We start from the raw sequence: 72,089 nt of genomic DNA, 5'->3' as shown, positions 1-72,089 counted from the left end.
ATAATTGGAATTCTCTCTGCAAAGTGAAACCCGGGCTTATTTATTTGTACAACGCAGATATGGGCGATCTACAAAGCAAAAGGCCACACAATGGAGTGATGGGGAGGAACTGGCGCGTAGTAACAGTATAGGTGGTTCACAGCTTCCTGGCTGTGGAGGATGTCAAGACGTCTTTGCCACATAAGAGGAGAGCAATTCTATAGACAAGTGATATTTGGGGGCCCTGGGACCCAAGAGCTTCGGACATAATGGGACCGCTAAGAGTCCCTGAATCGACCGCTTTGTCTTTATTTGCAAAACAGTCACATTTTATTGCACAGTCTGCCAGATAAATGTAACCATTACTGAGCTGGACTGAAGGTAATACTACAAGACGCCACGTCATCACAAAGGCAACAATTATGGTTCTTCTAAGTAAACCTCACCGAAGTGTCCATCTGCAAGTCGGTGTTTATGAGAAGAGTCCCAAATAACAGCATGAAATATCACAAGCGTCATATATTTAACCCCTTAGTGACCACCAATACGCCACTCTGCAGCAGTCACTAAGGGGCTGTAAACCTACACATACATCTTTTTAAGCTTTAGCTGACTACTGACAGCCAGGCTCCTGCTCTAACAACCAGGAACATAGAAACCTCAGATGCTGGCAGTTCAACCCTTTACATGTCACAATCAGTAGCAAGTGCAGTATGTAAACAGGGTGTGTGAAGGGGCTTTTTCTGTCACCCATCAGCAACCCGCAGTGCAACTGCAAAGTACCAATGGGCTCTTGTGGCAGCCGGAAGCCTAACTCAGCCTCCATGTCTGTCATGTAACTATTAGGCCCCACCTTCCACATAGTCTAATAGGCTGTTGTCATAGGCTTAGTAGAATGCACTAGCGATCAAACAATCATTTCTTCAAGTTCCTGTCAGGGACTAAAAATAAGTGTATAAAAGGGTTAAATAAAGAAAAAAATCCAATTCAAAAATACATATTTTCCCCACAAAAACCACTTTAAATAGATAAAACACAAAAAGGAAATTGAAAAAAGCAAAACATAACAGGTATGATCCCATCCGTAACGACCCAAACAATGAAGATAGTTTGTTATTTACTTACATGGTGAACGCTGTAAAAATTATTTGAAAAAGTCCCCCGGAGTGGAACCATTAACATATACAAGTCATCCCCAAAGCACAAGCTCTCATATGGCTGTCGATGGGTTATGGCTTTGGTAATGTGACCATGAAAATAATAATAATCTGTATTTGTATGGCGCCAACATATTCCGCAGCGCTTACATAGACGGGGAATACAGAAAGACAAAAGGACAAACATTACAGAACCACGGTTACATAGTAATCAGCTGATGGAAACAATAGGGGTGAGGGTCCTGCTCCAACGAGCTTACATACTACGAATAGTGGGCTGATACAGAAGGTAAAGGGCAGGAGATGTGTACGGTATGGCGGGGTGGAGATGTGCACGGTATGGCGGGGTGGAGATGTGCCCGGTATAGCGGGGTGGAGAGTGAGGGATGCTATACACAGACAACGGTCAGACATTTAGCCGTGTGACGGCAGAATCGGTATGACTGCAGGAGCAGTTTATGATGGCTAGCAGGGATTGCAGTCAGTAGGTCAGGGAGCATGTTATCAGGGGGGTACAGAGGGGTTTGTTTAGGGAATGTGGTATGCCTCCCTGAAGAGGTGCGTTTAGAGCACACCTGAAGTTCTGCGACTCCTGGATTGTCCGGGTAGCCTTTGGTAGTGCGTTCCAGAGGACCGGTGCTGCTCTGGAGAAGTCTTGGAGGCATGAATGAGAAGTTCGAATTAGAGGCGTGCATAATCTAGTTTCGATAGCAGAGCGCAGTGACCGGCACAGGGCAGAGACGTCCAAGTAGTGGCAGGACAGGAAGTATTACTTGGTCCTTAAGGCACAAAATAGGTTGGTCACTTAGGGGTTAATTGAGGTCTGTGAGATTTCAAAAATTCTGTTCACCTTATAAAGCACAGAGACACACAATTTGCAGGGTGTGCTACTTTCTTCTCCCATAACATTTTTGTGTTCTTTCCTCTTCCATTGAAAAAACTCGGAAAGAATATTACTATGCGCTTCTAAATTTGCACAAACATTACAAATTGGTGTAAGTCAAAGAGCATTATGAGAAGATTCACAAGTAACAGCATAAAATATAACAAGTGGCAGATATTTTATTGAAATCTATGAGAGTTCAAAAAATGCTGTTCGCCTTTTGAGGCACAGAGATACAAGAGATACGGCCCATTTACACTTAACGATTACCGCACAAAATTAGCTCAAAAGCCATTGTTTGAGCTATAATCGTTGTTGTGTAAATGCTCTCTTCTTTCACTCTTCGGCTGAACGATGATTTTTAAGTGAGCATAAAATCCATCGTTTAGCTAGTGCGAAGATAACACAGACTGCATGCTGTTTTTGCTGTCCATGGTATTGTATTCTCCATGGGAGCACTGATTACATTGTATTCAGCTTGCAGCCACGTGGCAGAACAAAGGAGCTGAATGCAGAGAACAGACCACCTGCTGTTCTCCGCATACAGTGTCTGGAGGTTCATTTACATGCAAATGAAGGTGATAAGCTGCTAATGGACATTACTTTCTATTAGCAGTGTATGCAAAACAATCAAGTAAAGGTAATGATCTCACCTATGTAGCCGGTTATGTCCGCTCCCGTCTTATATTTCTTGCTGTGTCCTCTTTTCAGCATGAAGAAAGCTGTCTCTCATCCATACCGCTCGATCCTAGACGGTTTCTTGACACAAGTGCATTTAAATGCTAGGAGCTCGGATGCAGAGAGGTAAAAGCTTTCTTCTATTTATTCAGCATGTGCCCATAATACCAAGAAAAATACAACCGTCCTGAGGACGCGGCTCAACCTTCTCAGGTCTGATCACCTCATTCACAATATGTTACTTCCTTCCTTAAATAGTAATCTTATTACATTTTCACCTGTTAATTAACCCTTCCATATCCCTGAGTACAAGCACCAGAGTCTGGGCTCCCCGCTCCTCTGGGAGTTACCACTTCTATATATCGCTTTTCAGTTTATACTAATCTTGATAAGATTCAATATTATAAAAAGTTTCATATATGAAGTCTGTTCATTACATTAAACAGTGGGATAATAATGAGGAAATACTAGATCATCAGTTCAAATAGGCATAAATCTTTCAATAAATGAGAATCTATCGCCCTACACAATAAGGATTATGGGTAATATCCGATGTACACCTTAAACAACCTGTATATATTTACTAGGGATGAGCGAGTATACTCACTAAGGCACTACTCGCTCGAGTAATGTGCCTTAGCCGAGTATCTCCCCGCTCGTCCCGAAAGATTTGGGGGCCGGCGGCGGGCGGGGAGCTGCGGGGGAGAGCGGGGAGGAACGGAGGGGAGATCTCTCTCTCTCTCTCTCCCACCCGCTCTGCCCCGCTCTCCGCCGCAGCTCACCTGTCAGCTGCAGCGGCCCCCGAATCTTTCGGGACGAGCAGGGAGATACTCGGCTAAGGCACATTACTCGAGCGAGTAGTGCCTTAGCGAGTATACTCGCTCATCCCTAATATTTACCTTTCATCAATAATCATTCATATAACAGGATCTGCATCATTTATCATTAGTTGCCACAACGTATTTTCAGAACAAAATATCAAGATTCTGTTATTTTTTTTTTTTCAAAATTTTTTATTTATTTATTTTTTTTTGCTCTTGAGTACCTATAGGGTAATGGAAACAGAGAATAATAACAGAATCTTGATATTTTGTTCTGAAAATACGTTGTGGCAACTAATGATAAATGATGCGTATCCTGTTATATGAATGATTATTGATGAAAGGTAAATATATATAGGTTGTTTAAGGTGTACATCAGATATTACCCATAATCCTTATTGTGTAGGCTGATAGATTCTCATTTATTGAAAGATTTATGCATATTTGAACTGATGATCTAATATTTCCTCATTATTATTCCACTGTTTAATGTAATGAACAGGCTTAATATTTGAAACTTTTTATAATATTGAATCTTATCAAGATTAGTATAAACTGAAAAGCGATGTATAGAAGTGGTAACTCCCAGAGGAGCGGGGAGCCCAGACTGTTGCATTTGCACTCAGAGATATGTAAGGGTTAATTAACAGGTGAAAATGTAATAAGATTACTATTTAAAGGAGATGTCCCGAGGCAGCAAGTGGGTCTATACACTTCTGCATGGCCATAATAATGCACTTTGTAATGTACATTGTGCATTAATTATGAGCCATACAGAAGTTATAAAAAGTTTTTTACTTACCTGCTCCGTTGCTAGCGTCCTGGTCTCCATGGTGCCGACTAATTTTTGGCCTCCGATGGCCAAATTAGCCGCGCTTGCGCAGTCCGGGTCTTCTGCTGTTCTCTATGGGGCTCCGTGTAGCTCCGTGTAGCTCCGCCCCGTCACGTGCCGATTCCAGCCAATCAGGAGGCTGGAATCGGCAGTGGACTGCACAGAAGAGCTGCGGTCCACGAAGGTAGAAGATCCCGGCGGCCATCTTCAGCGGTAAGTATTGAAGTCACCGGACCGCCGGGATTCAGGTAAGCGCTGTGCGGGTGGTTTTTTTAACCCCTGCATCGGGGTTGTCTCGCGCCGAACGGGGGGGGGGTTTAAAAAAAAAAAAACCCGTTTCGGCGCGGGACATCTCCTTTAAGGAAGGAAGTAACATATTGTGAATGAGGTGATCAGACCTGAGAAGGTTGAGCCGCGTCCTCAGGACGGTTGTATTTTTCTTGGTATTATGGGCACATGCTGAATAAATAGAAGGAAGCCTTTATCTCGATGCATCCGAGCTCCTAGCATTTAAAGGCACATGTGCAAAACAATGGCTCAAAACCTTTTAAACGATTATCTTTGAATGTAAATGGGCCTATAGTATATTTCCCCCTTCCAAAAACTGGAAAAGAACATCACCCTACACTCCTAACTTGCACCAAATCGTAAGTTGGTATAAGCCATAGGGCATTTAATACATGATAATTATTTCACATTGTGGATATTAAGTATAATTTAATCCTATTTGATAAAAGCGATCAATATCTACATTTGCAATACCTGTCCTATAAAATAAGCATTACATTGAGGTCACGTGTGGCTTCTGAGCCTCCTCTAACCTCTGGTGACTTCTATAGTCCATCTAATCTACAGTAGGGGGTACATCAGACATTACACGTTCATTGGTAAAAGACCCCAACAGCAGAAGGCTGGATGAAGATCTCCTTTCCTGTTTCTTACCAGTAGCATCAAGTCGATACTTTCTGTCAGACGGCTTACACTCAACCACTGATACCGTGTGAAAGGAGGGCAACCTAACAGCATCATAGCCATTGTTGGACCAATTTGGGGAAGTCAACCAAAGGAAATGATGTGACCTTTATATATTGATGAGAGGTACAGCAAACAATGTGACATGTCTTCACAATGGGAAGATCCAGGTCTCACACAAGGTCTGGTGTTTACAAACCCTTCTGGTCTGGAGGTAAGTTGGAGAAATGATGGTGTAACCAAGGAATCGTTCAGGGTGACTTTACATAAGGCAATTGTCATATCAAAATAGTCACTAAAGCGGCTCCTTAGCGTAGAAATAGATGTTCTTTGTGTCCTGTTGTTCACTTGTCATCCATTTTCAAAGCTGCCGAAGCGCAAACCTCCCAGAATTGTTGTTGGCTAGTTGTAGAAAGTCAAATGATTACCTGTTTATATCAGATTATAATTAATCAACCAATGACTATTTGTAGGTCAGCTGAAACGAAGCGGCTAGTGAAAGAATTCTTGCCCATCGCCCGGTTGAGGCCATGTTTACACGGGACAACTGTTGATTATGTTTGCTCTATTGAGCGACTACTTGGACGATAGTTGCCTGCTGTAAAACCGCCCTTATGTGCTGAAATGGTAGACCGATGCGTTCACATTTGTTGCAAGTTTGAACCGTCTAGACTCATCAGCCATCGAGTAATATTTATAGTACTATTGCTCAAAGATTTCAGACCCCAAAACCAAGGTCTTACTGTAACTGCAACTTCAGGGTCCCTAAATCTTCCAAGAGTTCTTTTCTTGAAAGCAGCAAATAGTTGACAATACAAGGATGTTCCACCTTATTTAAAGAAAAATGAAGTCCATTACCTCTATTATTGGGGCCCATGGCCCAATCTACACGTATTCATGAGCTGAACAACCTGGGAAGAATGAGATCAGCAGTGTAGCTACAGAACTTTAGACTATTGGGGGTTCTTGGAGCAGAAATAAGAAGTTGAAGAAGATGAAAAGATTGGCCAAGTGTCCAATTGTCTTATGGCATTAAGCGTTATTGCGTATTGTGAGTATTCATCCAAGGTTTGGAAAATGAAGGATCTTCAGAAACTTTCCCCAATACTTTGTTGAGTACCGCCATCCTAGCCATTTAGCAAATTAAACCTGGTGCCGTGTGCTGATTGCTTTATGGTGCGTGAAATGATAAAACACACCCAAGTTTTGATGGAACCCTTAGATGGATTGTTAGATGCAGGAATATTAGATTTATTTGGCATGATTTTGATTATACAAGAAATTAGGAGGATGGGTGGGAATGAAGAGACGTGGCCATGATGGTGATCAATAGTAATACCGCGGAAATATGTTGGTTTTATAGTAGTTAGAATTCCAACAAGATTTCCGATTGGTTGTTTGTCAAGTTGGCGGGAAGAATCCTTGGAGGTTTCAGATGAAAGGTAGACTGTAGTAAAGGAGCGGGCCCATTGTAGATTATTACGTTACGGTATAGACCACTATATAGTGCACCTTGGGCTCGTATTTAGAAGTAGGCAGTGAACAGGTTAATTTTGCTGCTGAGTGCAAGACGGGGTCATTCAGAGATTCTGAATTTACAGCTGCCCAGCAATAAATATATACTCTCCAGCTCAGACTTTCAAGGGAAAAAAATTGGGTGTGAGGGGCTGCTGGGAGGAATTCTTGAAATGTTCTCTTCCTTCTGACCCCAAATCTCTGGGTTTTACACCACAAAATAAACACTTGGCTCGGTAAAGTTTTATGGGGTCGAGTTTGGATAATTTATGATGCAGGATCAGTGCGGCAGGGCAGGACCCCGGGACCCTGCTCCTCATTGGCAGGAGAGGCGTGGGGAAGGGGGAGAAAGTAATAGGATTTTGAAATGTGAAACAGGGGAAGGCTTGAAAGGAAAATTAATAGCTATCATAATGCTTTTTGACTTGTTGAACCTTGCCCAAGGTAGAGGGGGGCGGGGGGGTGCCGGACCCCAGAGGTCCCGAGTTGGTGATGTGCAATATAGGGGAAACCTTGACAGGACGGTCACCGTATAGGTAAGCTTCTGTAAACGTTAGGGTATTATATAATATAATGAGGCTACGTTGGTTACTTTAATAGTTCACAGTCAGGTCAAATGCCACTTAGGACTATTAGCAGCCGCCATGATCGCCCTCTGACTGGCTAATTTATGTGCGCCTATTACTTGCACTACTTTCTCCGGTCCTACAGCCGCGCCGACGATCCTGAGAAACTGACAAATATGTTAATATTTGGGATAAACAATCCTCCTCTTTGTGTCCTATGGGGGGGATGTCACCCAGTCAGGACCCCCTTAGACCCAATGTTCACGGGCGGATTTGATTTGCGGAACCCGCGCGTAAGATCCGCGAATCAAGCCGCCCTTAGGGAAGCATTGGGCGTCCGCACTTCATCTAACACCTGCGAATTAGTTTTTCTTTGATTTGTGGATGCCATGTGTGGATTATAAATGGCAGCACGCTCCATTTTACAGCGGATCACGCGCGGATGTGCTCCATTCATCACTATGGCAGCTGACACCCACGGATTTACGTTGCGGGAGTACCGCGATTCCAAACAAAAAGGTGCCAGTGAGTGATCACGTTTTTCCGCGCGGATTTCCACGGTGCGCCTGCAGACGACCGGGTCGCATCCCGCTGCGACAATTCTTGCAGCGGGATGCGGTCCCATGCCCCTGCAGAGGCCTGCGGCTTACCCGCCCTCCGCCGTCTTCAGTCTCTGCTATACGCCGGCTGCCCTGCGGGCCTCTGTGAGACCGGCACAGAAATAGAACACGCCGCGATTTGTTTTCCTATTTTCACGCAGACAAATCGCGGCCGTCTGCCTAGGATTGTGTTTTCTAATGCAATCCTATGTAGGCGGGCATGGGCGGATATTCTGCAGGAAATCCCGCCGCAGAATTTCCATCCATCTGCAGGGGGCCTAAATCTCCTGCTTACCCGCAGATCCGCGGCACGGACACAGTGTGAGCTGTGTCTGTGCCGCAGATAGGACGGCTTCCATTGACTTCAATGGATGCCGTCTGAGTGGGAAACTGTAGAAAATGGAGCATGCTGCGGGTGGTTTCCCGCTCGTGCGATCTGTACGCCGGGAAAAAATGAGATCCGCAGGTATTTAGTTACCTGCAGATGCCCATGAAGGTCTATGGGCGTATGGAAGTGCGGATCACCCGCGCAGGTTCCACAATTCAGTTTTCCTTCTGGACACGAGGCCTCATGGTCCGCCTCATCCGTCTATCTTCTACTATAAAGGCCTTCAGTGAGCAGATATTCTGCAATAAGCCTCTCACAAAAAGAACTTTCTAAACCAGATACCCCCTTTAACCCCTTAGTGACCAGCCTATATTTGTGCGTTGCAAGAGTCATAACTCGTTGACCTCTGAGGGCTTGTTTTAGGGTTTGGGGTGTATATATATATATATTATGTGCCGTGGAGCTCTTATCACGGAGCAAATAGGAAACACGTCCCGAAATTCTGCCCTTGTTTTTGGATTTGGTTCTTACAGCATTCATTATCCAATAACTATACCGCTAACCTTCTTATCCGGATGAGCGCGATTACTGCGATACAAGGTTATATGGACCGATGACATTTCTCCACCAGCGGAGCGCTGCGGTTGGTTGTCTGAGTCGTAGTCTTATTGGTACCATGCCGGGGTACGCGGGACTTGTGGACTACTTTCTATTGTATTTAGGAGGCAAACAAAGAGTTAACCTTACAAGATAAATATAATATTTGCATTGTTTGGGTCATTACAAACGTGATAATATCTTTTATATGCATCTTTTTAAAACACATTTTGGGTATTTTATCCATTTAAAATGGGTTTTTGTGGGGAAAATAAGTATTTTTTAACTGGATAATTAAACTTTCTACAACTTGGCGCCATTCTTTTATATAACTCATCTCCTCGCTGCCACCAATGTATGTTTTCGGGCTTCTTCACAGTGGCGCATGCGTTAATACGCTCGCTGTCATGGAGCACACTTGCATGTGAATCAGCGGAAAGTTCTTTTTCTTTACATGTCAAAGTCCGTTACTATTTCGTGCAAAAAAGAGCGCCGGTCTCACCCCATCTCTTCTCAAATGTATAAAAACTGCGTGTTAGACAGTAGGGCCTATCTTTACTCGCACGAAGTTTTATCGCGGGAGAATCACGCCGGTGAAAACAAAACCACTGAAATCAAGGTCACACCTTGTGGGCGTAATTTTCATGCCCGTAAAGCGATCCAAAATCACGATGAGTGTTTAAGCCCTTAATTGGAAAACCCCTTTGAGGACTTGACATCTGTGAAACGTGTGGAGGTTTTGCTGCGATCCTCTGGTTTGGCACACAAGTCTCAGTCAACTACAAGATTACCTTGCCTGTCTATAAAAGCAGCTCCTGCCTGACACTACTTCCACATGCTGACCATTGCGGGATCACAAATTACTTTTCACATGGCTGATTCTCTTTTCCCCACTGCTTGAACACCTCAGGTTGTCTGCAAGTCTGCATAGACTTTACATCATCGGTAGGTTCTACAAAAACATCCCATCCACCGACTTTCATTGAGTGGAAATTTTAGTTGCACTTTGTGGGTGACAAACACAATAGAGGGTTAATTGGTTTCTAATGTCTCCTTATGGATGGGAGATTCTGAAGTCGCCTCAATCCTCTTCCGATAAACTTTAGGGTGGGCAAGACAAACTTTAAACTCTAAAAAAAAGTGTTGCAAGTGGCTTTTGGAGAAATGTTGTATCTGATGCCCCTTGTGTCACCCTGAAGCCGCTGGTGTCACAGGAGTCTCGCCTCCCCTTTTAAATGCCTGATTGTGTATCATTTATCCTGAAGCCATCACAGACTTCACAGTAGAAGGTGCTAAATAGGGATTTTAGGAGTTTAGTTGCTTTAATTGCCCAAGGGGGAGGGCAGAGAGCTGTTCACAGTTTGTTCTGACACCACCGGTTCATTACCACCCAAGCAAAGAGACACAAATCCAGTGCTGAGATCCATTCTACCACCTCTGCTGGCAGGCGGCTCCATGGTTCATGAAGGCAGGCTCATCTTAGTCATCAAACATGCAATGCCTCATTTCAGGCCAATATATCAGTAGTAACAGTTGTCACTCATGGAGGGGGCAGCTCCTTGTGCCAGAGACACAGAATTTGGCAGCCATTGCTCTTTACAGTCATTGCGGCCTCGTTCTCCTGCTCAGTAATTGGATTCTTAGCCCTCCAAAGGCCCATTTTCACCTGTATCATTGATTAGCAAGTGCATAAGGGAGCGCATTAGAGGAGCGAGCATCCAGCGTAGCAGAGTTTAATGGCTGACACTGCTGACCCAGCTGGCAGAGAATGGAGAATTCTGGATTTCTCTGTCTGACGGCCTTGTACATAGAAAGCTTACCACATCTTTCCAGGCACTCGCGTGCCTCCAGCTATCCTGAATGCGTTTGGTGCTCAGAGAATTGTCTATTTATTTACGTAGTACCATCATATTATGGGGATTGTACAGTCCTGAACATATTTAGTCAGTGCTACAAGACCCTTATTGCATATGCCTAAAGGTTGTTCTCAGTTAGTGGTCTTTATCACTACAATCAGGGGGAAGTCTGAATCTGGAGGCAAATGGCAGTGCATGACCGGCTAGAGAGGCCCATAGGACGTTCTTCAAATACCCTCAGAATAGGCAGCCAAGAAGTGGTTCTTGCTTTATGCTGTAAGTTAAGACCTTTCCATTATCATCAAATGACACTTTGATGAGGGGTCGGATGACCAATTTTTGCATTAAAGAGGTTGTCCCATTAGGACCATGATTGTCAATAAACACTACAAGGGCATCGTGGACATCCACTAGCCAAAATAGAGAGCAGATCCCGTCTTGCAGGACTCAGCATGACTATTTATTACATGGTCACCCATTCATTTGAATTGGTACAATCTACACTGAATGGCCACTTTATTAAATACACTTATCTAGTAATGCATTGGGCCTCCTTTGGTCAGAAAAACAGCCACAATTCATTGTGGGGTCCATTCACAGGTCTTAAAGGGCCCAGGAAGAAAACCTTGCTTGTACCATTACTCCCCTTCCACCCGCTTGGTGTCTGTCCATTCCAGCAGTGCCCATCCTGAGATGAGTGGCCGTGCACGTGTTGGTTCTGGCTTCTTCAGGACGAGGATGCCTCGACGGTCACATTGGTTTCCCATTGCTCTATTTGCTCTATTTGCACTTCAGACTAACACCACTAAGAGAGCGGACCAGCCCGGACTTGGATCTCCTGACTGAAGGTGCGTTTAGACGGAATGATTATTGATCCAAAACACGTTCAAGCGAATAAAAGATAATTGTTAAGTTTAATTGTGAACCAACGACTGAACGACCAACGAGGATCGTGCGCTGCCCATTCATCATTCAGTATCAGTCAGCATAAAAATCATCGTTGGCTTCTTCCTGCATTTAAACGCTGATCATTCAATGGGAATGTGAGACGCTGAACGAGGAGTGAACGACTGCCTACAATAATTCGCCTGATGACGTCACCAGCTTGTTCGCTCGGGCAAACGAGAATCATGAGGACATAAGAGCCATACAGCTGCCACCCCATAAGTATAATTACCGCTAGGTCATTACACCCTTCCTGCTTTACATAGAATTGTAGGACTTACATACTACTATAAAAAATGAGGTCTTGACGACAAAGTTGGACTCTCCCTCCAATGACATTTGTAGTCCGTAGTGAAAGAGTTCATTGTAAATTCCCTAATCGTTTAGGGTCAATAGTTGGTCCTTTTGGGTCTATCCTCCAGGGATGGGGTGCCACTATCTAACTGGCCTTGTCTCTATAGGGTATAGCTTTCTGTCTGCCAGCTGTAAAGGCAATGATAAATGTGTCTTCTATCAGCATCACATTGTCATTTTTACAGCAGGCTATAGTGATATCTATCAAAGTAGATGTCACTGGACTCTATAAGAGAGAGGAGTAAACACCAAGATGATGGAATTGTCTAATTGGAGCTGTAAACACCTTAAGAAGATGGCTGGATCCTGCCCTGAAGCTGCTGCTGAGCGGAAATTGAAAAGAATGTATGGCCTAAAGCCCCCCATACACATTAGGGAACAATTGTCTGACCCCGCTGATCTCGGCAGGTTCGGTCGACTACCATAAGTGTATGAGGGCATCCTGACTCTGTCCAGACAGATGATGTTGGCAGAAGAAGGTTCAGGCATGTTGAATTTCAATGTCGGATCCTTTTGTTTTCCTTGGAAATAAGCTGTGATCAGAGCTGTCCAGACCAAGCTTTGTGTTCGGCTGAATCGAGCTGAAGGAGGATCCATAGAGTGAACACGACAATCGAGGTGGTCCCACAAATAGTCAATTAGTTTCAAGTCTGGAGAATAAGAAGGCCAGGGAAGTACTAGGAAGTCTTGGTCGCGCTCTTCCAACTTCTGTCCAACATTTCCAGCCGAGTGACATTGTCTTGGTGGAAGATCTCATCTGCCTAAGGGAAGACAAACTGCATGTATGGGTGTATGTGATCTGCAAGGATGGATTCAGAACCCAATCTGTTCAGAGTGCCTTCCACATGGATGAGTGGGCCCTCAGAAATGCCCCAGACCATAACACCGCTGCCACCAGCTTGTACTCTTCCAGCAATGGTTGTAGAGTGTTTGCTCTCCGTTGTTCCTCACATCATACGCCAATATCCATCCATTTGATGAAGCAGAAAACATGACTTATCGGAGAAGTTACCTGTTTGTCAATCAGCAGTGGTCCAATTCTAATACTGCCGTGCTAATTGAAGCCTTTTTTTCCAATGCACCTTTGTCAGTGACCATCCGTTTGCTTCGGAGCTCCATGTGTAGTAGGGATCGCGGAACTGTTTTAGACATGTTCATTTAGATACACCCTGGTTATTTTCACAGTGAGCTGTTCCACTGTAATGTATAGGTTGGCCCTCGCACAATGCCGTAGCCGACATTCACCTCTCACATCCATGGCAGGTGATGCTTCATGGTTATTCCCAATGATGCCATTTGTCCATTCACAATACACTTTCAACACAGCAGCGTGCAAACAGTTCACAAACTGCGCTGTTTGACAAATACCACCAGCCTCGGCCCAAAAGCCAATAATTATCCCTTTCTGCGACTCTGATAAATCGCCCCTTTACCCACAACAACGGGTGACATGTGAGCAGACGGCCTATCACACACCGTATAAACCCACCAGGCCAGCCCAGAACGTGCCACTTCTTCATGGGCATCGGAAGTAGGAGGTGGTCAGAATAATGTCACTTGGCTATGTATTATGTCTGCACAGATTTTTTGCATAGATTCCGCCTCCAAAATCTGTAGCTAAGGGCTTCGACAGACGAGCGGACATTGCGATAGACTCGCTCCTGGGCAACTTTTTAGCTCAGTGACCGAATGTATTTTGCGCAGGCTCCACGCGATCACACGGGTGGGGAATCAACCTGGTTGATTTAAATGGTTAATTAGCGTAATGAGGTGGCGGTATTTGCAGGTATGCGCAGTGTTTAGCGCACACCCACGTGTGCAGGTGTGCGTGCTTTAGCACCTCCCACAGACCTCCATGGGGCTCTTCGGTGTGCAAATACACACAAAATAGAGCAGGACCGAAACCAGCGGCTGCAAAAAAAAGAAGCGAGAATGAACCTGTTGAAACCAAAGGGTTCTATTCACCGCATTTTGCAGGTGGGATCCCCCTGTACATAAACGCGCTCGTCTGACGAAGCCCAAGACTTGTATAAGCACGCAGATTCGCCCTTTTCAATGGACACATCGGTATGTGGAATGTTTGACGCAGATTCGGCGCTGAATTCATATCAAAGAGTGATATGTCCCTTTTTTTCTGCATGCGGATTTACACTGCGGTTTGGATTCGTAGGACACTCAGCAGGCGCAGGCGAGCCACGGATTGCTGTGTGACCGTACCCCAAGGGCTAGAAAGATGTGTGTACCATACCCAAGGGCTCCTTCACACAAGCGGATTTTAGTGCGTTCTTGCGGGCAGAAAAATCCTGCGTGCAAAATGGGGAGAAAAAAGGGAGATGTGCAAATGCGCACCTTTGTACGTGCGGGTATGCGCAAAACTCTGCACATACCGGAACCTTGCTTGGCTTAATAGCCATTTAAATCAGGGCGGGGGGATTTTCACAGGCATCCGTGCAAAGTACTCTCATACACTGCGCAAAAAAGTTGTGCCCCCATGAAGCTGCCCTAAGGCCTCGTTCACACGGCGCTGTTCTCACACATTAGAGGTGCGTGAAAAGACCGCGTCTAAACAGAACCCATGGATTCCTATAGAACCGCTCAGATGAATGAATTTTAGACGCGCTAAATCCTCGTACCAATCAGAGATAGGACATGTGACTGCGGGGTCGCATCTAAGGTCCGTGCTACGAGGAGAGGACCTGAGCCGTCTTTGGTGCGTGCTTTCATAGACTTCTATCGGAGCTGGATTACACCACGGATCGTGTGAATGGGCTAATTAGAATAGCCGGAACTCACCCGTTCACACGATCTATAGTGCAGTATAGCCGCCATCTTTTTACGCGCCTCTAATGCGCCATCTTTCACGGCGCTCATGTGAACAGGGCCTAAGGGCTCAGTCAGACGGGCGTTTTTTCGCGCGTTTTGCGCATCGCATGTCGGATGCGCATGCGCAAATCGCGTGACCGGAGGCGAAAAATCGCGGGAAAAATCTGCACCTAGCCGCGTTTATCGTCGCTGCAAAACGCCCGTCTGACCGGAGAAAAATCGCCGTGCGCATCAAAATGCGCATGAAACTTCGTCTGACCGGCGAAAAAAATGATTTTGGTGCACACATAAAACGGCGAACGCAGATAGGCGCGATTTGCGAATCGTCGTGTCCTATAATTTTTCGCAAAAGCGGACATGTGACCGATATCATAGCGAACTATTGGTTCTATATATGCGCGAAACGCGCGAAAAAACGCCCGTCTGACTGAGCCCTAAGTTTGCATCCAGTGAGTCCATGCAGAGTTTGTTAGAGCCCATGGGACGATTCTTGTTCAGTCAATTGTTGAATCATTGAACTGAGCGCGAACCGTTCAGCGTAAACAGCGCCAGCGACTGAACGGCGGACGCTAATTTGCTCAGTTACCGTTTTGCCATTTTTTTACGCAGCCATAAAAATCCTTGTTGGTTGTTTGCCGGACGTTTCGTGTAAACAGCGATTGTTCCGCCGTTCGCAGACTCGGGGGGGGAGGGGTGATTCCTCTCCTTACAGACCAATGATCACCCGAACAAGTGAAGTGATGAGATGTAAACATTTGCGAGTGTAAAAGGTCATCTGAACGCGAATGGCGCCTCCTCTTTTCCTCGTTCCAAGGATTAACCCTCCGTGTGCCAGGACCATTAGATCTGCTTTCAGGGACTACAGAAATTACGGTAAATGACTGTCGGCCTTCATGTTTTTCATGCAATCTTCACAATGAACGTTCATAAAACTGCTCTATGCTGAACTACGCTTGGTTGGGTAGAATGGCGGCTTTACTACGGCAGGACCTTCACGCGTACGTAACGTACCTGTGTGGGAACAGCCTGGGCCTCGATGGAGACCAGGATTGGTGCGGTTTCTCATAGCAACCAATGAGGATTCAGCTGTCCTGTGTAGATTGGGTCATAAAGCGGTGCTGTAATTGGTTGCTATGGGCAACAGTTCCATTTTTGTGTCTGTAAATAAGGAGTATATTCGTTTCCCATCGTCCCATGTAACGGATATTTAGCCGGTACAGTATGGAGGACGAGGTGAAGTAGGAGGAATGGCCTCTCACAGGCCTTTACATGTGGCTGGGACACTTCACACCCCGCTGTGGGTTACCTATGTACGAAGCCTTTAGTGTGTGCCTGTGATAACCCAGTTATCTCATCTCCCCGTATTAACCCCCAGTGATCACACTGCTGCCAGCATGGAGGGTGTGAAGCACTAGTATTACGCAGCACATTTGGGGTTCATTATACATATTACTGTTTGTATATCCAGTTTTACCAAATTAGGATGGAATCCGAAAATGAGAAATGATTTAGAGGAACCATTTATATTTCTGCTCTGGGCTGCAGCCAATCAGAGCTCAGCTTTTCACTTCCTAATCCGCTGTGGAAAAAAGAAAGCTGCACTGGGATTGGTTGCTATGGGCAACAGTTGGGATAAACGAGGCCCACGGTCTAAAGGAGACGCAGCCACTAATACATGGCTCCTTCAGACGGACATATTTGCGCACGCAATACACAGAGAATAGAACCCATTGATGTTAACGGATGCGTCCTTGTTTTCCTTTCTTGCACCTTTATTTTGAGGACAGGCTCTATTTTTGTTTACATTTGCACAACAAGGATCCCCATAGAAGTCTACGGTAGGTGCGCAATGCTCGCTGCGATATTCCATGAAAACAGAGCACATCTGAACGGCATTAGCCGTGTAAATCACGGATGTGTCCTGCGCCCATGTGAACATGGCCTGCATGCGCAAAAAGTCCGGTAAAATGCACGAACACGCGCACAAAAGAGCCTCATCCACGACGCCATGGCGTTGCGCTTACGTGTGCACAATTGCCCGTACGTTCGTCTGAAGGAACCCGAAGGCTTGCTTCACAGACCTGCTATTTCATTGGGGGTTCCGTCTGACTCGCCAAAAGGGGCCCTGAGATGGAACTCTGGACGGAACTGGAGGATTGGCGTTCCTTTCTGTAACCCCAGCAGGAGGAGGAGAGGGCGCACATAGAAGCGCAGTGTGGCGGCAGCCTAGAACTGCTCCAGGGTACAAATTGATGGACCCACAGCAGATTTGTCCCTTTCGGTTGAAGGAGTGATATCCGCTGCGTATCCACAAAATCTGCACGAATGGCGTGGAATGTGCCGCAGTTTTTGACGTGGAATCTGCCAATTCTGTGTATACGTACCCTTAAGATGTATGCAATACGGTCCCAAGACCAGGACCCTCTGTGCTTCTACTGAACCCTATAACCACGTACACTCGGGGGGCGGTGATAACCAGCACCAGAAGGGGGACCCATTTTAAAGGGACGCTACCAGCTCCTATGAACCCCAAAAAGTTATGTCCCATAGGTCCTGGGGTGCTGAGTCCACAGATGTCACCCTTATACACCCCGGCCGTCCACCTGCAAAACCCCTGCTCACTGTGTACAGCGGGCTACCTATATACACGCTCATGGCAGGCGTCCCCCCAGCTCTATGGGGAACAGATTTCCAGTAAGTATTTTAGAAAGCCGAGTGACAACCTTTGTAAGAGCTGTGATAGTGACCAGACTGGTTGTCACACAGCTTTCCCAGAAGCAGGCAGAACTAATACATGCTTCAGTAGAGTATTTGCCATGGTGTATATATAGTATGGTGTAACATAAATCGATTTAAACATAGTTTATAGTCTATATATCATCTATTGTGTGCAATATTTATATATCATATATTATACATAGTATGCATATTGTATATAGTATCCAGTGTATATACAGAATAAAGCATTAAGTGTATATACTATATATACATATGTAGCATATATTGTGTGTATATAGGATTTAATGTAAATATTATCTGTGGTGCATATAATATTTATATATAGTACATACTGTACCATATACAGTACAGAATGTAAATAGTATATACAGTGTATAAGGTACAAATATTGTATAAAGAATTGTGTGTGCGTGTGTATATATATATATCATGTGTATATGGTATTTAGTGAATATACAATATATTATGTTTATGTAGCATGCAAATATTGTATATGGTGGATCTATCTCCGTATAGTACATAATGTATATGGTGCACATATAGTATAAATAGTATTTATAAATAATGCATAGTGTATATACGGTATATAATATACATACACTGCATGCAATATGTAAATATAGTGTATATGGTGTTTAAATATATATTAGTAAATATATTTAGTGTGTGTATTTATAGTATTCAGTGAATATGCAGTATATATTGTATGTGTATATAGCATGTAAATATTATATATAGTGTATATATTTCTGTATAGTACATAAAGTATATAGTGCATATCTTACTCATATATAGTATATAGTGTACAATATAGTACAGAGCTGTAGTGTATATGCAGTTCTGTATACAGTGTCTATACATAGTATTCACCATGGCAGATATAATAAGTAATGTACACAGTATATATGGTCCATCCAGTATAGTGTATATAGTGTGCTTCCAGTATTGCAGGATAGTGTCTATACTGTCCATAGAGTACATTGCTGTCAGTACAGCCCCTGCAGCTGGCAGCGCAGGGGGTCAGTGACTTGTGTGTGCCCTGCTCTGGGATGGCATCATGCAGGGTAGGGGCAGAGCACTGGTCAGGGCAGGCAGTGCAGGAGTTAAAGGCTCTTCTATTTCCGGGTTTGCTCATTGCTCAGGGCTTGGAGAGAGAGAAGAAGGAGGGAGGGAGAGAGGAGCATCATCATCATCATCATCATCATCACCCCCTGTACACAGCACAGCACACATCACAGCCAGCGCTGCCGCTGCCCAGCATCATCTCCTGCAGGAAGCCGGCATGTCTGCTGTGTGAGCGGAGAAGGAGCCTCGTCCAGCGGGCACAGGGGGACTCATCACTCATCTGCTCCGTGACACATTGATGGACAGGCGGCTGTGAGAGCAGCTCCTCTCCGCTGCGACCCTCCATGCTCCAGCCTCCAGCCCTCCAGCCCCCAGCACCTTGTCCCCCAGCCCTGTGCTCCCCTCCAGCCAGGAGCTGCTGCTGCTAGCGCCCTCACCTCCCATTGTCTCCAGCCACAAGGACAAGCACAGGCGGAATGGCACAAAGGGTAGGTGCCCTCCTTCTTCTACCATGGTGGGCAGGCAGCTGCAGCCGGCTACCGTGCACCTTAGGCCGGCTACATAGGTAGAGAGCAGCCGCGGGCACTGCAGGGTGGGCAGGGATTTAGCCAGGGTGGGGGGCACTCACATGACACTTCATAGGAAAACACACTACACTCCTGTATACATCCCAGTATGTCAAAGTCATGGCTAATAGCAAAAAAATACTAGACACCTATATAATATACTGGACACATTGACAAGACCAATATACTCTATAATGTGCTGGACAGCATAATCTACCAGAGGGATATGGAACCTAAGACACTGGATACTTGATGTATCACTAGAATATCCAACTAGAATAGATTCGTATATATATATATATATATATATATTCTAGACCTAAATATACTATACTGACCGTATACTAGACCAATATAATACTATAAAGTGCTGCATACACACATGTATATATATAATTTGTTACTATATATAAATATGCTGTGCATGTATAATATACTGATTTTATATAATATATAGTGTGTATATATAATATACTACACAGCTATATACTATAATATACTGCATACACAATAACTATCTATTATGCACATTATTTAATAAATTATACACATATAATATACTGACTTTATATAATATACTCCACAAATATGTACTATAATACCTTGTACACAATAGTACCACACACATTAGATAATATACTATACGCATGTAATATACCAGACACAAGATATAACATACTGAACATGTTGTATCATATAATATACAGCACAGGGAGTGGTTTACACAACATTGTATCTTTGTACTTCATAATATTAGTTCCAATGTTTGTGTGGTTGCTCTGCTTCCCCTGGGTACACTGTGTATGCACCCCAGTATTATCATATCACTTTTATAGTCTGTGTATCCTATTCCAATTCTGATACACTTTCGAGCAGTCAGGCTTTGTATTTTCCATGTATATACATATATCACATTGCCTGTACATGATGCACATAGTCCTCAGCAGAGCTTTGTATATCAGCAGCTCCCTGCACCTCCAGGATCACTTCTTCACTTGTTTAAAACTTTCTTCTCTAAGCAACAAAGTTTTCTTGTCTGTAAGCCACAGGAGAGATTTTATCTACTGCCTGAGAACAGTCCTGTAGCCTTATATACTGACTGTATACTATGTGCGAAGGATATTATTTATATATACACACATACATTATATATATATATATATATATATATATATATATATATATATATATATATATATATATATATATATATATATATATATATATATATATATATATATATATAAATAGATAGATATTATACAGTCCCACAGCCTTTAGACTGACTGTGTATTATATGTTTGTGTATATTATTTATCTACACATACACACACACACACACACATATATATATATATATGCATATATCAGTCTTGCTGCCTTATAGGCTGACTACTGTATTTTATCTATCTATCTAACCATCTATCTATCTATCCCATATCTATCTCTCTATCTCACATCTATCTATCTATCTACACATCACAGTCCTGCAGCCTTATATGTTGACTGTATAATGTGTGTTTTAGCATAATATGTGTATTACATGCAACACAGTCGTGTAGCTTCTGTAGCTTTGTATACTGACTGTATATTATATGATGTGCTTCTTTTATAACACAGTATAGAAATATAGTTTCACACTGATCTCTTTGCAAATCACACAATTGCACTAATTAGTTCTGCACAAATTAACATTGGAATGTCATCCTCATTAAATGTGTGAACTTAGAGAGAGATGGATGTGTTTACTGCCTCAGCACCCCTTTAGCTTCATCATAGTCGCTCTACAAATATATATATGCATATATACGCGTATGTATATATATATATGTATATATATATCATTTACAGGAATATCCATATATAGAAAGTGCACTGATCATAGAATCATTTGTAACTGATTGCTCCGTAGTATTTTGATGTGGATTAGAGGTAGCTGTGAAAAACTAAAGTCTGTACATGTGTAAATAACAAAGAAGCAAACAATGTAATACATTAAACTGTGTGCGTATACAAAGTATTTGTAAATATAAAAAATACTTGTATATATATAATTTAGTTGTGAACTGTATATTCTCAGTTCTTTGTTTTACTGGGTTTTACCTTGTAGCATTGCCCAGAAGAAATTCACACACTGCTCGAAACTTCTTTAAATCTCCAGGGCCAAGGCAGGAAAATGTAAGGAGAGAGAGGGAGCTGCTGGCCCGAGATTTGCATTTTACAAAAGTTTCTTTACAGTTGACTGATTGCTGCCTGGGAGTGGAGAGCGATGAGTGTGAGGAGTGTGGGAAGGAGTCTACTAAATACAAAATAATAATACAATATATGTGTGCTAAGAGCCCTACAATATACTCTGTTTGATTCACTTGAAGGCTTTGCATAAATTGCTGTCATGCAGTAAGACTAAATCAAAAATATCAATAAAAACTTACATACTTGTAAAAGTATTAAACTGCTTTAAAAAAAATAAAGCAAAAATTAAGAACTGACAAAAAGTATCATTTTTAGATGGAACAAGTCAATGTGAGGCTCAGCCCTAATTTATTTATGGACCTTTCACATGGTACAGAATATTCCACAACAGAATATGCCAGCTCTGAATTTTGCACCAAAGTCCGCACTGCTAAATGCGGATTTTAATGTGGAATTGCCAGCGAGATTTTGCTATTTTCAACTCTGCACCAAATTCTGCACATTAGCAGTCCGTATTTTGGGGCTGAATATTCGGCAGGCGAGTGTATTCTACAAGTCTGTGTGAAAAGTCCCTAAAGAGTAACACAAAAAGTAGCCTTTTCCATCGCCCCAAAGAAGAAAATTAATATCGAAACTGAGATTGTAATGTAGAATGCCATTTTCTAGTTTCTGCCCTGTTGCAGTGTTTCAGTAGTGAGCCGTGCCCGTGGAATGATTAATGTAGGGTTTTTTAAATGAAAAATACAAAAAATTGCATTATATTGCAAAACAGGTTTCTGGTGTAATAAAAAACACATCGGTTTGGGAGGCTTTACGTTTTTGTACTTTTGCGACAGCAAAAGTTTAGGGGGATTTTTTTAAATTTAGATTTACTGAATTTTCATAAAATTGTTGCTTTAATTGTTTTTTAATCTGTACAGCAATTTGCTTAATTTACCAACTGTGGCTGAAATTTTCAGGGACAACAATATATATAATATATAAGAACACGGGGTGTTAAAGGCAATATATATGAAATATACTCTATATGATGTATGCGATATACTGTGAAGGTAAATATGTGATCATATTCTATTTACAGATGTAGCAGAGCTGAGTTTGTCGTGTGTTTCTGTGGCTTTCAATGAGACTACTCAACTATCTTAATTAAAAGAGTTATTAAAGAAACACTAAAATAACGAGTTCAGCGCTGCTGCATGTATATATGTGTATAGAGGTAAAGTACGTGGCAAGGTTGTGCATTATACATTTTAGAGAACTGTTTAGTGGACTGTGGTCATTAAAGTGCTGTATATTGTTGGGTATTTACCCCTGAGATAAGTAACCTCTCCTGTTCTGTGCTTGCAGTACGATGAGATGGTGCATTACCCGGGCTTAGATGGGCTCTCTCTGGCAGGATTTGGGGATGCACACACAGGAAGACCCATGCAGCATCACCCCCTAAGCCAGAGCTCGCCCTATGGAACTGCTGGGACACCTCATCGGGTCCCCATGCCCCCTGGAATGGGCAGTAACGACAGCCTGAAGAGGGAGAAGGATGAGATTTATGGGTAAGAGAGGCTGGCGCCTCATGAGCTAACTGCTGGCTGCACATTATGCTGACCCCTTGGCGTAATATAACATTTGCAAATCTTACAGGATCAGAGCTGCTTAGATGATATGTCTGTGGAGTTCTGCTTATGTGTTGTACCAACTAACATTTTATACACTCATACCCAATATTAATATCATGGACAACGTCACTTAAAATACAGACTTGTTTATATTGCCTGATCGCTAGCTCTGTGGTCTGCGGGCATTGTTAGGGCCTATGCTACAGTGACGGTAGGCACGGATGGCCTTCGTGAAGCATCTTGTATGTTCCGTCTTGTGGTGCTTCTACAATATTGTACATTTAGAGTGATGTATGTGTTTAGATGTCATTTGTAACATTAGATGTATCTTCCGATGTATTGTGTGCGATTAGCTGTTGGTTCCCAGTTCACATTGTTTTATGTTCTATATCTGTTAATCTGATGTTTAGAAATATAGGACTATTTCCATAGAGAGCGCAATTTTATATGACTTTATTCGCTTAGGGTGGGATCTGCAGCAGAATATATTATGCTAATTTATTGTAAATTCTGCTACATATTTACATTTTTAGTTAGCAGATCGATCTATTTATCACAAATCTATCTATCTATCTCCTATCTATCTCCTATCTATCTATCTATCTATCTATCTATCTATCTATCTATCTATCTATCTATCTATCTATCTATCTATCTATCTATCTATCTCCTATCTATCTATCTATCTATCTCCTATCTATCTCCTATCTATCTATCTATCTATCTATCTATCTCCTATCTATCTATCTCCTATCTATCTCATATCTATCTATCTATCTATCTATCTATCTCCTATCTATCTATCTATCTATCTCCTATCTATCTATCTATCTCCTATCTATCTATCTATCTCCTATCTATCTATCTATCTATCTCCTATCTATCTATCTATCTATCTATCTCCTATCTATCTATCTATCTCCTATCTATCTATCTATCTCCTATCTATCTATCTATCTATCTATCTCCTATCTATCTATCTATCTCCTATCTATCTATCTATCTCCTATCTATCTATCTATCTATCTATCTCCTATCTATCTCATATCTATCTATCTCCTATCTATCTATCTATCTCCTATCTATCTATCTATCTATCTCCTATCTATCTCATATCTATCTATCTATCTATCTATCTATCTCCTATCTATCTCATATCTATCTATCTATCTATCTCCTATCTATCTATCTATCTATCTATCTATCTATCTATCTATCTATCTCATATCTATCTATCTATCTCCTATCTATCTCCTATCTATCTATCTATCTCTCTCCTATCTATCTATCTATCTATCTATCTCCTATCTATCTATCTATCTATCTATCTATCTCATATCCATCTATCTATCTATCTATCTCCTATCTATCTATCTATCTATCTATCTATCTCATATCTATCTATCTCCTATCTATCTATCTATCTATCTCCTATCTATCTATCTATCTATCTATCTATCTCCTATCTATCTATCTATCTATTTATCTATCTTTCCCATATCTATCTATCTGTAGAAAGATAGAGGAAAAGCACTCGCTCGAAGGATGCTGGGAAGTGTAGTTGGTAGATGGTCCCAAATTCTAAAGAAAGACGGAAGTTCGTAGGTGCTGAAGACAATCTCATATAAATATGAGAGAGCGGCTAGAGGAAACTCCGATCATATGATGAGGGAGGAGAAATGGATATAAAATAGAAAAGTCCTCAGCGCTCACACCATAGGAAATAGGAAATATGCATATGGAAATTTAGTTATGTAACTTACTTCATGGAGGCGCCCCTGGCGTAGGCGCCTCCTAATCCAAGATGGCGTATCAAGGGGTGACACAAACCAGCAGTGATGAAAGGTTCCACGGTTTAATGTGTATTGTATTTTATCCTGTACGTTAAACCGTGGAACCTTTCATCACTGCTGGTTTGTGTCACCCCTTGATACGCCATCTTGGATTAGGAGGCGCCTACGCCAGGAGCACCTCCATGAAGTAAGTTACATAACTAAATTTCCATATGCATATTTTACATTTCCTATGGTGTGAGCGCTGAGGACTTTTTTCTATTTTATATCTCATATCTATCTATCTATCTCCTATCTATCTATCTATTTATTTATCTCCTATCTATCTATATATCTATCTATCTATCTATCTCCTATCTATCTATCTATCTATCTATCTCATATCTATCTATCTATCTATCTCCTATCTATCTATCTATCTATCTATCTATCTATCTATCTATCTATCTATCTATCTATCTATCTCCTATCTATCTATCTCCTATCTATCTCCTATCTATCTATCTATCTATCTATCTATCTATCTCTCTCTCTCCTATCTATCTCTCTATCCTATATCTATCTATCTCCTATCTATCTATCTCCTATCTATCTCACATCTATCTATCTCCTATCTATCTATCTATCTATCTATCTATCTCCTATCTATCTATCTATCTCCTATCTATCTATCTCCTATCTATCTATCTATCTATCTATCTATCTATCTATCTCCTATCTATCTATCTATCTATCTATCTATCTATCTATCTATCTCCTATCTATCTATCTATCTATCTATCTATCTATCTATCTATCTATCTCTCTCTCTCCTATCTCTCTCTCTCTCCTATCTATCTATCTCCTATCTATCTCACATCTATCTATCTATCTATCTATCTATCTCTCTCTCTCTCCTATCTATCGATCTCCTATCTATCTCATATCTATCTATCTATCTCATATCTATCTATCTATCTATCTATCTATCTATCTATCTATCTATCTATCTCCTATCTCCTATCTATCTATCTATCTATCTATCTCATATCTATCTATCTATCTATCTATCTATCTCCTATCTATCTATCTCATATCTATCTATCTATCTATCTATCTATCTATCTCCTATCTATCTATCTATCTATCTATCTATCTATCTATCTCCTACCTATCTATCTCCTATCTATCTATCTATCTATCTATCTATCTATCTATCTATCTATCCATCTATCTATCCATCTCCTATCTATCTATCTATCTATCTATCTATCTATCTATCTATCTATCTATCTATCACTCCACATACTTTCCTTCTCTGTATATGAGGACAGGTATGATTACACGTGTGGTGGATGATATATATAATAATGTATTATTATATTATTGAAGGCTTTAAAACACTCATTTCGGCTGCTGATTATATTGGAGGACACTTGGGGCTAAAATATATGATATTATAGTAGAGCAGCTTTAGGATGGCCGCACCTGATATAGCCATATAATGTACGGAGTCGGCTCTCTATTTGTGATTTTCCACCTTCTACAACGTTCCTCTAATCTATATGATTACCCCGCTGGGCACGCAGAGGGGCGGCACGTATAATGCCACGCTCCTGTGACAGCAGGTGTAGTCATTGAGTCCCTTATTTCTGTCATGTTGATACACAGTATATCTATGGTATCAGGAGCCTGATGATTGCTGCATGGATTCTGGTCCCAAGAGCTTGCACTCTGCGTTTGCATCTGAATTACTATTTATTTTTAAAAAGTCACGATTTGGAGACAGAAATGTTTCTTGTTTAAGTAGTAAAAGGGTCGGTGTAACACAATACCAGCAGAGCCGTCTATAAATATACAGACACACGTGTCCGCGGCTAAAAATACATACGTCTTCATTAGCCGGCGTGATATGGAGCGTATATACAAACAAATGGATCTGTGTTTGTGTAACACGAGCAGCCGCCTATCAACAAAACAGTCCCGCCTGTACGGATACATTAACGGGAGTACAAGCGAGCGGCTTCTATAATCACTGTGTACATGACTTGTGTCATCCTGATTGGATCTGACACCGGCTTCCATGTCAGGGGCGGGATCTTCATTTCAAACAGATTGCAAGCTCTTGAGACGGCGGCTGCATACTGTACATTGTGCAGTTTGACTGTACCCCACGTGACGGCCTGACGTGTAACTGTACCATCTCCCCCTCACAGACACCCCTTGTTTCCCCTGCTGGCGCTGGTGTTTGAGAAGTGTGAGCTGGCTACTTGTTCGCCACGGGATAATTCCGGCTCCTTCCCCGGGGGGGACGTGTGCTCCTCCGATTCATTCAACGAAGACATTGCTGTATTTGCCAAACAGGTCAGTGTGATTTGCAGAGTGGAGCCGCCGGGATGCTTTCTTAGATGTGGCGGCTTTTATCAGGGGCTCCATCGGCAAAGAAGGTGGATTTAATTAACACAAAACAGAACGGCTCCCTTAGAAGCCCAGAACATTGACAGCGTACAAAGACCAGGTGGCCGGCTGATCAATGGATCCTCATTGTCACGGCGTTCCCACATTTAAGGCGGCTTTCAGGGGCTCCTTTAAATGTACGAAGAAAGAGTCATAAAAACTGCGTAAAAGAAAGACTGTCTCTTTTGCCTCTAGCAACCAATCACAGAGCAGCTTTCATTTTTCAAGGTTACTGTAGGAAATAAAAGCTGCCCTGTGATTGGCTGCTAGAGGCCAGTTTGTCTTTTATTCGACACTCATTAATCTCCCAGTAAGTTTGTTATTTTATGTTGTGCAGTAACAGTTTATATTGTAATGCTGTTGGAATGTAAGACCCTCGGTCACCTGGAGCCGTCCCATAAAGAGCTGTAGGTCCCAGAATGTTGTGCAGCGTAGCACCAGAATCGCTGCATTTCCCATACAGGAATAATAAGGTTGACCGTGTCTATCAGAAAGTAGCGGATCTGTGGTCCCAACACTGCAAGAATTATGGCAGGTTACACTTCAAAGCATGCTGAGACCTGTAGTGCAAAATCCTTCAGTGAAGCCTCAAATGGTTTTCGCGTTAGACTGGATGATTAGGGTCTTGTTTTTTCTTTTTTCATGGAAGCAGCACCACTTTGGTCCATAGGCTGTATCCGGTACTGCAGCTCAGTCCACCCAGCGGCAGTGCCATCATCAAACATCTGACATATTCCACTGCCACAATACGCACCAAAATCCGAGGGGTGCGTTCACACGTCGCTCATTTGCTGCAGATTTTGGAGCTGAGTTCAATTTGATGGGGTGAAATCTGCTGCAGATCTGCACCTAAATGCGCAACAAACACTGCAGCCAATCAGTGACGTGGGATGCACCTCGGGCTCCAGTCACACGCAGCAGTTCGGTTGCAATTAAAACCACACCAAAAAGTGCATTTTTGAAACTGCGTGCGTTTTTTGCCACATTTTACTAGAACCCTGGCAAAACCACACAAGATCTTACCAATGCACTTTTTGGTGCGGTTGCAACCAAACTGCCCCATGTGAAGGGAGCCTGAGGTGCTTCACGTGGCCATCAAGATGTCTAGAGGAGGCTGCGGAATTTGCCGCTGCGGAAAGTTACACCAAAAGTGCATGACTAAAGGCAGATGTGGGATTGCTGGCAGATTCTGCCATTTTTTCAGTTCTGCATCCGTCTGTCGCTCAGCCATGTGGATTGCGGTGCGATCATTCTCCTCAGGTCTATTGGGTCCTGTAGAAATATTCCGCCGTTGCAAACCATCCCAGGGCTCCTCCTAGGGCGTATTTTTCATCACTTTTTTGTGAGCCCAAAACCAGAAGTGGACGATACAGAGAGAAGAGTGATAGAAAGACATGCAGGAACCGAAAACGACGTCCAGACGGAAAGCGGGGACAACTGTAGGCTTTCAGTACTAAACCGGGGTCCAAAGCTGAAGGCCATTGTCTCCTTTGTAGGCTTTGGGTTGACTGCGTCATCTTGTCCAACAACACAGAAACAAACCCAAAGCTGCTGAATCGGACACCGGAGTTTGTAGCTTTCATCTCTACTTTAGTAGTCACAGCCCATGCTCCCGTCCCGGGTTACGCTTAGACGCCTTTTTTTGGGTGTTGCAGATTGAACCCCAGAATGGAAAATCTAGGATGGAGGCTATAACACGGATGTACCCTGAGTCACACTGTGGGAAAGCCGAGTAACAGCCAGTATGGTGTATAGCCCTAAAAACGGGCGCTGTCACCCAACTTTACCAGAGTCCCGGACAAGAAATCTGCATTGTTATGAACTAGATGGGAGATGTATTAACTATTCAGGAGTCCAGGAACATGGTGTGTGGTGCAACAGCAGCCGTAGGTGAAAGAAACAGATACAACTGATAAACTACTAGATGAAAATGACTTGAGAATAATGGTCCTTTTACACGCAACAAGAACTGCAGGATTCTCTCTTGACCAAGCGAACGAGCTCGTGACATCAGCAGCAGCTTGTGACATCATCATCAGCTCGTGACGTCATCACCAGCTCGTTCGTGCTCAGGACGCCTTTTAAGGCAGGCAGATCATCGTTGAGAATCCTGCAGTTCTCTTTCAGTGTTTCACATGTGAGTCGCTGAACCATCAGTGTTTAAAAGCAAAAAATGGGATCGAGCCAACCATGGTCTTGGTTTTTTTATGCCGGCTGAAACTAAACAACAAACGAGAAGTGACCGATTCTCGAACGTCGTCCTTGGCTCGCGCTTAAACTGAACGGGTTCTTGTTTGAAGGATTTTTGGAATGATAATCGTTCCTTGTAAACGCACCTTTATGGTCTCTAAAATCAGACGTCCAAAATCTAAACGGTCCATAAAAGTGCAGAAGTAAATGAATACAATAAACAACCCCGTGACTGAAGCGGTCCTGACGGCTGCCATGTGTGCGGCGCCTTGTAATTAAAGGTGTGAGTACAATGACTAATAATGAGCAGGGCCGTCACTAGAGCCCGGAGGGACGCAGCCGGCGTGTGCGAGGCTTTCTTCTAATGAGGATATTAAGGGTTAATGTCTGAAATCTACTCTCTTTTTACGCCATAAAAAATCATGCGGCAGAAAGAAATAAATCAATGGAAAACACTTAAAAAGTGCCGGCGACACGCGGAGCGCGCTACAAATGTTGCTGTTTTTGAAGTGGAGCGTCAGGATAAAATCTCGATCTCGGAGCGTTGATGTTTTATGGATGGTGAAAGGGAAAAGGTTTAGGATATAAAAGCGAGGATGCTGTCAGGCGGCGGCAGCGGAGGCTTCTCCAGGGAAACGCCGGGCAGGAAGAGCAACAGTTTAATAGATTATTGGAGATTAAAACCCAAAGTTTATCTGGGGAGGGGCTGGAGGGGAGAAGAGAGCGAGCGTGACGGCCGATGATCATGTGCTTTATGTCTGCAGGTCCGAACAGAAAAACCTCTCTTCTCATCCAACCCGGAGCTGGACAACCTGGTGAGTTGGCTGCAGTAACTACTGCCCATCGCATTGATCTGTGACAATGTGGATTATTAGGCGCCCTCACCCCTCAGTACAGAGCTGCTAATGATATTCCAGAGGTTCCCAAACTTACTGCAAGTCACTCCGAAGAGGCCGCTTCAGACTCGCGTATTTTCAAATCCTATTTGGTCTGTGTTTGGGGACGATAATATATATCAAATAGTACATCTTGTTATTTGTATAGCGCCAACTTATTCCGCAGCGCCTTCAGCTCATTTATTACCCCCCACCAAGCTTACCGACCTCGGAAGGACAGAAGGCCACTCAGATTCAAGCTTGAACTAAGCAGGGATTGAACTTGCAACCTTCAGGCTGTGAGCGGGAGCTTCGCACTCTGCGCCACTTGGGGCTCTGATCCATGTATTTATTCACACAGCCATATTTTTCTTAACGTTTTTTAAAAGCCTACCTTTTGCGTTTCTGCGCCCCATATTGGTATTTTTTTTTGGGGGGGGGGTATGGATCAATATTTGTATAGTAGAAAATAAAGCACATACTGATGAGATCCGGCTGTGATGTCATCTGTGACCTGTCCTTAATCCGGATCCGTATAACGGACGGGCTGCGGTACACACGTCTGACACCGGCCTGAAGCACGCTACAGTCTGACTCTCCCTAGTGTGAAGCGGTTGATAACAGGGATACATAGCTGCTACGTCTTACGATAACACTGACTGTAAATTAAGGCCACTTTGACACACAGCGGTTTTGTAAAAAGTGCCCCATTTTCATGATATTGTGGTTTTTTGGGGCCGACTGTAAAGTCTACAGCTGAGTATATAATATCCTCCATACAAGATGCGTTGTATAGAGGTTCGTTAGGCGTTTATTAGTCAGAGGGTTCACGGCGCGCTTCGGTTACGGTGTTTTTGGAGCATTTTTCCTGTAGCAAAATGCAACGCAACGCGCAGAAGAGTCACAACCAGAATCCGCGCGCCTCTGCGCCAATTGTGATGTGGAAATGGAAATAGCTGAATTCTGCCTGCAATTCCGCATCAGAATCCGCATTGTGGGTTTTGGTGGGAATTTTCGTAGCAGCACATTTAGCTGCGTGTTGTGGCCAAAAAACACCAGGAAATTACGTGTAAAGTGACTCGCCGCTACGTAGCGTAGTTACGCAGGAACGGGGTATTTTTTTTTTCTCGGGCCGTTCAAACTTCTTGTAATTAAACAGGAGTTTGAGAAATACCCTCTGGAAGATCTTTCCCAGCCGTAGTATCAGGCGGCGTTCACACAGGCGACAGCGCCACAAATCACATGTTATGTAAAGCCCCTGCTGTCCAATGGGTTCCTTCACATGAGCGATGTTTGGTGGAAAATAAAATCTCATTGAATGGCAGCGATTGGTTCTTGAGCGCCGGGGCTCAGCCAATCAGAGCCAGTGATTCCTGGAGTCAGCGTTTTTGAAACCCCTGACCAGCAAGCACTGGCTATAGACTGCAAGCAGGGGCAGGAGCCGCGGTGGAGTGGACAGCGCCTGGTAGGTCATGTATTTTTTTATGCAGATAGGGATTGTTGGGGTTATGGCTTGTATTTCAAACCCCCCTGAAAATCCCAGAAAAAGACGCACAACTTTGTAGCGCCACAAAATCGCGATATCGCCACGAGAAACACACAGCGATATCGCACAGAGCACGGCTACGATATCACTGCGGTTTTCTCGTGGTGACATCATTGTCGCCCGTGTGAAGGAGGCCCTAACTGCATGCAGGAAGGATGCGGCAGGCCCTGTATTTTCTCGGCGCAGTATTCAGATCAGTGGTTTTGTTTTGTCCCATTTTACTGTTTTAGCCCTAAATGACAACTGCAAAAAAATGTGTTACATAGAAAAGCCCCAGGAAAGTAAGAGCGGTGGGGGGGTCAGTGTTCACACATGGCAGAGGTGCTGCTGATTATCTGCAAGTCCTCAGCAATTCCTTTGGATTTTGACACGGATTTCACCTTCTGATCTGCAGACGCGTTTCACAATACGCTTGTTCATGCGCAATTTTCTCTGTACGGAGTGTATTCTGCGTGCGTGCCTGCGCATACTGTGTGTATTGGCATAGGCACCGCTCATTCACGTAGGCGGGGAATCACCCCAACGCGATGGCGGTGATCACTGGTGCGTGCTGCATTTAATGCGTACCCGCACGTACAGATGTGCATGTTGGCGCACCCCTCATAGACCCCTATGGTTCTCCTTCATATGCAAATACGCACAAAATAGAGCAGGTCCTATTATTTTGCACTCGCTGTTCTAACGGTCACAAAAAACAGAAGCCATGAAATCAATAGGTTGCGTTCTCCGAGTTTCGTGGGCGGGATTCTCTCGCATAAACACGCTCACTTGAAGAAGCCCTAAATTGTCACTGGGGATTCAAAATTTGCGGTTTATGACAATTCTTTGGCGGGTTTCCTGTGGATTTTCCCACATCATGCGGATGAGGTTTCTTTAAGCTCCTCCACATGGCTTGTGCTGTAAACGCGGCCGATTCTTCCGTGCCGATACTCCGCAGCATCCCCTCTCCGTGTTCATGCACCCTCAGGGCTCCCTCACACGGGTGTATTTGCACGCATCAGATTGACGCACAATACACAAATAGTAGACCCCATGAATATCAACGGGCTCATTAACTTGAATCACATTTTTTCTGCGCATTTCGGTGGTGCAAAAAACCCAAAACGCTCTATTTTCCTGCGTATTTGCGCACCAGAGGCCCCCATAGAAGTCAATGGGTGGTGCAAAAAATGCGCACACAATACGTAAGCAGATGCGGGAAACGCTGCGTAATTCTGCTGGAAAAAGAACACATCTGGAACATATTAAGACTGAGCCGCCCTCATGGTGGCGAGAGAAGCAGGCGATTGTTGAGCGATGCGAGAAAACGCAGAATTATGAAACCCATGATTTTCCATGACTTCATTCCCATTTGTGATGCGTTCTTCTTTTTTCCTCGCCCATGTTTCCCGATTTATCTCAACGCACGAACTTCCAGCTGTTCCAGGCAATGATCGCATGCTGGAGGTGGGAGTCTTGCAAGGCTGGACGGCCACAGATGGAGACACGGATATAAGGGAAAGGAGCGTCAATAGTAATTTCCATTTACTTGTATTTACAGATGATCCAAGCCATCCAGGTCTTAAGATTTCACCTGTTAGAGCTAGAAAAGGTAAGTCACACGATGCAAAGATTGGTTGTGTTCTTTGAAGGGGTTTTCCAGAGAGAATGCTATAATGATCGGCTGGGGTCCGTCACTCGGGACCCTGACCAATCAGCTGAAGGGGCGCATGCTGTCAGCACCACAAATACACAGAGTTCAGAACTGAAGCCTCTGCGCCAACCTCTGTGTAGTGGCCGGCACTTGTAACTGCAGGCACGGCTCTCATTGATCTCACAGCAAGCAAATGAGCGGGGGCGCCATCGCTCGTTCAAACCATAATATTTTGGTGCAAACAGACCCTAAAATTATTCCAGAAATCTACTGTAACTGGGGGGCATTTGGTGTACTATGGGGGTGCCTAATATATAGGCGTGCACCTGTTCACATAGTTGGCGCATAGTGTGTTGTCGGGGATCATATTTAGGGCTCCTTTACATGCATGTCTGCATTTTTGTGCACGACTCAGTGCAACACATTTGTGCCTCGAATGAGGCCCTTTTACGCACATATCGGCGCATTTTACTGTAGTTTTTTGCACATGCAGGGCGTGTTCATAGGGGCGTAGGACCCCCCCATCCTGATTTAAAAGGCTATTTAACCTAATGAGCTGCAGATGATCCCCATACGTATCCCTTGTGCATTTGTGCACCCCCCAGCCGCCCCACCCCCGTAGACTTCTATAGGGCCCATAGTGCGCAAATGTGCACCAAACAGGACAGAAAAGGAAATGTGAACGACCTCATTAAAATCGATGGGTTCTATTCTCTGCATACGGCGCATGCAACTTTTGCGTACACAAATACGTGAAGGAGTCCCGAGACCGCCTTGAGACGCCGGCCTCAGTAAATCCCCTCCTTTGTTCCTATAGACTAGATTGCGAGCTCTGTAGGTCGGCGTGTTAGTATAGCACCTGCTACATCTTGACTAGCTCACTGTATACTGCAAGGGTTGTACATAAACACATTAAGGTCCATTGGATATTTAGGTCAACTGCTAAACAGTGCATGTAGTTTTGTGTCTATTTTCCACGGATGGATGCGAGGTGCAGTAATGAGCTGTGCATGTAAAGACGAGGAGACACACAGGGCAGGCGGCACATGCCTGCAGGCAGCAAGAGGTTAATTGTACAGTCAGGAAAAAAACCCTCCACCCCCACCGCCTCCCATATGGAGAATCCCATCAGCCTTTGGATGAGCTCAGTTGGCACATACCACTTTGAGAAGCAGGGGAGGGGGCCAGAGATGAAAGGCGCTACTTCAGAACTGCCCCTCTGGTTTGATAAGCTAATGAGCTCATTAAAGGATACAAGAGGCGCTGGTGGTTTGTAACCAGATAATCCTCTTGTTAATGTGGTAATTAACCCTTTGATTCCCTTTGCCGGCCTGCTGGGAATCAAGGAGGATTAAAGAAACAGGCCTGGGGGTTGGAGATGCGGGAGGTAAGAGCTGTGCCTTTAAAGAAGAAAGGGTTAGCCCCTTGTTGGTTCACCTTCCAGCCGGGTTACCTGTTGGCAGCAAACGGCCCCTTTAATAAATTCCAATCCGTCTTTTGCAGTCAGAAAGCTGTTTATTCTATGGGGCCGAGGCGCGGGGATCGGCGGGGATCGTGCAGCTGCTGGGATGCAGACAATGGGCACTCCTGGCCTTCGCTAGGCTGGAACCACACCGGTTTGGATGCTATTTTTTGAACCAAAGCCAACAGTTGAGCGGCAGGAAGAAGTTTTAGTCCCTCCTTTATATTTCCAGTTCCATTTGAATCCACTCCTCACTTTGGCTCAAACAAACTACACGAAAAACCGTCGCACAAACCGCTTGTGTGACCCCCCTAAGGCCTTGTTCATCCGAACCATTTCTGCGGATAAGTTGGCCGCACCATAAAATCACATCCGTCCGCCCCGATGGTCTCCACCGTATTCATTCAGATGAACCATTTTCATCTGTACAAAAAAATCGGACCGAAAAATAGAGCGCAGGAGCGACTGAGCGGATGAAGCGTACCGCTGCCGAAAAATACAGAGCAGGAGCGACTGAGCGGATGAAGCGTACCGCTGCCGAACAATACAGCGCAGGAGCGACCGAACTGAGCGGATGAAGCGTACCGCTGCCAAAAAATACAGCGCAGGAGCGACCGAACTGAACTGATGAAGCGTACCGCTGCCGAAAAATACAGCGCAGGAGCGACCGAACTGAGCGGATGAAGCGTACCGCTGCCGAAAAATAGAGCGCAGGAGCGACTGAGCGGATGAAGCGTACCGCTGCCGAAAAATACAGCGCAGGAGCGACCGAACTGAGCGGATGAAGCGTACCGCTGCCGAAAAATACAGCGCAGGAGCGACCGAACTGAGCGGATGAAGCGTACCGCTGCCGAAAAATACAGCGCAGGAGCGACCGAACTGATGAAGCGTACCGCTGCCGAAAAATACAGCGCAGGAGCGACCGAACTGATGAAGCGTACCGCTGCCGAAAAATAGAGCGCAGGAGCGACTGAGCGGATGAAGCGTACCGCTGCCGAAAAATACAGCGCAGGAGCGACCGAACTGATGAAGCGTGCCGCTGCCGAAAAACACAGCGCAGGAGCGACTGAGCGGATGAAGCGTACCGCTGCCGAAAAATACAGCGCAGGAGCGACCGAACTGAGCGGATGAAGCGTACCGCTGCCGAAAAATACAGCGCAGGAGCGACCGAACTGATGAAGCGTGCCGCTGCCGAAAAATACAGCGCAGGAGCGACTGAGCGGATGAAGCGTACCGCTGCCGAAAAATACAGCGCAGGAGCGACCGAACTGATGAAGCGTGCCACTGCCGAAAAATACAGCGCAGGAGCGACTGAACTGAGCGGATGAAGCGTACCGCTGCCGAAAAATACAGCGCAGGAGCGACCGAACTGAGCGGATGAAGCGTACCGCTGCCGAACAATACAGCGCAGGAGCGACCGAACTGATGAAGCGTACCGCTGCCGAAAAATAGAGCGCAGGAGCGATCGAACTGAGCGGATGAAGCGTACCGCTGCCGAACAATACAGCGCAGGAGCGACCGAACTGATGAAGCGTACCGCTGCCGAAAAATACAGAGCAGGAGCGACTGAGCGGATGAAGCGTACCGCTGCCGAAAAATACAGGCCTCAACCTATCGAAAAACACCAGAGGCTCCAGGAGCTGGAAAAAAAGGAGGGAGCTTAGCTGCGTGCTACGCCGGGAAAACCGGTTGACAGGAGCCTCTATTTAAGTCATTGGGAGGATTTCTGCCGACCGAGGGAATTTTGATCCGAAGCGCACTTTTTCGGCAAATCGTCGCACCCGGCCGTGTGAATGGCTGGAAAAATGTTACTTCAGTTTGAGACTTGTTCGCAGCGATGTTCATGATTTTATTGTGCGGCTAACTTTAGCGCGATTGTGACGCTCGTGTGAAAGAGGCCTGAAGCTGCCGATACTTGTTAGGTGGCACTCACGATAGTTGTCTCCAGACCCCCTATACACGTGCCTCACAGGTGTTATTGGCTCCTCCATTTGGTAGTCAGCTACCTGCATGGTGAGAGGAGGACGCATCTATATGCACTCCTCACTCAGTAAGTAACGGCCATTGTCTGTGAAGGATTATATGTAGCCGACCTGTGTAAGTGTAATCCCAAATTAGTGATTATCTAGTGATCTCCCCAGATATTGCTGGTTTAGTCTCAATGGATCAATATCTTTAAAGAGGTTTCATCAAGGGCCACCCCTTTGAGAATGCGGACCCTAAGCAAACAACTCAGTAGCCTGGTCCCTACATCTAGTAGCCCCGTTGAACAGCTGGTGAAAACTGCGGGATGCCAGGCATTTCAGAGAAATATAGACTACATGATGACCACTCACATGGATGGCATCATTGTAACACAAGGACAGTGCAAAGTTCTTCAGGCATAATGAAAAAGGTTCGGTCCGGTGTCGCCAGTAGAGCAAAGTGTGATTCCCAGCAAGAGAAACCAAGTCATCTTGTAGATACGAGACCTTTTAATGGCCAACAAAAATGCATGATGTTATAGTGAGCTTTCCAACCTCTCAGGTTTCTTTCTAGAGGAAGAATCCTGAGAGGATCTGAAAGCTCGCTGTAACATCATTAAATCTATCATATCTACAAGATCACTTGGTTTCTCTTGCTGGGAACAATCACACAAAGTTCTTCAGAGCATGAGCCACCTGATTTTTCATACAGGGCCATGTACGGTGAGCAAGTACTTCTAGTGGTCAGTCTAGAGCTTTTGAGACCGTCTGATGTCTCACCAGCAGTCTTTCTTGAGCAGCTCTGCCCTAGATGTCTTAACTATTTTATTGAGTACCATATCCCGTCTGTGCGTCTGTCCCTGGAGAAGGAGCTTCACTTGGCCATTGCAGAACATATGGCTCATTTGTTAAGTGCACTTACGATGTTACTTGGCTAAGGCATGGGATACAAGTCGGAGTTTGCTGGATGTGTATTCATAGCAGCAGTCCAACAACACCAATGGCTTGTAAGGTTCCTGAAGTGACAGGTCTACCCGTGTTATTTAGGGTTGCTTCAGCTCAGCAGTTAGATGAAGGACTAAACAGACTATCTGCCATGTACTACAATAGACCGCTCCACTCCTCAGTGTCTATCCGGTAGCGTCACCTTCTGGATGGTCCAACTCTTAACACCTTGAGTCGGGATGTGTTGGGACAGACCGGATTGTTCTGTATGTCCTCCTGACCCCGTTGGTCTCTACACTGTGAAGTGTTCCTGGAGTGGTGAACCGCTGGCCGTGTTATCCGGCAGAAGTCTGTTAAGTGGGGGATTAGCTGATTAGATGAAGCATTAGATCCCACTATTTAACCTTGTCATGAGATCCTGAGAGCTCTTGTGGCCGATTATCACTTCACTCAACCGTTTTCTGCCTCCTTCTAGGTTCACGATCTGTGTGACAATTTCTGCCATCGATATATCACCTGTTTGAAAGGCAAGATGCCCATCGACCTGGTGATAGACGACCGCGACGGCTCCTCCAAATCAGACTTGGAAGATTTCACAGGATCCTGTACGAGTTTATCAGATCAGGTAAGAATTCTATCTGAATGTGTCACCACATCAGGACAAGGTCACAAAGTCAAACGCGGAACCAGATCCCACCATGGGAGTCCTAGGAAATCCCCTGCTTACCTGCTGCTCTTTAATGGGATCCACTCCTGCTTTGGACCTATCAGGGACTGACTGTACAGTCATGTGATTGCAGGCTCATTGATATTCCTACCATAAGCCATCACTTTATTCTGTCACTATATCTGCATCTGTTGTTCTGCGCTCTGACGCATCTACATTACGGCGGGGTGATAGATCCAGCATAGGGGCCCTCCGCTGCATCTGTAATGAGGCACATCCCAGGACTGTTAATTGTTCGTTACGCTCCCTCCCTTAGATAACAACGCTTTCTCGCCTCCTTCTTTACAAACTAATGCAGGCGATGCATTTGCCTATAGCTGGACTGATGCATTTTTAATATTCCTTCAGGCTACGGAGCAGGCAGGCTAGAGAGCGAGGCCTTGCACTCAGTGCACTAATTCCAAATTCCAAGCAGCAGCCTATTGTGTGCTTGTCACCCCGTGCGCGCCGCCAACACCTAACCCCTTCCTCACCACAGCCTGCACTGCCGATGTCCATAGGCTCATTATACCTCCCGCCTCTAGTGGGCGCTCACAGTTCCCACATTTATATACGACCTCTTCTGCAGATGGTTTTTAATATTTGCTGCTCATTTGACTGTCCAAGCCTATAATGAATACGTCGGATGAGGGGTGGGAGTCACGGAGATCGCACCATTAAATCCGTGATGCTGGGATTTATTTACAATTTGTTTAACTCCAGCTATTAGTCTCTGGTGGCAGTTATGGGTATTTGCAAATGACCTGTACACCCTCTTGGGGCCACTGACAATGGGACTTATATGCTGAGTCGCCACTTTATTAGAGTCACCCATCTAATGGGATGCTGGATCTCCGTTGGCCTTCAGACCTGCAGGAATTCGGCTTGGCATAGATTGCATTAGGTGTTGAAATCATTCTGTGGGACAGGAAGCTTCTTGCAGTTGCCACAAATTAGATGGAGGTACTGACATGCTCCGAACAGCTGGAAGGAAGGGTTCATCGATTCATGCTGCTTGCACCAAATTCTGACCCACCAGCAGCATGGTGTAATGAAAATCTGGATTTTCTGTACAGGAGACCTTTCTCCACTGCTCATTGATCCCATTTTTGCCTCTTTTGCCCACTGGAGTCTCGTCATTTAGTATGTCTTAGACAGCAATGGTGCTGGAACTGGTTATCTGCTATTATAGCTCATATGTGCTAAGGAACGATACATTAGTTGGATCCCCAGCATTGTATTTGGCTGCAATCTGTTTGATTATGCAGCACCTCTTCATCAGAACGATTCTTGACATCCTCCTCTGACTCCTTTTGTCAATGAGTTGTTTACGTCCATAGGATGTCCTTTCACTGGATGTTTTTCCTCGATCACACCATTCTCGGTATACTCACCGCACTGTTACACAAGAAAATCCTACAAGGTTGGCAGTGTATGAAATCCTGGTCCCGGCTAGTCTAGCACCGATGACCAGGTCTTGTTGGAAGACTCTCAGATTGCTTGATTTTCCCATCTAATGTGGATTCACAGTGAAACTGATTCACAGAAAACTTGTCACATGATTTTATGTTGCACTCCGGGGTCTAATTTCCATACAGGGAAGCTCCAATGGTGAAGGGGTCGGGGTCTCTAATAAAGTGGCCATTCGGAGTACTTACCATACGATACATAGGGTTTGCAGTTGCCTTTTTATAGTGTCAGTGCTTCATTGTAGCAACTTGAACGAGAGTAACTTTAATTCCATATTAGTTCTAGCCATGTAGGGGACACGGCGGCATCTGAGACCTATTTGTATTGGATGTTCTGATGAATAGTGTATTAATTTAGAGCCAAGATTGTCTGAGTCTGCCATGTATCGAGACCGACACGCCTAAACACTGAGATCCATCTTATCAATGTCAAGTACACCGTTGCATGGCGCTGAACCCCGTCCCGCTTGTGTCCATGTTATGTTATCGCACAGGGTGGACAAGGACAATTAATGCAAATGTGACATTTTTGCAGGCAGCGGGGTTATATTGTGCATCATGGCTGATCTCCTAGACTCAGGCACAAATGCATTGGTGTAAGGACTGACCTAGTAAATATGTCGATGACATTTGTACACCGCTCTTGGAAGGACTGACCTACTAGTCATGTCGCTGTCATAATGTTAAGAGGGACTGACCCATAAAACATGCGCCGGTCCCTAGTGTAATCTGGTCCTAGGAAAGAATGACCCACTAAACGAGTCCCTGTCACTATCAGACGTTCTATCGTCAATGCTCTGACCCAGAGGTGGCTCTTCTGCTGCTACTTAAGAATATGGGAGTATTTTCTTCATTTTGCAGTTAAAGAGAATGGAAGGAATTAGCATGTAAAGGCCCTTCTGCTGGACTTCAATTACATTTCATGTCTGAATCGAGGCCTCCTGCAGATCTTAAACAAAACTCTCCCTGCCTTGAGTTCCCCAGAGGTCAGAGCGCCCGCCTGCTCCCTCCTTAACCCTTGTGTCCCACTTGCAGCCCCCAGGTTAATCAGGACAGGGGTAAAGGGTCGCCCGGTTTTGCTGTATCCAAATCTTCACAGCTGGAACCTAAAACTCTGTGATCACCTGGAAGTAACGGCTAACTCTACAGTGCAAGGCAGAGAGGGAGCTGGACTGGAGCCTTAAGGCAGGGAGTCCTTTGAATATGGGATTAAAGGGTCAATAAGGGTCAGTTCAGCTCCCAGAGGGGGTGTATGTACAAATGAAAACGACCCCTCACATCCCAAGCTGCAGATTTCCTTTCATCCTACTCTTATCTCCCCGGTGTTGAGTTTTCTAAAAGCTCTTACAAAAGAGACCATAGAAAATTGAGTTCTCTCTATAAGGCCTGCAAGTTTTTTATGACTTCACTTGTTGTTGAGGAGTCTCCGTAGGACTCAAACTTCTAATGGCTTCTTGTAGATTGTCACGGAGTTAATAGATCTGCCCTGTAGTTTTGGGATGCTTGAAATGACTGACTTGCATGGTCTTGTCGCTTGAGGCGAGCGTATTTATTCAACCTGTTTACGTTTCTGTCTTTTACGCAGAATAACTCATGGATACGTGATCACGATGAAACGGGCTCCACCCACTCAGGGACACCGGGTCCATCCAGTGGAGGGTTAGCATCACAGAGCGGGGATAACTCCAGTGAACAGGGTAAGGATGGGAGAGGATCTGCCGATCATATATGACCACTCTCAGCAGCACTTTAAAGGCGTTTTCTTAGACTGAAAAATATTGGATGGGCATGGAACGGTTGAAAATAGAAAAAGAAGCCATACTCACCCTCTTAAATGTCATCCTAGTCCAGTATGGCTGCCACAGTCCCTGCCACTGTTATCCCTGAAGAAGCTCAAGCAATCACATGCTTCACCCATGAAACGGCACATGACCGCTGCAGCTTCTTCAGGGATCATAGCGGCGGGAACCAGGGCAGCAGCACTGGAACAGGAGGACCGTTATTACGTTGATTATGGCTTGTATTTCCATTTTCAACCATTTGCTGCACTTTCAAGGGGTTGTCCGATCATACCCTAATAGGGCGTATGGATATTGAAGAGGACGTGCCCTGCTTTAGCCATTCTTTCTTTATTACCCAGACCAGAAAACCATTACAAAGAGCATCTCCTGCCATGAAAGACTCAACACAAGCAGGTTGCCCATGCTTTGGAATAGGCACATAAAGAGAAATCTCCAAGATGAAAGGTTGATCAGAATTACCTGGCTAAAGATTGCTATCGCTGATCTATGATGATGATTGACAATTTAAAGGAGTTGTACCAGGATCACTTGCTGATCGGTGGGGGTATCACCTCTGAGACCCCTGCCGATCTTGAGAATGGGGAATCTGTGTCCCCTCTGCCTCTCACGCAGGGTACCATTTTTTCCCCCGCATTGACATCAGAATGGAGTTCTGGCCGAGCATGCATGGCTGTTGCTCTATTCATTTCAACGGGGCTGATGGAAATACCCGAGTGCTTGCCGCTCAGCTGTCACCGTCAGTCCCATTGAAAGTGAATGCAGTGTGCTTGTGTGACCAGTGCATTCAGTCTCCTCGTCACTGCAGGGGGTGCAGTAAGCCTGCAGTGAGGCGGATGGGAGACATGGACCCCCCCATTCTCAGGATTGGTGGGAGTTTGAGCCATGAGACCTCCGCCGATCAGTAAGTTATTTTCTATCCTGTACAACCCCTTCAGTGAAAGACGAATATAGAAGGGGTATAACACAACGCTCCCATCATGGACCTGTAGGGGGGAAATGCTAATAATTTGAGGGTACTCATTTTGCAGAATATTCACATATTTCCTCATTTCTTCTACAAAGGTTATTAAGAAAAAGGTAAACTGCTCATTTTTTAGACTTAGCAGAAGGGATTGTGAGCAGCCAGAGACCCTCGAGTTGGGGGTGGGCACCAGACCCGCCAGGGACAACTGGGGAAAGCCAGCTGCATTTTGAGTTGGTCATGAAGGCATTTCAGTGTTTACTTATAGATCAGGATGACTGATATGGTAATTAGGAGCGGGATTCCAGTATGGAGTAGAATAGTTACTGGGAAGTGCCGGAGAGGGGCCACAGAGAGGTAGATTATAGGCTGCAGGCGGACCCCCAGGGATCATCCTGATGAAGTGCTGAGCGCCCGCTCTCTGCTGACCCTCCGTTCTTCTTCCATTCACTTGGATAATCCTATATAACCCGGACATCTCGGGGCGCATCGACTCCTAGTAATGGACGTATCTGAGAGCTCCTTTACAAGCCGAATCACAGCTAGCTTCTCTCCTTGTACTCAGCCCAGGCCCCTTCTCTCCTTGCACCCCCACCCCTCGGCGCTCCAACTTCAAGGTCATCAGATAACTGTGCCGAGGCAGTCCTGTGCCTCACTGGGCTGCTGAAGAAGTTTTTTTGCTTTCCATCTATGTGCGACCTCTCATTCATAAATCTCGCACCCCCCTCCTTCGTTGCCCAACACTTCACCTCCCCTTCCTCCTTCTTCTTCATGCTGCTGCACTGTGTCTGCTTCATTGACTCACAGCAAGGGCTGCTATAAAGCCACAGGGAGTGTTGGTTAATCACAGAATAATCCTAAGGGGGGCCTCCATGCAGCCCCCAGAGCTGCGCTCGCTTCGTCTTCCAGTCGCTCCTTGCAGTATGTAAACTGGATTAGTGTAAAATAAACAACTCAAGCAGACGTGCGCTGGCTGCTCCTCGCCGCTCTCACTCAGCCCTCGCTATACGCACGTCCATGATGAAAGAGTAAGAGAAGGGACTAATGCAATCTGAGGGCCGCCTTCACACACGCTGCGGTTTTACACTAGTGGAATTACCGTGGAGATTGCGCAATACTTATAGCGCACGCCAAGTGAACGAGATTTTTGTAATCGCCTCCGCACATAGTGGAATTGTTTCTGCTGAAGATACGCAACACTGCGGACTTCAATCTGAACGCGTCTGTTTGTTGCAGAAACTGCACGGAAATTAAGCAGATTTTTGCCGTAGAGATAAATGGAGGATATGAAAACCGCGACAAAATCTGCAAATAGAGCTTTGCTACAGATGTTGGAGCGTTTCCGCTGTGGAAGCGCAATGGATCTGCTTGAAAATGTCTGTTTGATGTTTGAAATGAAGGTTTGCCAGTGTGAATGTAGTGCGCAAAAAGAAATGCAACGCGTCTCACAGCAGGCAATCTGCACATAAAAATGCCAGGATGTACACAGAAGGCAGCAAGAAAAACCGCAGCAAATTCCACAACGCTTGTTTTTCCATTGGGTGAGAAAATACGCGACATGCTGCATTTTTTCTCCGTAATTGCGCATCAAAGTCCCTATAGGAGTCTATAGGTGCGCAGAAATGTGCGCAAACTGAACGAAGAAGCGTGGGAACTTTTCCTGCAGGGCGATATAAAGTTTTCAGGGAAGGCATGGCTGACATTTCGTAGATCAGAGGCCGGCACTGTGGGACCCCAGAGAATGACCCGAACCTTCTCCTTTTCGGAACAAACCCCACCAAGTCACGGCTGCCAGCATCTAAAGGGGATCCCCGTCCTCAGAAGACATGGCTCCCACCTCAGCTACTCTCTCCCACAGCCAGAAGGCACCAGAAGCTTCGCTGGACAGCGTCACGCCGCACGTGTTGAGTATTTCTGTGTGATTACGGGGTCAGTGATGACAGCCGGACATACTGACATAATTTAATGCGAGCGCAAAAGTGCAGCTATTGTGGAGTAAAAAAGGAGAGAAATATACGCCATTACCTGCGGAAAATAAGCTGCGCAAATATGTTGTGCAGGAGCCGCCAAATGTGCGCTTACACTCGTGTGCGGGAGCCCTGAGTCTGCCCACCATCTTCGCAGTGCAGATGTTGTGTGTGAGGCGGCCATAGGATGGCATATACCAGTGCATGCTGCCCCCAGAGCGTGGCGCCATGGCATACATTAGATTATGCCGCGCCCTATGATGGACAGTCATAATTCCCGTGATTCTCCGGGCCTGCTCACTATATAATTACCGAGTAGTCGTGCCAATTATCTGTTGATCAGGACAGATTGAGTTATCCTTCGTCCTCTATTGGCTCTGATTCAATGAAGCGAGCGGCAGAATGACTTTCCATAAACGTAAGATTGGCGCTGATTAGATTATCTAGAATGCTGACAGATCTCTGGTCGGAGCGCAGATCTGTAATGATCCGCTAGTTGAGGGGATGTTCACATTTCGTTGGCACGTTACTTTGACATATGCGGAGGGAAAGCTCCCGACTCAGACCGAGCGCATCTATAGGCCTCCATGCACTCAGCGTAAGGGCTCCTTCACGCGGGCGTATTTGTGCGCAATCCCAGGAGGTTAGTACCCATTGATTTCCGTGGGTTCATTCCCATTTCCGTATTCGTGCGCCTTTCTACATCCGTATTCGTTATAGATTTCACCCTGCTCATCTGAAGGGGTAAAAATCTGAATCATAAATTGACATGTTGCAGCCAAAAATCGCAACGCCCGTGTGAAAGAGCCGTTAACGTGCCAGAATCTCGCTAGTGAGAACGAAGCCAGTGAAATAAATGGTTTTGTTTCGCCCCATTTTGCGGGCTGTGATTTTTTTTTTTAAATCCCAGTCGTCTTAAGAAGCCCTGAGGACTCTTTCACATGAGCGTATATCAACCGCCATTTTCACGGTTGGCCGATATACACTACAATCTTAGGAGTAAAAACTTGTGAACGGGCACACAAATCTAAAGTTTGTGCACCTGTTCAGATGACACAGGCCCCGACGCATATACACCAAGGCCACCATGACATTGCCCCTTTCCTCCTCCTCACCGGCTCACCTCTCTCTCCTCCCCTCTGGCTGTTTGCAATGGAAAGGGACGGGACGGGGGAGGAGCTAAGCTCCCACTCATTGTCTGCAGCCAGCAATGGGAGGAGGCAGGATGGGGCGGTGCTTAGCTCCCTGCCCCCTCCCATTGCAATCAGCCAGAGGGAAGGAGAGAAGGGGGAGGGAGTTTTGCACTCACGCTGCTAAACTCCCTCCCTTCTCCAGCCGCTGTCGTTACATAGCAACTAGAGATGAGCGAGCATACTCGGTAAGGACAGATACTCGAGCGAATATCGTACTTACCGAGTACATGCCTGCTCGCCCGCAAAGATTCTGGTGCCGGCGGGGGTGAGCGCTGTGTTACAGAAGTGAGCAGGAGGGAGCGGGGGGAGAGAAAGAGAGAGAGCTCTCCTTTCTGTTCCCCGACGCTCCCCGCCCCCCGCTGGCACCCGAATCTTTGCAGGCGAGCAGGCAGGTACTCGGTAAGGATGATATTCGCTCGAGTATCTGTCCTTACCGAGTACGCTCGTTCATCTCTAATAGTAACATAGTTTGTAAGGCCGAATGAAGACAATGTCCATCTAGTTCAGCCTGTTTATCCTCCTATGTTGTTGATCCAGAGGAAGGCAAAAACCCCAAGAGGGAGGAGCCAATTAGCCCTTTTGGGGGAAAATTCCTTCCTGACTCCCTAATGGCAATCAGACTAATCCCCATAGTTTGCAAAGTTTGGTGTGGACTTTGGGAACGGTGGTTGGGAACACCATCCTGTGTGTGGCATGTTGCTAAGGGGAAGGGGGAAAATCTGTGAGGGGCAGTGTCCAACATGGCAGCCATTTTGAAAGCCCCGTCTTAGAACCAAGATATTTTCAAATGTAAAGGGGTGCATGTGACATATGTATCTGATAGAGAATTTGATGACAAATCTAAATCTGTGCTTAAATATCATGTATCTTTATTCCTGCCAAAGTTATTGACAATGTCTTCGTGACATGGAACACAATGGCAATCCACTACAGGATATGCTCGATGTGCTTCCCTCTTGTTTCAACAACACCTCAGCAGAAATGCTTGCAAAGGCATCCAGGATCCATTGTTGCATGTGCGCCACACTCTGGATTTTCACTGCGTAAATCCTGGACTTGACATCACCCCACAGGTAGAAGTCAAAGGGAGTGAGAACCGGCAAGAGCAGAGGCCACGATGTCCTACCGGTATCCACTTCCTTGGAAACATCTGATCCATCACATCCATGATGTGGGAGGCACTATCCTGCTGGAAGAACACTGGGATTGCACCATCTTCGTTGCACAGTGATGGGAACACCTCGTCACGTAAGATTCTTGGCACCAGCATGGTGACCATCAATGAGGAATGGCACATTATCTTCCTACCCCATACATCGCACCACACCATGACTTTCTGTTTGCCAACCATCTTGGAAGGATCTGCCCATTGAGGGTCTGTGTCAGACGACTAGGGAAGGTTTTGTTTGGTCACTTTATGTAGAAGTTTGCTTCATCGCTGAACAGTTCTGTCTCTGTGAAATGTGGGTTCTGTTGCAATTGCTGTGACACCCATCCCATCCTGATTGAAATGATGCAACAACTGGATCTTGTATGGGTGCCATTTGTGCGTAGCCAATATCCACCCAATGGAGGCTCGACTCACCCGCTTTCTTATGACAGACACCTGGAGCTGCCATGTGGGCTCTTATAGAAGGCCGTCAGGACAGCCACTGATGTTACTTCATTTGTGGGAGTTTTGTAACATCCACTTCTTGGCAGGTCTAACACAGAACCTGTTTGGTAAGCAATTTGCCAACTGTGCCGTGGCAGATGGGCGTTCTGTTAGGATGCCGACTGCTGACATCCTCTGCAATGACTCGGGCACTGCACTCCTTGGAGATCAGCACAATCTCTGTCCTCTTTTCAGATGTTAATCTCACAGCCATATTTGTTTCTGTAACAAAGAGAAAATTGATAACAACTCTGGCAGGAATAATGATATGTCACGTTTAAGCATAAATTTGGATTCCTCATCAAATTCTCTATCGGAAACATATGTCACGTGCCCCCTTCCCATTTGAAAATATCTACTTCCAAAATTCCAAGATGGCAGATTTCAAAATGGCCGCTGTGATGGACACCGCCCCTCACAGACCTTCCCCTTCCCCTATGCCACACACAGGATGGTGTTCCCAACCACCATTTTCCATTTATTCAGGTATCTCCATACCTCTGGACCACCCCGTATTTTCGAGCAGACTGAATTGGCCAACACTAGTGACCTTCGAAATTTAGAGAAATCTCCCTTCCCATTAAAATGCATTTCTACAGTGTAGTTTTTAGATCTCCTTTACAGTAAGAAGTGTCCTATGTTCTTCGGGATCTCCTGACCTTCAGGTCATCTGCTCAGGAGGCAATAAAATGAGCCCCCTTGCATCAGCCTACCTCATGTGACCCCAACACACATTCGCTTCCTTCCCTCTATAAGAAGCCTTTGTTCTCACTCTTCATAAGTTTATGAAAATGTATCAGCCAGCAATGATTTTGCATATGGAAACAGAAAGGGTAACGGGGCGTTGTGGAGGTGAAGGGAGGGAAGCAATACTGTGTAACACAGGGCCGAGCAGACGCAGGCTCTGATGCATAATTTACTTCCCCTCCAGGCAAGCTTTTAAGCCTCTCTTTTGCCGCAGGTTATAGGAGCTGAGCAGCTGTTATATGGTCCCCCCTGTCCTCCTCCTCTCTGATTTATGTTTAAGACAGGAGAGATTGTGTGTGCCGGCCGAGGGAGAGCTCACCGCTCAGGAAAGTGACATCCCTTCCAGAAGAAATGGAACCACTCATGATGAGATGGAAGGATGTCCCAGTCCGGAGCTCAGATACCTCTTACATTTCCTTTGATCAGCTTCTATTAACGAACACCTTTTATCTTGGAGCACGCAGTGCCGTACTGTGCGATACAAGATCTCTCAGATTATGGACTTTGTAGAAGGATGTAATGAGAGTTATAATTGATGATGCACAGTGAGATCCTCCTACATGTTGGTACGGCGGACACGAGCCTTCCACTCAGGGGGTCCGAGCATGGGCAGATGTCTTCTAATAAAGTATCAAGGCAGCTGCCCATCCGTGCCTGCCCTTGGGCATAGACCCTGTCCTATGAAGGATTGCTGTATACATATATGTGCTACAACTGGACCGACCCGAGAATCCCGTTATAGGATGGACAGTAGATATACTTATTATTAGTTCTGAGACTGATTTCTTTAGGCTCAACCCTGTCAGAGGGTCATTTCATGTATTCAGTTAAAGGAAATGTTTTTTCAGAAAATTATCTATTTTATAAATCAAGTTTTTTAGTTAAACATTTTTTTATGAAGTTTTGGGGATTTGATTTTTAATTTTCGATGCCACAATCTGTGTTTAAAAAACAAAATCCGACCTTTCTCACACTGACCACTAAGTGTAAAAAAGTGGTGCCCAATCTCTAGTAAATAAGAACTCACCAGGCTCAACCGACTAGTACTAACCACTACTAACACCTCAACCGACTAGTACTAACCACTACTAACAGCTCAACCAACTATAACTAACCACTACCCTCACCTCAACCGACTATAACTAACCACTACCCTCACCTCAACCGACTATTACTAACCACTACGAACACCTCAACCGACTAGTACTAACCACTACGAACACCTCAACCGACTATTACTAACCACTACGAACACCTCAACCGACTATTACTAACCACTACCAACACCTCAACCGACTAGTACTAACCACTACGAACACCTCAACCGACTATTACTAACCACTACGAACACCTCAACCGACTATTACTAACCACTACCAACACCTCAACCGACTATTACTAACCACTACTAACACCTCAACCGACTAGTACTAACCACTACTAACACCTCAACCGACTAGTACTAACCACTACTAACACCTCAACCGACTAGTACTAACCACTACGAACACCTCAACCGACTAGTACTAACCACTACTAACACCTCAACCGACTATTACTAACCACTACTAACAGCTTAACCAACTATTACTAACCACTACTAACACCTCAGCCGACTATTACTAACCACTACCAACACCTCAGCCGACTATTACTAACCCCTATTAACACCTCAACCGACTAGTACTAACCACTACCAACACCTCAGCCAACTATTACTAACCACTACCAACACCAACACCTCAGCCGACTATTACTAACCCCTATTAACACCTCAACCGACTAGTACTAACCACTACCAACACCTCAGCCAACTATTACTAACCACTACCAACACCAACACCTCAACCGACTATTACTAACCACTACTATCAGCTTAACTAACTATTACTAACCACTACCAACACCTCAACCAACTATTACTAACCACTACCAACACCTCAACCGACTATTACTAACCACTACTAACAGCTCAACCAACTATAACTAGCCACTACCCTCACCTCAACCGACTATTACTAACTACTACCAACACCTCAACCGACTAGTACTAACCACTACTAACACCTCAACCAACTATTACTAACCACTACCAACACCTCAGCCGACTATTACTAACCACTACCAACACCTCAGCCGACTATTACTAACCCCTATTAACACCTCAACCGACTAGTACTAACCACTACTAACACCTCAACCAACTATTACTAACCACTACCAACACCTCAGCCAACTATTACTAACCACTACCAACACCTCAGCCGACTATTACCCCTATTAACACCTCAACCGACTAGTACTAACCACTACTAACACCTCAACTGACTAGTACTAACCACTACTAACACCTCAACCAACTATTACTAACCACTACCAACATCTCAGCTGACTTATTACTAACCACTACTAACACCTCAACTGACTAGTACTAACCACTACTAACACCTCAACTGACTAGTACTAACCACTACTAACACCTCAACCAACTATTACTAACCACTACCAACATCTCAGCTGACTTATTACTAACCACTACTAACACCTCAACCGACTATTACTTAATGCATGATGGAAAGAAATGTGCAGAGCATTGAAATCCCTTCATGCGTTTTATCACACTGCAGTTGGACAGTATGGCCTTTCCCATTGCTAAGTTAGCGTTGGTAAATCTGTGATATCACAAAGTTCTGTAAAATTTGGAGATGCTGGTTGGAAAGACAGAAGTGAGCTGCTTCACCAGTATAATAACCTGCATCTTGTGGTTTCTTGCTCTGTAGGTGATTGTCTAGACAACAGTGTGGCCTCACCGAGCACGGGGGACGACGATGAGCTAGACAGGGACAAAAAGAGGAACAAGAAGAGGGGCATCTTCCCGAAAGTTGCCACAAACATAATGAGGGCGTGGCTCTTCCAGCACCTTTCAGTAAGTCTGACATTCATCCATATCTGAGGAACAACGGTTGTAGATGTTGGGATATGAAAATCTGTTGTTGGATTTACCGGCCATAACTGTAGGCTCAACTGGCTCCAATTTAAAGGAGTTACATCAGAATTACAAGTCATCTCCTATCCATAAGACAACTTGCTAATCGGTGGGGGTTTCACTGCTGGGATTCCCACCGATCTTCCATTTCCCCTTTTCTCATCACTGCAGGGATGCTTCTCCCAACCCAATGACGTCACCATGAATGGAGTGTTGATTGAGCATGCATGCACAGTCGGCACTCCATTCATTTCAGTGGGACCCAATTGCTTTCTGCTCAACTATCTCTGCAGCAACATTGAAAATGAATGACCAGTACTCCATTCATTCACCCCCTCACAGCGGGAGATGTAGCAAGCCTGGAGCAAGGAGGACAGGGGGCACAGGACTCCCATTCTCAGGATCATTGGGGATCTCAGCTGTGAGACCCCCACCGATCAGCAAGTTATTCCCTATCCTTAGGGGATAACTTGTAATTCTGGTACAACCCCTATAAGGAGAAGAACTTGTCACTATGTTACCAGTACTTTGCAACGTCTGTAAACTGGTTAAGTAAAATCTAATTCTTGGAATAGGCCACTATTTAGGACTTGGAATGACCTCCTGAGAGAACCGTTCTTCAGTGCCCCTAGTGGTGATGGTAATATGAAAGAAAATGGGCACAAAGCATGTTGCTCTTCAAGAACTCTTACACTACATCTCCACTTATGGCCAACCAGGCTGCTGGTATTTGTTACGGTGAAGGAGGACGTTAATTATGAGGCTCATCTAACCTCCATATACTTTTGTTCATGTAAAGTTTTTTAATCAATACGTTTTATTAAAAAGGCAGTTTTTCGGCAATTATTTTTTCAGTACATTTCGCAACATAAAGTAAGATGCAGCCGTTGTGTCCTTTCCTTATCTGTAACCCCTTGTTTATAATTGAGTCCCGCTACTCTCCTTCAAATTTAACCCTCACTTAATTTCAAGCAGGACCTTCCTCTCCCCGCTGCTTCATAAGAGATATTAACAATGCAGACCCAATTAAAAATTACTAAAGTGCAGCATAAAAGCTCCGAATCTCTGCTGTAACTACCCATGAAGTCAGCCCCGGGCAAAATCTCAGCTAGCAGAGTGCACAGAAACAATTAGTCAGAACAGGGCCTGTCCCTGCCTAGTTAAACAAAGCAGAGTTAATGAACGCTGACCAATTAGTTACTAATTGACGAAGCTATAAACCTATTAGAAGCTGGTAAACGGGTAATCAATTCTAGGTAATTACCCTGAACCTGCTTAGTGGCAGGCAGGCACCGGGGAGAGAGAGTCAGCTGCTGAAAATCTCTGGATCCAGCATCACACGGCCTTTATACATGCTTTCTCCATTGGCAGCGGTTCAAAAATTGGCAAGACGCATAAAAATGCAGGTCATCTTTTCTGGGATGATGGCGCCCGATGTACCGGGGAGGCTGAAGATAAATCCAGGCTTCGGGCTAACCAAATTGTAATGCATTATATGTTCCCATATGAGCAAACCGTTGTGGTAACATAAAATAATGCTAAGCAGCGCTAACATAGGATGGGCTACATGGCGACATGATGGACCCTTACAGACCCTCTCAGGGGTGAATGCTTTTTCTTTTTTGCAATAGACAAGGGAAGGGTTTATTTCCTATGGAGCTGTTTTAATATATAATATAACATGTGGAAAACTATGGAGGGCTGACACTGCATGGACTATATGGTAACATTATTTAGGGTTACGGCAACAAGCCAGGTAATCATAGAATATCTGATGATGATATAGCATCATCCACAAATTCATGGACACATCGTAGAACAATTTAAATGGGTTGTCTAGTAGTAAACTGTTAGTAGATCAGCAGGGATCTGTCGCCCAGGATCCCTGCCAATCAGTTGTTCATCAGGCTGTTGTGCTTGTGCACTGAGCCTATTTCTACATAGAGAGGACAGCTCTGTTCTTACTGCAGTAGCCACGCTTGGTATTATAAGCAAAGTTCCTATTCATTTTAATGGTAGTTGTTCCTGCAATACCAAGCCTGGCCACTGCAGTAAGAACAGAGCTGTCTGCTTCCTGCAGAAATCATCTCTGCACAAGAACAGTGGCCCGGTGAAAAACTGATTGGTGGAGATCCCAGGCGACAGACCCCTGCTGGTCTACTAATTGGTGGCCTATCCTGAGGATAGACCATCAATAGTTTACAAGTGGGCAACCCTTTTAACACTAATGTGTTAAGTTATGTGCTAGTAGTTGTCTAAAACTGTACGTGACATTACTGTTACACCAAGATGTGTCACTACGTAGCTATTGTGGAAAACCCCCAGATGAATGTTGGACGAACCTGCAAAGTTTGGAGTAACTAACAACTATCCAATATAAATGAGGATCGGGCATGTCGAATATTAATGCCCGATCATTTCATTTTGGCAGAAGATGAGCTGCCGCCGGAGGAGTCTGGCAGTAGTTTACTCTTTTTTCCATATTCAAAACACATGTAGGCTGAATGTGTATGGGCATGTTGGGCATGTCGGGGAGAATAGCTGTCAGCCGGACGAACGCTCACCTGACAAGTACTGGACGTGTAGGGGCACCTTAGAAGTGTCACCATGTGAGAGAACCACTATGCAGGCTTTTATAATGTAACAGTTTAAGAGATAATTAAATTGGATAAACATCCACTTCAGATGATGTCCGCATCAGATGGGTTGTCTTTTCGACCTCATGTAGTGGATGGAAATTCCTCTGGTGGTCCGGTCAAAGGCCGGTTTAGACATTTTGGAAAATGCAATCAGACGATTACCACCAGTAACTCCAGTAGCGTTTTACTAATAAAGAATACACCTGGTTTCAGAATAACTGCTAAACGCATCTGTTTTTAGGAACCTAAGGGTACCGCTGCGGGGGGTCGAGATGTGGCCGTAAACCACACCAACCCTTGGTTTTAATTGGGTTTCAAATTGATTGTTAATAGCCCCGTGGTTATGCAGATACAACTGCTGTGGTCTGCCTATATATATATATATATATATATATATATATATATATATATATATATATATATGTGGCCATTAAAAAGGGTTTCTGAAATTTAAAAACAAAAAATGGCAGTGGGCAGATAAGTAGTGGAAAGAAAAAAGCCCTATACTCACCTCTCAGATGCCCCCAGCTCCAGCGCCGTTGCGTTAGGTGCTAGAAATAGCTGCAACAGTCACGGGGCGTTCATTGTTCTCATGAACACTCAGTCAATCACTGACCTCAACAGTCATGTCTTCATAAACAGCATGTGACCACTGAGGCCACTGATTGGCTGGGCGATTATGTGCGTGACGAACAGCACCTCACTGGAGCGGAACGGCATCGCTGTAGCTGGGGGACATCCAAAAGATCAGTATAGGTTTATTTATTTTTTACACTTCTCTGCCCCTGCCAATTATTTTTATTGTCAGAAAACCCCTTTAACAATCAATTTGCCGTCGCTCCATGTGGCCATAGCCGAAATCAGGCACAAGAGTATAAACACACCAGATGGGGATTTCTACTTGTATTTTTTTGCAAAAAGACCCATCCATATTTTCCCTAAAAAGATTTTTAAAAATATCTTTAAACGAGTTCAAACCCCAAATTATTGGTGTAAACCCGGGATTTACTGCGATGAAGTTCATGTAATTCAACTTAAAAAATTAAAACAACAATAAAAGTTTTCAATGAGTTCAATTGTTCACGTTTTCCCTGAATTCCCGGTACTTTGAGCCCCCGATGGGAGGAATGTGTTGTGTTCCCCATCATTTACCAGAGACGTAAATAAACAAGGCTCTGTTCCCTGATTCCAAGCCAAAAGTTTGTTTCACAACAAATATTTGGGAATTATCAAAGCCCCGGCCCAGTAACCCTTAACGACCATTTAGATCTGTGTGTTCTCCCGCCTCTTTCTTTTCATTCGGCCAAGCTTTTTTGGCCTAGCGTCTGTCTAGGCCTGAACTTAGGCCCTTCATCTGTCACTAAGCTGTCAAGCGAAGGCCTCTGTTTGACTGCAACCTAAGACCCCCAACCTCATCCATCATTGCCGACCTTGACAGGTCCATGGAGCTTTTTTGTCATTTTAAGGCCTCCTAATGAAGCAGAGGGCCAGTTGCACATTTCCTGGGTCCCTGGAAAAGAAAGCTATGCTTGTGTGAGTCCCATCTGTCCTAAATCTAGGAAGGGGAGCATGAAAAAATAGCCTAATACCCCCCTGCCCACCACCTTTTAACAAACCAGATGGTCCCACGTTTTATTAGAAGATCCTTGGATTATCTTCAATTCATCAGTGGAAGGTCTAATGGACAAGTGGTGCTTTAATAAACTGGTTAATGTGCCCTGTGCACACAATGCATGTGGACAACAATCCATGTTTTAGTGTTTATGTCACAACATCCAGGCCTTTTTAATAAAAAAATAACTAAGGCCTCATCAAGCCTTCCCAGTAAGATGCCGGTGGTTACATTTAGCTAGGAGGGGTGAAGGGTATTTTTTTAATTAACTTAAAATTGAGATTCATGTTTTTAATTGTTAATGTAAATTTTTAGCTTTCTTCAAATTCATCCAAATCCTAAAATCTATATTTATTTCCCTCCCAAAAGCACCCCTATCCCTCAGAAGAACAAAAGAAACAGTTGGCGCAGGACACCGGGCTTACGATACTACAGGTCAATAACTGGTAAGAAACTTGCATCCTTTACCATAGGACCAATGTGAGACCTGAATGGGCATCCATATGGGGGGTGACCTGGTCTGATGCTGACCATACAGGAAGTACTGGTACCTAGAACATACTACTGTTTCCACCGAAGTGACCCTCTGGTCCCAGGAGCAGACGTCTTCCCAGGACTGGAGGGGGCGGAGGGACGTTACCTGCTGGGCTCCTTACGTTGAACATTCCATGTATTTGCACGTTTTGATCGTCCCGGACAACCAGTTTAATTTCTGTCTGTTGGCAGTTGTTTTACAGGCAAATAGCTAATGGCTTATCTCCATTCAATCCCAGGTTTATTAATGCAAGACGACGGATAGTTCAACCAATGATTGATCAATCAAATCGAACAGGTAACCAATGAGGGAATTTGTCAAGGGCTTTGGTAAAACAAAGAAATGTGAATTCTTACTGATGATGAAGAATGGTTGGGGGTCCATGTGAGGGTCGTGGCCGGTAGGGGTCTAACAAATGTGTGAAGCTTTAAGCCAGAAAATGGTACAAAAATGGCATTTTCTGGCTTTAAGGCAGCACATGACATGCCAAATTTATTAAATGTTCTAGGCCTCTTAATTTACACTCCTAGTCAGATACAAAAATCCCTCGCCTAGAAGGAAATGAAACGTTTTCTGTGATTGTAACATTGTTATAAGTCAGTGGTTACAATATCAGAGCAAAAGGGGAATTTATTATATAAAACTGACCCTTTGAAGGGAGGCTCTAGTAATCTGTTGTATCGCCTCTAGCTTGGATACAAGATGTGATACCGGTGGGCATGGAGGCTCTAGTACCCTGCTGTACCACCTCTAGCTTGGATACAAGATGTGTTACCGGTGGTCATGGAGGCTCTAGTATCCTGTTGTACCGCCTCTAGCTTGGATACAAGATGTGATACGGGAGGGCATGGAGGCTCTAGTACCCTGTTGTACCGCCTCTAACTTGGATACAAGATGTGATACTGGTGGGCATGGAGGCTCTAGTACACTGTTGTATCGCCTCTAGCTTGGATACAAGATGTGATACTGCTGGGCATGGAGGCTCTAGTAATCTGTTGTACCGCCTCTAGCTTGGATACAAGATGTGATACCGGTGGGCATGGAGGCTCTAGTACCCTGTTGTACCGCCTCTAGCTTGGATGTGAAATCGGTGGGGTGGAGCATCTAGTACCCTGTTTGGTCGCCTCTAGCTTGGTTGTAAGATGTGATACAAGCGGGCATGGAGGTATACAGGTTCCATATAGTATACTGCAGCATATCTGTCCACATTTTCTTTAACTAAACCTCTAGATCGTGAAAATTCGTAGACTGTCAAAGTTGGCATCCCAGATAGTTCCATACATGTTCTATTAGCAATGAATCTGGAGACTGGGCAGGCTACAGAAAGGTGACAATGTTGTGGAGGCATTACTTTGACACCCTTGCTGTGTGCGGCCGAGCATTATCCTGCTGGAAGCCACCATGAGAGGAACACATGTGGCTGCAGGATGTCCTGAACATATCGCTGAGCTGTCCTTGTTCCTCGCACCACTACTGGGGGTGACCAACTGTCGTATTTGATGACCCCCCAGACCATCACACTACCAGTGGAGGCAGTGTGCTGCTCCACAGCAAAGGCAGAATTTGAGGTGCTCAACCCCAGATCTCCAGACATGATTATGGCCATCGGCAGTGCCCAAACGCAACTGGGATTTGTTGCTGAAGACAACCGGGTTCCACTCCGTAGCAGTCAAGTTTCATTGTTCATGACACAACTGTAAACAAAAGCGACTGTGGGTGTCTAAGACAATACAGATAATGGGTGCTGTAAGACCAAATATCCTTCAGTCAAGTGCTTGGATGTGTCTGGATGGCAAACAATGAAACAGTTGGAACTGCTCATGCTTGTCGGATGATCAGACGATCCTGTCTACTGGTTGTCTGTTGAGGGCATCCTAGGCCCAATCACCTTCTGTGCATGCTCTCACTCATCCAGTGGCCCCAACATCTCTTAACGGTGTGGCTGGGACTTTGTCGGTGGGACCATTCAGCTTCTCGCATTCCAATAATGCGCTCCTGTCAAACTCTGTCTACTGGGCAAAATCTCTTTGATTGTATCGTAGAGGCGTCTAGTGGTCAACAAGCTCTACACAAGTGGAAAAAGAGGTCCATTACACACAAGTAGCCTCTGAGAGCCTTTTTATAGGCCAATGGTGGAACCGCATTTTGGGCCTCAAGTGGCAATACCGTGCCCAAAATGTGACAGAACTGGACTTCACCTGTAGCAGTCTCCTTTCCTGGGTACTAGCAGAGTCTTATAGTAGTCAGATAGCACCATAACTTACATTAGGCCTGAATTATTAACAACTGGACAGTTAAATAAGTAATAATATAAATCTTGTATCAACACTAGTAGGTAACAAAGATGCAAGAATAGTAACTCACCAATAGATCGCAGGACCAGAATGGTGATGGTAATCAAATGATGGCACAAACAGATAACGGTGACCATAGTCTGATCATGGAGCAGATGAATGATGTTGATGGTTTTCACATAATAAACCTGACAATAACTGACCCTAATTCTAGCTTTCTCTTAAGTCTTCCACTAATCTATCCCTGATGTTCACCCTAACACCAGACACCAGTGTCCCTGAGTATCCCATAATATATCCCTATTGGAAACATTATCTGAAATATTGACCCTAACGAGCAATTAAACATCACTAAGACCCAAAAACAAGAAAACCAAGCTGAACTGAGCTGAGCTAGGAAGCAAGACAAGGCAGATACAAACAGAGAAAAGGCAAACAACAAACTATAATGTGAAGAAGAAAGGACTGGAATAGAAATAACCACAAGAATAACAATACATTGCCCAGCAACACATGTAGATTAGAGTAAGGATGTAAGAAATACTGTATTAAAATACACATAGCTTACACTATAACCCGCAACATATTGCAGAAGCCCGAAATATTTAAAGAGTGGCTACCCAGTCAGGAACTCCTCTCCAAATGAGCCTCAGCTCCAGCAGGTGGTCAGATGACCGACACTGATAGGATCAGCTATGGGTCATTTGCATAGCAATTGCCCAACAACAAGCTAGTAGAGAGAAGAGGATAAAACAGCAGGTGCATTCCTGCTGATCAGAACAATCATGATGTTTTTTATGCCAAAAAAATCACGCAAAAGTACTGGCCACTTGGTCTTTCCCTTCCTTCCAACTTTCTGTCCACTGCCTGTTGTCATGTGAAATCTGTCTGTAATAGCAGAGATGCTAAAATGGATTACAGGAAGTGGGGTTGTAGGTTGCTTGTTGCTACCTCATACTGCCCATAGACCTCTATAAAGAGGAGAGAAGGGGGGAGCTGCTGGAGCGAGACAGAGGAAGACTGACACAGAGATAGATTCTAGTAAGTGTTTTTGCTCACCCCAGCGCTGGATTCACAGCTGCACTGCTCAGTACTGCTGTGTAATGTCCTCCTGTTACCACCTATTGATGGTGTGCTAATGAGAGATAGGGGAACTATATCTCCTCTTTTCTGTGTGCATTGTATGGGAGACATCATAGTAGCTATCTCCACCCACCAGATTAGAGATTACTGAAAATGAGATTTAGAGCCTGTGGAGGGGAAAACATGAACGTGCCATATACAAGTTATATGATGGCCATAAATAGTGTAATTCCTCTCATACACACAGATGGCAACTTATTCTGAAAAGTAAGGTACGATTTAATAAATCTGTTATGTTTTCTATTGAACAATCTAAAGTTATCTACTCTTTCACCTGTGCGTTTTTGGTAATGTTTAAAGCTATATCTTCTCTCTTTATACAGGTCAGGGTGGCGCCCCCTATAGTCCAGATGGCCAGAACATTGGGGGATACGTTATGGATGGCCAGCAACACATGGGAATCCGCCCACCAGGTGAGCTCCGGCGCAGTTACACTGGGAATAAATAAGGGATTCATTCTAGTTAGTGGGGTGCAGAATAATGCTGACTGGGTAGGGGGTGGCATCAAGAATGACTAATTCTAACATGTAGGACAGTAGTTAAGAACCTGATGGTCTGCAGCCGTTGTGAAATCAATGACCGTATCAGTCTATCCTTGTCGGAGCGGACCAGGAATTGGAGTCCCGTCAGGTTGCAGACCATTTATAGCGATCAATATTCTGCATAAGACACCAGCCTATTGTAAATGTCCAGAATCCCCACTGGAGTATCCATTTTTGCATAGTTATTTGATAATGGATTACTACTATTTCGGAGATCAGGTCCTACTGTAGTATGAGAAGCCGGTGAACTGACTTTGAAATGCAATGACGGCCACAGTGACTTGGTATTTAATACTTCTAGTACAAATGTGCCAACTGCAGAAAATTGTTATAGTAGACTATGAGCCTGTAAATGGGGAAGGCCTGGTGACACACTGCATGTTGGCGCTGGTGGTACCACCATGGTCTTCTCGTGGACTTAGTTGCCTGTCTTCCCCTAGGAGCGATGGGAGGATTAGGCATGGCCGTAGGTATGGAAGGGCAGTGGCACTACATGTAACCCTCTGCCATCTTTCTGGTACTAGGGATGTAAGTAAATATTTATATATATATTTGTCTTTTGACCTGGAAGGGGGAGGGCCGGGTGCCTGTCAGTCACCACTTTCCCCACCCACTCTTCTCATCGTAAGCACATGTCACCCCTGTCATGTAATGAGTGAATGATAACGTGTGTCACATGCATGACCATCACTGCATGTGTGTTACCCAGGCTGTGAGTGGAATGGGGGCACAAACGTCTCTTGCACAAGATACATAATTTCATGCTTCTCCAGCTGTTTTGAAACTATAAGACCCAGAAAACCGCGGACGGTGCCAAATGTCAGAGAATGGCGGACTTGTTGTTTCATAACAGATGGAGAGCCACAGGTTGCAGTACATCAATTTGTACAATCTATTAGTTCTCCAATACAGATTTCTACTTAAAGTGATCCTCCAGTTTCAGGGCCGGAGGGGGGTGGAGGTATATTACCTGCAGTTGTTCTTCTCTGCTGTCCCTTCAACCCATTGGTTCCCGATCCCGTTATCAGCCATCCAAGATGGCAAACACAATCTGCAGACTTTCTAATCCTCCACGGGTAGTGATCAGCACTGGCCAATTAAAGAGCAGTGTATTAGCTAGTTACACAATTACGGTGGCCAACTTGGATGGCTGAAAACAAAACCCGAAACCAGTGAATCAGAGGGATGGCATGGAAGAACAATGGCCATCTCCGCTCCCAGGACAAAACACTGTCCCGAAACTGGAGGATTGCTTTAAAATAGAAGACCTCTGATTGGTGTCACCATTTTTTTTCTTTACAACTGTTTACACCTCATCGATTTATAGGAATTTTACATATTTTTTTACGTTTACCCTTAAACAAAAACTCCAGTAAAAAGTCCTGGTAAATCTAGGTGACCATTAATATGGCCGCCCTCTTCCCACAAATAGTCACCCAACTCCCAAACTGATAAATCTTCCTAGTTGTGCAGCAATCTTTCCTTGACTCTCATGTTCTGGCATAACTGGGGAGATTTGCTGTTTATGATGGTAGGACAGCTCCGCGACCGCCCCCGCGGGACCTGGAAAGGCAGCCCGATTATTCTTCACACCGCTTTACCAGGAACAGATGTAACAAAGAAATAGAGAATTGGAATTTTGATCTAATGTATAGGGAAACAATCGTTAAAAATTCTCCATTCCCCCAATTTTAGAGAATGTCCCTTTAAATGTTAGGAACAAAGCCCCTCGGTCTCTTTTTGTTGTGTAAGGGGCTTGGGTCAGGTCCCATAAACGCCAGATCCGTAGTCACCAGCCGTTATCAGGTGTAAAAAATAAATGGGGGCTGAAACTTTAGGTATAAGGAAGGAATGATAGACAACGGGGAAGGGGCCGGGGGTCTTCCCTGTGTCTCCATGCAGCAAGTAGAGGGGGGGTTGGGGCTGCGAGGGAGAATTAGCTACAGAAGATGAGGACACAGGACCCCAGCAGGAGCTAATTGATAGGCAGCAAACTAAATAGTCCGTCTATGGCGGCGTGTCGAATCGTAGTGACTGCGCAGGTATGTAGATTTTTCTGCTTCCGAGCGGTGCTTTATCATGGGTCAGCGGAGGGTGCACTACACTACAGCGGGAAGTATTTCATTTTATAAATGAGGGATAATATTAACCCTCTGTGACGGCTGCGGGGAAAGCTTCCATTGTACTAGCTTCAACACTTAGAGCGAAAAATCAGCCAAGAAGGTAAACTCCCTACAAGCTGGATTTAATCCATTTTACGTCCATGTATAAATGTATCGCCCTCCTAGATGGCCTCATTGTAGCACTGCTCCCACAGCACCTAGAATGGGCTGTGAGCCACAGGTGCGGGGTGTTACAGCTCACATTGGCGCCATCCATGTTCTTTTGTGTCTACAAGAGGAGAGGCAATGGGACTGTATAATGTGAATGAAGACTCATTGGGTCCCGGATCTCAAAAACAGTGGCCTCTAGCAACTGGTACTGCCAATAAGAGTCCGCGTTTCATTTCTGCAGTACAGTATAAAACATGAAGGTCATCCTCTTAAAGTGACCCTCCAGTTTTGGGACAAAATTCTGTCCCAGGAGAGGAAGGGGGGTATTATACAGTTGGGTTTATCGGTCATGCCTCCAATAGGCCAGTTCTGTCCCCCTCAGCAATTTTCTGATGCACACTGTATACTGCTCTCTGATTAGCCAGTGTTGATTATGTGAGCAACTCTGGCCAATCATGGAACATGTATAATGCATGGGTAATCTAACACTACCAATGCACAGTGAGTGATTAGGTAGCCTGAAGATCGTGGCCACCTTGGTTGGCCAAAACGGGACCTCGATCTTATGGCTTGGAGGGCGAGAACAACAACTGCAGGTAATATACCCCCACCCCCTCCGGTGCGGAGACAGATATTTATCCTGAAACTGAAGGGTCACTTTTCTATATTTTTTTATAAATTGGGTCCAACATCTTGATTCTGCACTGTGTATTTTTCACATCCCACTTTTCCTCCCAAACTTTGGAAAGAACATTTTGATTGCTCATAATTTCTTGTTCTCCGCTGATGTTTTGCATTTTTTTTATTTAATAAAGTTTCAAAAACTTCGTACGTTAAACATACATCACAAAATTTTTGAATGTCTCATTTCCCTGTAAAGACCTCCGACTTTGGGGGTAGATATATGACTGCATACATCTTACATAGTTATGCGACTTGTTTAAATGTAGCTGAAAAGCTGACAATTCTTTTGTTCCTCTTTTGGCTACAGGCTTCCAAGGGATCCCAGGGGATTACAGTGCGGCCCCAAGCTCTATGACCATGGGATTCCCACCGGCCGGTTACACGCCCGCAATGCCCCCGCACCCTGCCGGCCTCCGTCACGGACCGTCTTTACACTCCTACCTCCCCGGGCACCCCCACCACGCCTCCATGATCTTGCCCACAGGCACCTCCCCTCACCACTTGGTGTCAGCGCAAAGCCCGGCAGACGCACTTCTGAATGGTCAAAACATAGACATTCATGCTCACTAACATTCAGCCATACCGGGTGTCAGGGTCATAACATTTTTATCTTTTCCTCCAGCTTCCAAAAAAAAACAAAGCCTTTGAACAAATCCTCAATTCTAGTTGGACTCGTTGCCCCTCAGAGAGGGAAAAGGAAAAAGTAATACCCTCCAGCCGAGGAGCGGCTGCAATGAGGACAAGGATAAGAAGAAGGGACGTGAAAGGAAAGAAAAACGAAACCCTCTCTGCCGTCTTCCTAAATATGTCACAGTGTGGACTGAAGAGCTGACACTCGGTGTGAGAAAAACACTCATAGCTCTGGGTTTTTTAATTTTTCACGCACACCCTCCTGCCCCACAATTCCCTTTCCTTGGATGGACCAACATGGAACTTGAGTCTACGGACAGATGTGACTGAAGTGCGAGATCATTGAAACTTTTTTGTTTTGTTTTTGTTTTTTTCTACGCCATCACTTGCAGCAGGGACTAAGTTAAACTTGTACATTTTTTAATTAATATTATAATTATTTGGGTTGATAAGTGTATTGTTTTACCTGTTTTTTATGATAAAGAAAAATAACTTGAAAACAAATTCCACAGTGGATGTATATATATATAATTGTATAAATATTTATAGCACTCATAAACTGCAGGGTCTAGAGGAATGCTTCAGTGGATTTTTTTTTTTTGCTTCTATTTCAGTCTCTAAAGGCCGAGTTCACTGGTTATGTCATAGATGGGCACTCACAAAAAGCCCGGACCCCTTTGGTGGTTTTGGAGTTGATGGTGCTCTGTTTTGAATGCTGTGGTGGTATTTGGTGAGACCCAATCTCATGAACCTTCCACCAATGTCACCGGATTGACTCCTAAAATGTAACTTTTTTTAAACTTTTCCATATGAAATTAGTGAGCTGCAAAAGGACCAACAAACATATAACAGTATGGAAGGTCAGAGGATTACCAACCACTCCTTACCTGGTTGATGTAATTATGGATCACCAACACAGACATAGAAAGCCCCTACATTGTGTATATATATTGATGATGGTACACATCCCAATGAATGGGAGACGGTCTATGTCTACACCCCTAACAGCTCTATGGGTATGCTGGGTACACTCATTTTGTGTTGTAACCCACAGAAAGTTCTTTTCTTTCAGTCCCTATGATGGTAGGAGCTAACAATGTCACTTTTCGATACTCCTATAACATATATGAGATTAGTTTAGGTGTAATTTCCCTTTAATGAAGGTTAACACTACCTTCTGCAGTAGGCTCTAGGGCAGGCTGCATGGCTGACATTTAATGAAGATCGATGTGGACCCCTATGTTTCCATCCTACAGTCATTGCCGGACCACAACAAAATGGAAAATGTTCCCTCTACTCCTGATGAGCAAGCACAGTGTCCATCTAAATCATTTTCTGTCTACTGGGTTCATAAAAATATTGAGGCTTTAGGAGCATAGGTAAAGGCTTACGGACGGGCCTCGAGTAAAACTTTACATTGCCCCCCGCCCAAGAGTAATAGTAGTCCTTCTACACATCGATCCCACACCCCCCCAAGGGACCTTCCCCATGGAACAGAATTATTCCGCAACAGGCAGTGGAATTTGCAACTGTGGAAATCTGCACCCAAATCCACATCATACAGAATTGCTGGCAGAATTCTGTCATTTTTTAGTTCCGCATCAAAATCCACGAGAGCCATAAAGATTTTGGTGCAGAATTTTCTGTAGGGTGGCAAATTCCACTGTGTCCTGTGGAAAAACTCTGCCGTGTAAGCAGTCCCCAAGTAATACTGGGCCTTCCATGTGTTGTCCCACCCCTGAGGGATCAAGTAAAACTGGTCCCTCTATGGGTCATCCTCCCGCCAGCAGTAATAGTGGTCTCTCTACTATGTGTCCTTGTCCCACAGCAGTAAAGGGGTCCCTGTATGCACGGTTCCTCTCTAGAACCCCCCACCCCAGGAGTCAAAGTGGGTCCCTCTGTGCGTCCCGTGTACCTTAGTTAAGGTACTCTTAATCTTCTTCTTTGCATGGCACAGGTGCACAATGCAGGCTGCATACTACTCCCCTTCTTCTCAACTCCAACAGCTCAGTGCTAAAGGGAGTGAAGTGGACCCAGCACTGCAGCCTACACAAGCTGACATTCGTGGTGCACCAGTGCCATGTTGTGCAGAGAGCCAACAAGATTGAAGGTGCAGTGCAGTTTAGGGGTCCGGATGCAGTAGCAACCCCTATAGCTACACCAATGATAAACTGTATGTCCAAATGAATTTCGCAAACATCGTCTTGATCATATATATAGCCTTGTCCACTTCCCAATATAAGGGCTTATGCACATGGACACCATTTGTGTGTTGTCTGATGTTCACGGAGCCCCACATATTACTGCAGCATACGGCGATGGTTCATGTGAAAAGTCTCACGTCTGAATATCCTTATTAGCTATTACATGTCTTTCGAGTCTACTTCGTTGTGGTCTTGGACCACAGATGGACAAGATTTGCACCCATGTGAATAAGCTTAAACCCTCTGAAGTTTGCCATTAGATGAATCCTACTGACCGTCTACTTTGTATGGAGTCATCATGACTGTCTTAGATGTTGGGGAAAAGACAAATTAGGGATGTTGGATTTCACCATGTCAGACTCTTTACTGTTGTACAACAATACGGAATGTATTACCCAAACCTACATATTAGAGAAGAATATGGGAGTAGAGGATTTTCTGGACGGAGGTCACTTTTCAGATGTTCCTCCATGGTTATAAGGTTGCAGACCACTGTACTAAGTGCTAAGCTGCTATCATAAGAGTCAGTTCGTGGTATATTCGCCTGTACTTATGCACTCTCAGCCGATCCTTGTTGCCATGTTTATATGGAAGTCGGTAGATAGCTGTGGGCCGATGTGTTGCTCATTGGGTCACATTTATCAAAGTAATTGTAGTACAAAAATGGTGTAATACTTACTGAGGAAACAACTCCCACGCATCATATGTATGCACAGCATTGTGATTTAGGATACATATTATAGAACGCCACATGGCTAAGCAATTCACAGACGTTTTGCCAGATTTATTATAGGTGAACGTCTACTTGGGATGGAATCCTGGTGTACAGGTACGACAGTCGTGGGGCGGAGGAGAAGTGTCTTGAATGCTTTGAGTTACAAATGCAACAGATAGTAATTGCTATTTTGCTTTTGTTGCAGTTCTAAATTAACGACTGGCTTTCCCTTTGTCGTTTTTATGGCCCTACTGAAATATGTCCTCCACTGTGCATAAAAGTGTCAAAAATGGCTTCTACACATGAATGCAGAAGCGAGTGCCTTCCCCAGCCCCCCATCATCTTTATCTCCATCAAACAAGGATGTGACCACCATAATCTAACAACCGGTCTCCTTTTCACCCTCTGCCCCTCATCGTCTTTTGCACCTGCCAAGTACAGTGCCAACAATGTATTTTTATTTGCCCGCAGGGACTTGGATGGTGACAGCCCGTCTAGTTCCTCCTACTATGCTGACCTACAGGTCAGTCTGCAGCCACTAATTATGGGTGGCCTTACAACATTAGTGTTTGGATGAATCAATCTCCTGTTTGGTCTGCAGGGACTTGTATGACTTGTCTTCCTGTGGAATGGGGAAATATTTTTTTCCTGTTCACAGGTTTTCTCAGTGCTGGATCAGGCGAGAGTTTAGTTTCTGCTAAGGGATCACTGAGCCCAATGAGTCCTTGTATTATTATCAAGGGGGAATTGAACCAACGGGCTGATGGTTTTTACAATTCATATATCAATTTCTACTGTAGTAAACGCTCTCTGTACTCCACCACCGAGGGGTCGTCAACTTCTGAGTCAATCATTTACGTTGCCTTGTATGAAGATCACAAGTTTTAGAATTTTCCATTGTATTTTTGGGTCTCCACAGGTTGATAGCCATCATTACACCATCCATTACTCATTTTTTTAAAAACCCTAGATTGTGTTCGTCACTCAAGTGCCCCCAAAAAATTACAAGCCCTCTCCAAAAGAAAAAGGGCCCTACTATTTCTGAATACAAAAGGCTGTGAAAGAATGAAGGACGGGTGGCTTCCCCTTGCTAAAGTTTAAGTAGAGCCTGTCTGCACTTTGGAGTCTTCCTAGGCTGCCACCCCTGCACCCCTTTCCCAGAGCTCTAAATACTTTATACTAATTACACCTTCCAAAAGAGACCCCAATGCAAAAATACAATGGTACCTTATGATAGAGTGCTGAGGAATATCCTCACATTACATACATATGGGAGTCCCTCAGGAAGCCAGTATGTATCCACTAATGAGCCATCAAGTAGAAGAATTTGATACATACCAAATTCTATGATGGCAGCACCAGTAATGATGATGCTATAAAGCTTCCCTGCATATAAGAAAAATATCCCTCCCTTCCCAGGACGGACAGAGATGCCCATCCCTGTCAAATCCACAGAATGAATTATCATGGAAGGCATGAGGTCCCTGTCACCGGCATGGCAGATAGTAATTAACTAAACACCAATAAGCATATCGGTGAGCTAAACCATAGATCCCTGCACAAATGGAGGGAGAGTGGGATATAGAGATTACTCTTGACACGTTTTCCCAAAATGTATTAATTATCAATCAGACCTGTCACAAGAGTGACATCGATGGGATTCGGTCAACTGGGACTTAAGCCCACTCATAGGTTTCCATTCGTTGCAATAGAGAAGTGGCCATGGATGCACACAGTACCAGACATTGACTCTTAACCTAAAGTTAAATTCCTTTACAACTGAATACAATGTGATTGACTCGGTTATCAGCCTTTCAGGACTGGCAGGAGCTGTGGGATTCATATTACTGCTTTAAAGACCCAAAATGTGGTTGTTGGAAGCTTAAATTTAGAGTATGAACTAAAAATCCGAATATTGTATGTTGCTGTTGGGAGGCTACTCCAGTGATGCCACCTTGGTCATTCCCTTGGGAAAGTCCTTACTTTGATATGTTGCATTTAGGATGGAAATCTAACAATCCTTTAGACTCTGCCCCCCCCCCCCCGCTTTAGCCCAAAGTCAGTTCTGATAGTGACACGGGGTCCACTCGCTGTCCACTGACTAGTATGTAATGTGAAGATATGTACAAAGATGCCAACTAGTGAAAATAATGGGTACAATCCACATTAATTCTTACTGCAAGTTGGGTGCCCACCGCTTGCATCATGTAATATAGTTGGTCAGACATCTGCCAGTCCTCAAACCTTCAGAGTAGTTGAGACCATTGCAAAGAATACGACTATTCCATTACAAAATGTTTGCAATATTGATCCCAGAAGTGCTTGGTTGGGGAGTCCAAAATTGTATCCAAGGGTAAATGGAGGATGTCCTGGCCCTTGGAGAGTCACTAGTGATGTCATGTAAAGGGGTTGTGAGAACATTTTCAAAGATAAGCTAACCCATGATCGCTTGATTGAGTTGGATTTAGCTGCTGAATACCCCACACCCCTTAAACATCTCACAACAATTGAGATTGGGTGTAAGAAGCTGACTGTGAGCAGGAAAGTAAAATTCAAAGATGCTTTAGGTGGAAATCCATTGCCGTGTTCCATCCCCCATCGGAGCTGCTAGTGAGGGATACATGTGAGAGCTCTCAATTACTGGTCCTTCAGGCACTATTTGACCTCTAGTCATACTATAGCAAAAAATATGTAGGCCAAGCATTAACAGAATAGAGAAGATGTCTATTACAAGCAAATAGCTCTCTGCTTATATGACGACAGGAACATTGGTCAGCAGTGAAAATCTTTCTGACTTGAAAATAGGTATTTCTAATCATTTCATCACGGAAGAAACAAAAATTGAAAACCTTGAGTTCGCTCTTGGCTCTGAGATGTCGCCCATTTAGGTTAGACTCATGAAGAACTTTGTAAAGGGGATGAACCAGGTGGAGACGGTTTTCAGGCTCATGAGAAAGCAGTATGGAGACATTTAAAGATGTTGTGCATGGCTTCCTGGGAAATCGAAGAGTTGACAACTACATTGAGATGATGAATAAACTTCTAGAAAAGTCCCATCGATTAGGTTGCAGCAGGTCACTCAAGATCCATTTCCTACATTCTCACTCGGACTTCTTCCCTGACAACTGCGGTGCCGTGAGTGACCAACAGGGAGAGCGATTCCATCAGGATGTATCGAAAATGGAACGAAGGTGTCGGGAAAATGGAAGCTTCTCTGCTTGCGGACTACTGGTGGACAGTGACAAGAGACGCCCCAGAAGAGGAGTACAAGCGACTAGCAAAGAGAATCCGTTCACGTGATTGAGCCCTTTTATTTGAAATGGGTGTATCTAGAGTTAGGCCTACTAAACAAAATATGTCCCAGTCATCTTCCTCAACCCAAAATTAGGGTAGTTTAGTTACTATGAGAAAGAAAACATTTCATAGTGCATTTTTGTTGTCCGGTGTAATCTGACCTGCGGGCTTGGCTGCTCGGCTGTGGACGCATATCCAGTTGTACCGCGACCAACGGAGAGGGTCATGGAATATCTCCACAATCCAGTCAGTAAGAGTGTAGACATTTCTTACTGATCCAAGCTTGTCTTAGAGCATGGCCCTCACTGTGCCTATCGCAGGTATATTTTGTATACAGACACAGGGCTACAGCCTTCATAATGGACTGATATTTCTGGGATGGATGCCAAAAAGAGAGGGGAGATAAAACGGTTTGGAAGACCCGGCAGAGCAGAACCTGAGTCTAAATATATCCTAGAGGAAGAAAGGAGCAGATGTGCCGGGTCAAGGGATGACAGAAGAGTTCATCAGACCCACCACCACTGCAATCCAGCAGGATCACCAGATTCTCCGCACTGGTCAGCTGTCTTATAGAAATAAAGAATCCTTGGGACTCCAATTTATTAAAGCCGAATCGCTGAATTAGAAGTTCCTGTCCGTGATGCAAATATGTATCAAAACTCCCAACTTTACATATAACGTACAGTACTGGGATCTCTTTGGCCGTTCCCCCCCCCCCCCTCCCCATCCCCCGACTTACAGGAGGCCTTTTCCCAGCTGTCAAAAGGGAGCCAACTCCCATCATTCACCCCTCCTGTTATAAATGTTATCTTAAAGGGATGTGTCAAAAGAAAATGCCCTATTATATAAATCACATTTTTTGTTAAACATATTTAAGAGTTTTTGGTGATTTTTTTTTATTTTCAATCACAATCTATATTTTTTTTAAATTCTAAAATCCTGCATTTTTCCACTGAGCACAGAACCCGCTAATCGTCACTTCCTGATATTTGTTGAGAAAACTTTGCAAAAGTCATCTCACTAACATCACAGGCAGGATTACACTGAAAGGTCACAATATGTGATCATCTGTGACTACCTGCCCCCCCCCCTCCTCCCTGCAAAATAACCCTTGCACAGGTCACTGAGCTTGTCTAGAACAGTCTCCATACAAGTCAATGGGTCCCCTCCTGTCCATTGTGTGAATGGCCCATGAAGCTGCTGTAAAGCATAACTCTAAATGCTGTTAAATGAAGCTCAGGAAAGATGGCCGCCCCTATGATCATGTATAGACAACAGAATACAAAAAAATCTACAATTAGAAAATTAAAACAGATTAGAAAAATGGAAAATGTTTCACTATCTGGTTTTAATTAATACAAAGCTGGTGATCTGGTCCCTAAGATATGCTGTCTGATATATAAAATGTATGTGTATGTATTTTTTGGGCGGACCATAGCTGGTAGCCATGAAAAGTAGTTTCACATGGGGGGCCCAAGCTGATCTTTAGCACCTGGCCCATGAGCCTTTAGTCCCTGAGTAATAAGCGCAGTAATGTCACAGTGTAGGGACATTAAATACAGTATGTAACACTATGGGGGCAATAAACAGTATGACCATACAGTACAAGGCCCTTAACCCCTTAACACTATAGGATGGACATTTACGGCCTGCAGGTTCGGGGTTTGTATGGAGGGGGATGGGGTCGATCCTTCTCCATACAATGTGAGTGCTGGCTGTTTATTACAGCCGAACACTTGCCCGCAACAGCTCCGATTAGCAGTACTGCTCATCGGAGCTGCTAACTCTTTAAATGCTGACGTCAATTCTGACAGCGGCATTTAAATGCCCTGATCAGTGTTTGTGGGTTCCAACAGCCCCCTCTGATGAGATCGCAGGTTGCCGTGCAGTTGCCATGGCAGCCGGGGGCCTTCTAGAAGGCCCCATGGCTGTCATTGCAGACTGCCTATTAAGCCATGCCTGTGGTGTTGCTTGAGAGCAGTATATTATACCGTGATCTCACAGGTAATCTACATCATTACATCATTCTGCAAGAGTGCTCAAACCATCACAAGTTCTTGTCCCCTATGAGGACTTAAAAAAAATGTAAACATTAGTTTAACTATTAAAAAAAA

The 72,089-nt window shown here is 44.6% G+C and overlaps 1 protein-coding gene across 3 annotated transcripts; it reads left to right on the top strand.

The window, feature by feature from the left end:
- The first annotated feature begins 18,842 nt into the window (after positions 1 to 18,842).
- On the top strand, positions 18,843 to 64,266 carry MEIS3 (Meis homeobox 3). 3 transcript variants are annotated; one of them, XM_066581975.1, is made up of 13 exons: positions 18,843 to 19,197; positions 22,816 to 23,018; positions 27,070 to 27,217; positions 30,265 to 30,315; positions 33,462 to 33,512; positions 38,401 to 38,550; positions 41,686 to 41,797; positions 51,205 to 51,350; positions 56,031 to 56,107; positions 56,435 to 56,493; positions 59,957 to 60,046; positions 60,619 to 60,703; positions 63,440 to 63,575. In XM_066581975.1, exons 1-12 carry the CDS (start codon positions 19,186 to 19,188, stop codon positions 60,672 to 60,674), a joined length of 1,155 nt encoding a protein of 384 aa, XP_066438072.1. In that variant the 5' UTR covers positions 18,843 to 19,185; the 3' UTR covers positions 60,675 to 60,703; positions 63,440 to 63,575. The 3 variants fall into 3 exon arrangements, with proteins under 3 accessions (XP_066438072.1, XP_066438071.1, XP_066438069.1); XM_066581974.1 differs by having other exon boundaries at positions 18,844 to 19,197; positions 60,616 to 60,703; XM_066581972.1 differs by lacking the exon at positions 60,619 to 60,703 and having other exon boundaries at positions 18,844 to 19,197; positions 63,440 to 64,266.
- The last annotated feature ends 7,823 nt before the right edge of the window (positions 64,267 to 72,089 follow it).

This window comes from Eleutherodactylus coqui, chromosome 10 (assembly GCF_035609145.1).
Source record: "Eleutherodactylus coqui strain aEleCoq1 chromosome 10, aEleCoq1.hap1, whole genome shotgun sequence".
In the NCBI taxonomy this organism is placed as follows: Eukaryota; Metazoa; Chordata; class Amphibia; order Anura; family Eleutherodactylidae; genus Eleutherodactylus; species Eleutherodactylus coqui.
This window is presented reverse-complemented; position numbering and strand designations above follow the sequence as displayed.

Excerpts from the sequence above, each read along its gene's own strand:
- MEIS3 (XM_066581972.1), top strand. Across the intron at positions 23,019-27,069 it reads GAGAAGGATGAGATTTATGG|ACACCCCTTGTTTCCCCTGC; the intron begins GTAAGAGAGGCT and ends TCCCCCTCACAG. Across the intron at positions 27,218-30,264 it reads TTGCTGTATTTGCCAAACAG|GTCCGAACAGAAAAACCTCT; the intron begins GTCAGTGTGATT and ends TTATGTCTGCAG.